The sequence below is a fragment of the Physcomitrium patens genome, chromosome 14 (assembly GCF_059467195.1).
Source record: "Physcomitrium patens ecotype Gransden chromosome 14, ASM5946719v1, whole genome shotgun sequence".
Classification (NCBI taxonomy): Eukaryota; Viridiplantae; Streptophyta; class Bryopsida; order Funariales; family Funariaceae; genus Physcomitrium; species Physcomitrium patens.
In genome coordinates, this window is record NC_143423.1 from 9,277,772 (window position 1) to 9,348,593 (window position 70,822).

The 70,822-nt window shown below is 36.4% G+C and overlaps 5 protein-coding genes and 1 long non-coding RNA gene across 20 annotated transcripts; 4 read left to right on the plus strand and 2 right to left on the minus strand.

Annotated features, from left to right (window-relative positions):
• Positions 1 to 20,858: 20,858 nt before the first annotated feature.
• On the minus strand, positions 20,859 to 29,482 carry LOC112291314 (DNA-directed RNA polymerase II subunit RPB1). Its single transcript, XM_024538516.3, has 11 exons — positions 29,064 to 29,482; positions 28,277 to 28,540; positions 27,453 to 28,082; positions 27,025 to 27,245; positions 26,776 to 26,917; positions 26,230 to 26,565; positions 25,750 to 26,036; positions 22,283 to 25,537; positions 21,973 to 22,065; positions 21,802 to 21,855; positions 20,859 to 21,529 (listed from the first exon to the last, which is right to left on the minus strand). The coding sequence occupies exons 1-11, from the start codon at positions 29,145 to 29,147 to the stop codon at positions 21,433 to 21,435; spliced, it is 5,463 nt and encodes a 1,820-aa protein (XP_024394284.1). The 5' UTR covers positions 29,148 to 29,482; the 3' UTR covers positions 20,859 to 21,432.
• Positions 29,483 to 34,014: 4,532 nt separating this feature from the next.
• LOC112291775 (DNA polymerase I B, chloroplastic/mitochondrial) lies at positions 34,015 to 41,891 on the plus strand. 7 transcript variants are annotated; one of them, XM_024539646.3, is made up of 14 exons: positions 34,016 to 34,192; positions 34,328 to 34,613; positions 34,841 to 35,238; positions 35,674 to 36,473; positions 36,792 to 36,980; positions 37,446 to 38,143; positions 38,393 to 38,591; positions 38,804 to 39,070; positions 39,394 to 39,492; positions 39,739 to 39,831; positions 39,990 to 40,175; positions 40,475 to 40,780; positions 40,942 to 41,031; positions 41,263 to 41,891. In XM_024539646.3, the coding sequence occupies exons 3-14, from the start codon at positions 35,160 to 35,162 to the stop codon at positions 41,422 to 41,424; spliced, it is 3,168 nt and encodes a 1,055-aa protein (XP_024395414.1). In that variant the 5' UTR covers positions 34,016 to 34,192; positions 34,328 to 34,613; positions 34,841 to 35,159; the 3' UTR covers positions 41,425 to 41,891. The 7 variants fall into 7 exon arrangements, with proteins under 7 accessions (XP_073394695.1, XP_024395414.1, XP_024395417.1 ...); XM_024539649.3 differs by having other exon boundaries at positions 34,336 to 34,613; XM_024539651.3 differs by having other exon boundaries at positions 34,503 to 34,613.
• Positions 41,892 to 42,967: 1,076 nt separating this feature from the next.
• Positions 42,968 to 46,898, plus strand: LOC112291778 (uncharacterized protein At4g15545). Of its 2 annotated transcripts, none has more exons than XM_024539657.3 (9): positions 42,968 to 43,502; positions 44,029 to 44,097; positions 44,275 to 44,334; positions 44,872 to 44,929; positions 45,163 to 45,273; positions 45,430 to 45,669; positions 45,812 to 45,857; positions 46,110 to 46,188; positions 46,374 to 46,898. In XM_024539657.3, exons 1-9 carry the CDS (start codon positions 43,236 to 43,238, stop codon positions 46,467 to 46,469), a joined length of 1,026 nt encoding a protein of 341 aa, XP_024395425.1. In that variant the 5' UTR covers positions 42,968 to 43,235; the 3' UTR covers positions 46,470 to 46,898. The 2 variants fall into 2 exon arrangements, with proteins under 2 accessions (XP_024395425.1, XP_024395427.1); XM_024539659.3 differs by having other exon boundaries at positions 45,169 to 45,273.
• Positions 46,899 to 47,151: 253 nt separating this feature from the next.
• On the minus strand, positions 47,152 to 48,289 carry LOC141046161 (uncharacterized). Its single transcript, XR_016506343.1, has 2 exons — positions 48,224 to 48,289; positions 47,152 to 47,664 (listed from the first exon to the last, which is right to left on the minus strand). It is a non-coding gene; the product is annotated as an uncharacterized LOC141046161 (long non-coding RNA).
• On the plus strand, positions 47,266 to 50,701 carry LOC112291777 (uncharacterized). 6 transcript variants are annotated; one of them, XM_090255830.1, is made up of 7 exons: positions 47,266 to 47,403; positions 47,820 to 48,143; positions 48,298 to 48,582; positions 48,892 to 48,993; positions 49,261 to 49,455; positions 49,647 to 49,709; positions 50,023 to 50,701. In XM_090255830.1, the coding sequence occupies exons 2-7, from the start codon at positions 47,961 to 47,963 to the stop codon at positions 50,437 to 50,439; spliced, it is 1,245 nt and encodes a 414-aa protein (XP_090111956.1). In that variant the 5' UTR covers positions 47,266 to 47,403; positions 47,820 to 47,960; the 3' UTR covers positions 50,440 to 50,701. The 6 variants fall into 6 exon arrangements, with proteins under 6 accessions (XP_090111956.1, XP_024395422.1, XP_090111957.1 ...); XM_024539654.3 differs by lacking the exon at positions 47,266 to 47,403 and adding an exon at positions 47,468 to 47,566; XM_090255831.1 differs by lacking the exon at positions 47,266 to 47,403 and adding an exon at positions 47,489 to 47,566 and having other exon boundaries at positions 47,911 to 48,143.
• Positions 50,702 to 51,839: 1,138 nt separating this feature from the next.
• LOC112291083 (E3 ubiquitin-protein ligase ATL6) lies at positions 51,840 to 56,868 on the plus strand. Of its 3 annotated transcripts, XR_016506340.1 has the most exons (4): positions 51,840 to 53,151; positions 53,631 to 54,885; positions 55,120 to 55,304; positions 56,051 to 56,868. XR_016506340.1 is itself a non-coding variant. In XM_024538064.3 (2 exons), exons 1-2 carry the CDS (start codon positions 52,521 to 52,523, stop codon positions 53,822 to 53,824), a joined length of 825 nt encoding a protein of 274 aa, XP_024393832.1. In that variant the 5' UTR covers positions 51,840 to 52,520; the 3' UTR covers positions 53,825 to 55,743. The 3 variants fall into 3 exon arrangements, 1 of the variants encoding a protein (XP_024393832.1); XR_016506339.1 differs by having other exon boundaries at positions 53,631 to 55,304; XM_024538064.3 differs by lacking the exon at positions 56,051 to 56,868 and having other exon boundaries at positions 53,631 to 55,743.
• The last annotated feature ends 13,954 nt before the right edge of the window (positions 56,869 to 70,822 follow it).

Below are 70,822 nucleotides of genomic sequence, written 5' to 3' on the forward strand. Positions count from 1 at the left end.
GGCCACGCATTTCTATTCTATGGTAGTATAATTTCTTTTTGCAAGATTTAATTACCTACTTGTAAAAGTATATTTTTTTAGCTTTCTATAATCTACACATACTCATAGTTTTCCATTCTTTTTTTTAACTAATACCATTGGTGAGATCCAATCTATAATTTCTATCAGTTGAATAAATCCAACTTAGAGGAATTTTTATAATTTGGCTTTGAAAATTAGTTGTAAATTGAGATTCATTCTTCTTTCTTTTTGTCTTATGGAAATTGAATTAGAAGAAGTGGAATATGATGTTGGACTACCTTAGGAGGTATGCCCTTAAGATCTTTGAAGGACCAAGCAAATACATCTCTATACTCCATGATTAATGATTTGTAACTTGTCAATTTATCCACTTTCAATTGAATTTCTACTTTGATGAGTTTTAGATCTTCATTCTCCAAAGATACATCTATTAATCTATAATCAAGGTGTTACAAACATAATCATGTAAGCTAGTAATTACATATACAAATAGGTAGAAGTAAGTAAAAATAGATAAAAGTAAATTAATTCTATAGTATTTAATATGGAAGCTTCCTAGAAGCTTCATAGACGCTGCTTTGACTTCATAGGTGTCTTTAATTGACTTTTTGGATTAGAAACGTGGTCAACAAGTTGGCCATGTGCCACACATGTTGTTAGCTTGAAGATCAAGCTAACTATGTGGCCCACACGTAGAAAAACTTGCCTTGTAAGTCAAGGCATGTGTTCTACAAAGTCAACACATATTGGAGGTCCTATAGAACATCGCCACGTAGCCCTTAGTTAGATAGTATATATAGAGACAAGAGTGAAGGCTTCTTCACTCTTGTCAACTCCTTTCTTGCTTCCAGTCTAGTTTCAAGGGTCTTTAGTTTTCTTGTCTTTTGGCAATAGCCATTCCAGTTTCTCTTTCAATATACATACTTGTTTATTTATATTTTGTTACCTTTCTTTGAGTGAAGGCTCACTTATCTGAATTATTATTTCATCGAATTCTTGTCCTTGACACAAGGTTGTATACATGAGATTGTTTTATAGAATCTCTATATCAATCATTTGATATTGGTGGATAGATAGCCACATCATTTCTAACCATAAGACCACAAAAAGTTTGTTTAAATTGTAGAGAGGCATTAAGGTTAAATTCTTAAATTATGTCTTTTAATTTTTGGCCTTCAGTATCATCAAAGTTCACCTCAAAGATGTCTTCAATTTTTATGTCATCCACTAAGGTTGCTAAATTGATTTCTATTTCATTTTTTTGCCAAGTAGCAAAACCATCTATAAAGTTGACATTCATTATTTCATCTGTGTTAGATGTACAATGACTTGCCAACTATTTGATGAATTCTCCATCGTCTTCTCAATCATATACTACTTCATCCATGCAACTTAATAGAGTAGTTTGGATTATACTAAAGTAAACCAATTCCTTTCTTTCTAAATTTACAAACCTTCCTTTTTTTTTAAACTTCTTCTTAGGTTGTAGAGTTTGATCTTTTTCTTTTGAAGAATTATATGAGGTTTTTTCTAACAATAATCTTTGAAATTGAATGAAGATTTTTGTAAGGTTTTTTAGTGAACTATAAATGATATGGGGATTTTTACCACCCCAATTAATTTTGGCACTTATTTCCCTTAATCATGGTCTACCTAGAAGTAATAGATATAAATTTTTGCTAGGATATATGTGAATCACATGAAAAATGAGAGAATACTCCTCACTACCTGTTATCATCCTACAACCATTAGTTTGGCTTAGAGAGGTGTCTTAGCTTTGATTAGCAATGTTAATTATATAAGAAGAAAGATCAGTTATACTAAGGTCCAACTTTTCCATTATTTATATGGGCATTATATTTAACCCACACCTCCGCCTACGATTTGTGAAAAATGATCTTGTCAATTATTGAGACCTCTAGTTCAATTGCCTTGATTTTTTATGCTCCTTGAATTATTTTTAAATAGACTTGGATTTTTTTAGATCTTTGACATTACATCTTTTAATAGGTATGTTTATTTTAAAAACCCTTATCATTTTTGGAAATACTTCTAATAATTGAGCAATGGTTATATTTTCTTTGATTTTTTTTAAGTCTTTCCACAAATTATAAGACATATTTTGATCATCTTTTTTTAAAGACATTAAAATATCATATTCTAAATTTGAAACCTTAGCATCTTTTTACTCTTCTATAGAAAGAAATTCTTCTACAAGGATTTTTTTATCTTAATTTTTTGAGTGGTGGTGGATTCTAAATTATGGAGCATTTTTTCTAATTTCTTTATGTTATCTATTGCCTCTCTTGTTGCTTCATTTAAATCACAAAAGTAAAGAGAGTCCTCTAAACTATTCTTACTATGTATTGAGGTAGGAGGAGGAAGACTAGTATATCTAGACCTAATCATAACTGCCAATGTTGGCATATTAAAAAGTGCTTTAACCTTATTAAGAACTTCCTCATTAAAGATGTAATGTGTCTATGAAGAAGAAGGTTGATCTTTAATGAGTTGAATACCTTGTTTTTGATTGATATTTCTAAATACCTTATATCTTCAAAATTTCTTCCTTCATTTTGTTGGCCATATTGAGGTTGGCCATCATTTAATGGAATAAATCCTCTTTGTGTATTTAAACCTAAGTGAAGCTATTGGATTTGAAAATTATTATTATAATCATAAAACAAATTAAGAAGTCTTAGACTATTATTCAAGTTTGGAGTTTTTGTTTCTTTCAAATAGTATTGGGCTTGTTGTGAGTAATTTCCTTGTAAAATTTTTAAGAAAGTTATCTTGTCAGATTGCTTACACACATTTGTAGGATGATTTCTCCTATAGTTTCGACATAATATTTTATTTTCTATCCAACAACTACCTAATGCATGTTTTTTTTTTTTTTTGCAAAGGTGGTACACATCATATTCTTGTCTTGTAGGGTCTTAAAGCCTTGGGTAGAATTTTTTTCAAAGTTGGAATTGAGAATTAGAATCTTCTATACCTTAGTTCCTATGAAGTAGAATATATGATTGTTATCTACCTTGGTTTTGTTGGTAATTTTGCTAGTTTAAGCAAACTGACTTATACATATGGATTGGCCACATTTAGTGCACCAAAGCCTTAAAGAGTGCCTACCAGATTCTGTAGGAGGTGGAGCTTGATTTAGATTATGTCTCTTAATTAAAAGAGTTGTGTGCTCTTGCATAGCCTTTATATGTTGAGCAAGTTCATTTTAAAATCTTCATTGGCTTTGAAGGACTTAATTCTTAAAGTCATCTTTCTATTTATTTTTGTCTTATGAATATGTCAATTCATGGAGATTGGACGAGAGTCTAACCTCTAAAAGTACAAGATAGTGATTTATAGGTTAAATTTGATTTTCCACAAGTCCATACAAATATCCCTCAGAGTTTCCTATATTTTGGGCATAGTGTCACAAATATAATCATGTAAGCTAGTAATTACATATACAAATAGATAGAAGTAGATAAAAGTAAGTTAATTCTATAGTATTTAATAAAGAAGCTTCCTAGAAGCTTCATAGACTCTGCTTTGACTTCATAGGTGTCTTTAATTGACTTTTTGGATTAGAAACATGGTCAACAAGTTGGCCATGTGCCACACATGTTGTTAGCTTGAAGATCAAGCTAACTATGTGGCCCACATGTAAAAAAACTTGCCTTGTAAGTCAAGGCATGTGTTCTACAAAGTCAACACATATTGGAGGTCCTATAGAACATCGCCACGTAGCCCTTAGTTAGATAGTATATATAGAGACAAGAGTGAAGGCTTCTTCACTCTTGTCAACTCTTTTCTTGCTTCCAATCTAGTTTCAAGGGTCTCTAGTTTTCTTGTCTTCTGGCAATAGCCATTCCAATTTCTCTTTCAATATACATACTTGTTTATTTATATTTTGTTACCTTTCTTTGAGTGAAGGCTCACTTGTCTGAATTATTTTTTCATCGAGTTCTTGTCCTTGACAGATTGACAAGAGTACACCTATAATATCAGAGCTTTGTCTAATCTTGATTAAGAATGGATTACCCCTTTTTCTTGATAAGATATAAGCATATTAGAAGTTGCGGATTACCCTCTTCTAAACTGATATTGTCCTTAGTATTTTCTTTGTTCTCAAGTCCTCTCTTCTATTTGTCTTGAGCGATATTAGACATCTTCTCTCTTCTAAGTGTTATCATGGCAGAACTTGTTGAAATGAAGAGTGCAATGGAACAAATGCAAGAGCAATTGAGGGAGTTAGTGCTTGCAATGCATCAACTCAATTTACCACCACAAGGAGCAACAAGATTGGCAGGAAGTGAAGATATAGAAATGGTTGGAGTTGCTTCAACATCTATACTAAACCATGTCCTTTCTCCTATGGTGGAACGCCCTTCAAATATTAGAGAACCAAGAATTGTCCTACCCAGGAGTTTGATGGCACCAGATCCAAGTTTCGAGGATTTATCAATCAAGTGTAACTTATGATTGAACTTCAACCCCAAAGCTATCCAACTCCAAGATCACAAGTTAGATTCATTGGTACGCTTCTTTCAGGTTCAGCACTATCGTGGTTTTCATCTTTTCTTAAACAACGAGATTCAATATTGGATAATCTAAAGCCTTTTTTGGTGGAGTTTTGATCCATGTATGGAGAACATGATGCAATTCATGTTGCAACCAATAAGATCCATATTTTACGACAAGACAATCGATCAGTAACATTATACACTTCACAATTTCAACAACTTGCAACTGATATCAAGTGAGATGATGCTGCACTTATTAGTCAATTTCTCTATGGATTGCAATATGAAGTAAAAAAATTAATGCTCAACTTACTTGATCTTTAAACATTGAGTCAAGAAATTGACTTTACTGTGAAGTGCGATAATCGCCTTTTTGAATTCCGATCTGAGAACCGTACAAGTGCACCTCAACATTACTATAATTCAATGGCAACACCAACACCTCTTCAATACATACATTCGGAAGTAGAGGATATGCAAATTGATGCACTACGTTTCAAACTTCTTATTGAGCAAGAAAAGACTCGTCGTCGTCAAGAAGGATTATATTTATATTGTAGAAAACCTAAGCACACTCCTCAACATTGTCCAAAGAAATGACGCAATCACAAAATGAGGAGTATGGCTGTGAAAGAAGACAATATGTCGGAAAACGAGTTTGTCCAGCTACAATAGGGACCGTGCGGCTGGAACCTTACACAACATCTAATAAAGGTCCTATTCTCTCCTCACAGCCCTCTCCTTGTTTTACATTAAATGTTATTTTAGGACCTAAACATTACAAAGTCTCTACCTTGTTAGATTCAGGAACCTCAGTGTGTTTTTTAGATGAAGAATTTACTAAAAGACATAGCATATCTTTAGTAAAGAAAACTAAACCTGTTCATGTAGAAGTCATAGATGGTCGTCCATTGTCTTCTGGAGATATTACTCACGAAACCCTTCCTATAGAAGTAATAATCAATGGTCATAATAGTTTTGTAGTATTTAATATCATTAGATCTTCCTCTAATCCAATCATTTTAGGTTTATCGTGGTTAGAAAAATACAACCCTCAAATAGATTGGATTTCCCGAACTCTTACTTTCTCTAAAAGTATAACTAACAGTGTAGTTAATCAAGTAGAGAGTAATAAGTCTAGTTCAATTAAACCCGTATTTATAGGTACAAAAGCTTTCTTGCATGCTGCTATGAAAGAATCACCATATATTATTTATGCCACACCCGTTTCTACTGGTGAAAAGACTTCAAGTGGCATTCCAAGCCAATATCAAGAATTTCAAGATGTATTTGAAAAAAAAAATGCGGATACACTCCCGAAACATTGTCCCTATGATTGCTCAATTGACCTTCAAGAAGGAACACAACCACCATTCGGACCAATCTACAGTTTATCAAAAAATGAGTTGGCTGAACTCAAGGAGTATATTGAAGAAAATCTAGCCAAGAATTTCATACGCCATTCTAAATCTCCGGCAGGAGCTCCAATTCTATTTGTGAAGAAAAAAGATGGATCATTGCGGATGTGTGTTGATTATCGAGGACTCAACAAGATTACTATCAAGAACAGGTATCTACTATCTTTAATATTTGGACTTCTTGATCAGCTGAATCAAGCTAAGATCTATACAAAAATAGATCTTCGAGGAGCATACAATCTAGTATGCATCAAAGAAGGAGACGAATGGAAGACTGTGTTACGAACTAGGAATGGACATTTTGAATACAACGTCATGCCTTTTGGACTTACAAATGCACTAGCAGCTTTTCAACATCTATTGAATGATGTTTTTGGAGAGTTTTTGGACGATTTTGTGGTCTGTTATCTAGACGACATCTTGATCTATTCTAAGAATCCAGAAGAACATGAACTTCATGTTCGTCATGTGCTACAAAAATTAAGAGATACAGGACTCTATGCCAAGATAGAAAAGTGTGTATTCCATACTACTCAAGTCGATTTCTTAGGTTACATCATTTCAAATGATGGACTTATGATGGATCCTAAGAAAGTTCAAACTATTATAGACTGGAAGATCCCAAAAACGGTAAGAGATGTCCAATGTTTTTTGGGATTTGCCAACTACTATCGGATCTTCATCAAGGACTTCTCTCGAGTTGCAGCTCCACTTACACGTTTGACTTGTAAAGACAAATTCTAATGGAATCAAGAAGCAGAAGTTGCTTTTGAATCTTTGAAGAAAGCGTTTGTTTCTGCACCAATCTTGTATCGTGTTGATTTTTTCAAAGCATTCTTTATGGAAATAGATGCATCGGACTTTGCTCTGGGTGTGATTCTATCACAAATGGGAACAGATGACAAACTTCATCCAGTAGCCTTTCATTCAAGAAAATTCTCAGCAGCAGAAATCAATTATGAAATCCATGATAAAGAACTTCTTACAATTGTGGATTCTTTTCAAGAATGGCATCATTATCTAGAAGGCGCTTCCAGTCCAGTCACCGTGTATACGGATCACAAGAACCTCGAATATTTTATGTCAGCATGTGTATTAAATCATCGCCAAGCTCGTTGGAGCATGTCTTTATCAAGATTTGAGTTCATCATCTCTTATTGGCTAGGAAAACAACAAGATTTGTCTGATGCCTTATCTAGACGTTCTTATCTTGCACCAAAAGAAGGAGATGCAACTTTTGAGCAACAAAGAATGGTTCTCTTGAAGCCGGAGCAATTTCATCTTCGAGCAATAAAATCAACATTGACTGTTGATTTAACTTTTCTTAACCAAGTCCAGTTAAGTATGTCTTTAGACCCTCTTGTTCATGATATCAAGAATAATTCTTCTAAATCTCATGATTCCTCTAAATTTGAATTTCAGAACAACCTACTCTAATTCAAAGGATGCTTATATGTTCCAGAAGGAGAAGTATGTTTACGTGTTCTTCAAGCTCGTCACGACTTTCCAACAGCATGACATTTTGGATATAATAAGATTTTGGAACTAATATCTAGGAATTTTTAGTGGCCTCAAATATGGAAGGCAGTTAAAGACTTTGTACAATCATGTGATGTTTGCTCAAGATCAAAAACTCCTTATCATCGACCTTTTGGACTTCTTCAGCCATTACCCATTCCAGAACAACCATGGTCTTCTGTTTCTATGGATTTCATCATGGATCTTCCAATCTCAGGTTCTTATGACTCTATATTCGTGATAGTAGATCGTTTTACCAAGATGGCATATTTTGTACTATGTACAAAACCTATCACAGGTGAAGAAATAGCTAAACTCTTTCTTAACAATATCTATCGCTATCATAGATTACCCAAGGATATTATATCAGATAGGGGAAGTCAATTTGTATCAAGATTTTAGCGGATTCTTTTCAAGATTCTTAAAGTGGATATAAAACTATCTTCGACATACCATCCTCAAACTGATGGACAAACGCAGTGTGTTAATCAAGTTTTGGAGCAATATTTAAGATGTACCATTAATTACCAACAAGATGATTGAACAATTCTTTTGCCATTGGTAGAGTTTGCTTACAATAACACAGTACATTCTTCTACAAAACAAACACCTTTCTTTGCTAATTATGGTTATCATCCACGACTTGATATTTTTGACTTTTCAAAAGTTAATAATCCTGTTGCTAAAGATTTAGCAATTCATTTATCAGAGCTATATGCAACAATGAAGGCGCAGTTAAAAAAGGCTCAAGAACAACAAAAGGTCAATGCGGATGTCTATCGAAAGGAACAACTATCATTGATCTTGGGTGATAAGATATGGCTACTTCGTCGCAATATCAAGACCACTCGTCCTTATGACAAGTTGGACTTTCGAAGGCTAAGACCATTTTCTATTTCTGCACAAATCAATCCAGTTGCATATTGTTTACATCTACCAGAGTCAATAAAAATCCATCTTGTATTCCACGTGTCTCTTCTTGAACCATACAAGACAGTGGACATACCAAGAATATGACTAGCTCCACCTCCTCCTATAGAAATGGACAATAATGAAGAGTTTGAAGTAGAAGAAGTCTTAGATTCAAGGCGGCGCCGAAATAAATTAGAATATCTTGTCCATTGGCACGGATATGATATTAGTGAACGCACATAGGAGCTAATAAAGAATCTTGTAAATACAGTAAAGGCGGTGGAGGCTTTTCATCGACGACATCTATCAAAATCAAGATGAAAACCTTCTTTATGAAAGAAACAACATCTAGGCAAGATAACATTCTACTTTCAATTCTTGTTCGTAGCTTCTTTGTAGTAGTGACGCTCATGAGATGGAGAACCAACAAGCAGCGGATTCGACTCAAGAGCCTTTATTTGTTGACCTGCCGGATGGGACATTACGATTGTCACAACATTCAAGACGACCCAATCGAGATGAAGACCTTCAAGAACGACATGTTCTTCCTCGAATAGATGGCGAGATACAACGCGTTTGGTATCAAGATTTGGAAAAGGACTCCCGATGTTTGATGATTGTGCTAGAGATAGGAACAACACTTGATTGTGTTCCAAATTTTTTATTCGAAAGAAGTTACGAAGGCCTCAACAATGATCAAATAACTGGGTGGTCTTCACTCCTTGGTACGGGACACTACCGATAGTTGAGAGGCCCTATCAATCATCTTCGAAGAGAACAAAGATCAGAGTATGTGGTGAATATAATTTGTCGCATCATAGATTTCCTCAACATATGATGACCACTCCTCGTAGAACTCGTCCCTAGAAGGGAGGGTAATGTCACGGACATAATCATGTAAGCTAGTAATTACATATACAAATAAGTAGAAGTAAGTAAAAATAGATAAAAATAAGTTAATTCTATAGTATTTAATATGGAAGCTTCCTAGAAGCTTCATAGACTCTGCTTTGACTTCATAGGTGTCTTTAATTGACTTTTTGGATTAAAAACGTGGTCAACAAGTTGGCCATGTACCACACATGTTGTTAGCTTGAAGATCAAGCTAACTATGTGGCCCACACGTAGAAAAACTTGTCTTGTAAGTCAAGGCATGTGTTCTACAAAGTCAACATATATTGGAGGTCCTATAGAACATCGCCACGTAGCCCCTAGTTAGATAGTATATATATAGACAAGAGTGAAGGCTTCTTCACTCTTGTCAACTCCTTTCTTGCTTCCAGTCTAGTTTCAAGGGTCTCTAGTTTTCTTGTCTTTTGGCAATAGCCATTCCAATTTCTCTTTCAATATACATACTTATTTATTTATATTTTTTTACCTTTCTTTGAGTGAAGGCTCACTTGTTTGAATTATTTTTTCATCGAGTTCTTGTCCTTGATACATAGATAGAAATAAAACTAAGAATTCTATAGTCCTTTTTTTTTCACATCCGTTCTTCTTGCTTTTTAATGTCTTTAATAAAATGAGCCATCTTTTTGGCCACTTCTAAATTATTTAGCCTTATTTTTAAAGATTTTTTAAATTTTCTCTTTACTATTAAATCCTTGAATAAAAAAGTAAATGAAGATGTTATCTATAAAAAAAGTTCTCACAAATGGGATGATTACAAGCTCGAATTTTCAAATATGTTTAGTGATTTCTTCCCCTTTTCCTTGTCTCAAAGAAGAAAGAGCCATGAGGGTATTACTTTGCTCCGCTTCTAATCTAAATTTTTCTAAGAACACCCTCATGATCATATTTTAATTCTTAAAGATTTGGGAGGGAGAAGGAGGAGGTTTCTATACCATTCATAAGCTCCATCTTTTAGGATGCTTGAAAATCATACAAGATAATAACCCAGATTGGTTATTAAACATATCGTGAGAAGTTTCATAAACCTCTCTACATGTATCGATAGATCATCACCTCTAGTTTCTTTTCATATATGGAGATTTTGGAGCATAGGAACTACTTGTAAATCCTTTGGAATTATAATTGGAAAATCTCTTAGTTGAACCTAAGATTAATGGATATAAGAGTGGGTATAGATTTTTTGTCATATTCTATTAGAAGAGAAGGAGGTATTGATCCTACTCTCTTGATTTATATTTAGAATTGAGTTAAGAGAGTTAAGATTTAATTATTTTTTTCCTACTCTCTAGTCTAAATTTAATCCAAATGGATTTAGAACAAAAATATCTTTTAATATTGGAGGAAAAGATTCTTTGTCCAATCCTTCAATCGCTACTTATTTGAGCTTTGGTTTGTTTTTCTTACCAACAAGTTCTAGATTTTCTATAGATAAAGATAGATTGGAATGCTTAGATCTAGTAGAACAATGCATCTGCATGACTATAGACATACCATTCAACTTAACATACTTTTTAATCTACCAAATTTTCCAACAATTTAAATGTTTGCCTCTACCTACAACCTACTTAAGTACCTTCTAATAAAGAAAAGAAAAAAAATAGGAACAACTAAAGTAGAAATGCTTCCTTGAATATTACTCCAAGTAAGACCATTCTTAACTTTAATTGTTATATAGAACTACTGTGTGTAGGAGAAATCCTAAGCAATCTTAATTGTGAAAAAGAATTCTATACCAAGACGGCAGAAAGCCCAAGCTCTCTTTTTTTTTTACCTTTTCATAAAAAGATAATTAATGAATTACCTACTACAATAATTAATTACACTTATTTAATAGATAAAAATCATTCTTTACAAGATAATCTTATTACATTGAAGAAAGACTCACTTACTTGTATTTTTAGCCAATTTGGTACATATTAAAGAATTTAAACATGGACTTCTTCATATCCAATTTAAACTCATAGGTTTCTTAAAAACTATTTTTGAATTAGAATAAGAAAAGATTTTAAGGCTCTATTAATCCTAAAAAAAAATAAAATCTATAAGGAGGTTTAGAAGGTTATCCCTTCTCGCATCTTCCTTTTAGATTCTACCCTCCAACTCCTAGCTCCTGTTTCTTGTATTTAAGCAATTTTCTAAAATTTCAAAAAAAGAAATAATTGACAAGATTTCAGGACTTATTTGTTTGCAAGGTATTGATGCTTTTCTTCTTTCTTCTCATGTTCTTTCTCTTCAAATCACAATCTATATTAGCAAAATAAATTTAAAATTAAAGAAATTTTGTTGAAAAGATATTCACCTTGAATTATGACTTCAATTGTAGATCTATCCATTTCTCCTTTCCTATATTTTATGTTCTTTTTTTTTCTAATATTCTTCTATCTATCTTTCCTATCTAATTCTTTTTTCTTAAATTTTTTTTTCTTTTGCTAATAAAAATTTCTTTTAAATCCTTCTTAAGCTCCTTCTACACTACTTTTATAAATAGAAGGGATACAAGGAGTAGAAGGAGTGATTAAAAATCCCTACTATTAGAAAAAAGTCCTCAACTCGAAATTTACAAAGATAAAAAGCAATGGTATGAGAGATGGAGGAAGTGATTAAATCCTCCTACCACCTGAGTAATACCTTCAATAGGAAAAATCACAAGGGAGGAAGTAATGAAACCTTAAAGATGAATTTCACCTCTTATGCTTTTGGAATTGACAATCAACTTAAGAAAACCACCAAGTAATGCTAACACTAACAAAAAAACTAATCATATATTATTTATAATTAGAAATAATAATAATGCATAATAAATTAATTAGTGAGAAAATAAAGAAATATATTGAATTTATCTCAGTATATAAAACTTATCATGCATATAAAATAAAAAATAAAATTAATAAATAAAAATAAGAAAAAAAAATTAAAATAAGCAAAGATAAAAAAAAATAAGAAAATAAGAAAATAAAAGTAAAAATAAAAGTAAAAGTAAATTAAAACTATTAATTAGGTTTATTTTTTTAATCAATTAAATATTTTCTATTTTTTTCTATTTTACTTTTAATTTATTATTATTATTAAATTAATATTTATTTTTTATTTATTTTTATTTCTTTCTTGATATATATATATATATATATAAATATATAATCATTTTATCTTATTATAATATCAAATTATAATATCTTATTATAATATCAAATTATAATATCTTATTATAATATCAAATTATAATATCTCATTATAATATCAAATTATAATATCTTATTATAATTTGATATAGTTAAGAAGATGATTTTTCACATAAATTTTTAAAATATAACATAAAATCCAAAATTTAAATGATAAAAGAAATAGAAATCACTAACCTCAATCATGTTCTGATTATGGCAGCAACCTCTCTCCACTCCAAAAATCTCCACAAATTCGATTTTGATTCATTACATTGAATTTTTTGCCACTACAAACTTAACTTCAAGATGCTTGTGTTTAAAAGTTTCCACAGTAAAATAGTCACCAAGCACTAAGAAATGTCTTTCCAAACAAGGCATATATGAAACTGCCTAGGCAGTGAATCTCTTCCTAATCTGAAATTCACTACAAATTCAATTCAACTCCAATTTGAATGTGTGATAGCTTTTTGGAAATTTAACATCAAGATACACACTTCAAGAAGTTTGAAATCAAAAGATACAACTCATAAAAGCTGATTGATAAAAATCCCAGAGCAATCCATATTCAATTCAACATTGAAATCCTTTACTATCTTATAAAGTGAATAATTGAAATACTTTGTTTTGACACATAAAGGAGAGATGTAGAATACTTATCAATGATGTAAACCTATTTGAATTACTTACTTGATAAAATCAAGTAAGATCAATTACAACAAGCAACTTCACATTCACACACACCATTAGAAGCATCATCTCTTAGAAATGCACCAAAATGTGAGTGTAAAATTTGCTCTTTAACTCAATTACAAGATGGCCTCAATTAAGAGTTGCTTGTAATGGGTGGTATGAAGTGAAAGTAGCAAGAACAAGAACAAAAGAATCAAAACACAAAACAAGTGGAACAAATGCAATCAAGCAATTGTACACTACAAAACTAATTATAGACTATTCACTAAATTTTTATCTAATAAAAAGTAAAAAATAAAAAATAAAAAATATTTTTAGAAATTTAATTTTTTTAGCTTTCCAATGGTATAAAAAAAATATAAATCTGAATTACTATGAATAAGTTATGAAGGTTTGAAAAATAACAAATAAATGAATGAAAAATTAAGTAATTAATTTTACCTCAAGGGTAACTTGCTTAAGAGATCAGGAATTCGAGCCTCACCAAGGCTCACAAGTAGTTTATATTGGTTGTTTAAAGAGGCCTTGAGGCCTTAGTTTTATCTTCCTACCTATATCCAAGGTGCTACAATCCATATGGGATTTGTACACCTCCCTTCTTATAAGGACTAGACTAGCTGCTGGTCCTCCTATTTTCTACTAGTAAAATTTATTTTTTTGCATTTTTGACTTCACCATAGTGTGTAAAAACAACCTATTAGCCTAAAAATCTTATATGGCCTTCAAATATTGCTTCACTTTTTCATAATGGATCCCGAAGTGATAAAACTCATTTTTACCAAGGTCTTAGAAATTGCTCTAAATTTTTTTAAAAAAAATTTAAATTTTTTTTAAATAAATTATAAAAATTCCTATAATGGTTCTATAATACTTATATAAGTTGAAAGCTATAATTTTCTATCTTGATTATTTTTATAGTAATAAAATCAATTTAAATCTACTATAAATCATACTTTCTATATAACTAACTAAAAAGATATGAGGTTTTTTCTCATGCTTCTTCTAACCACTAACTAACATTTATAGATTTTTCTTATAAGTAATATGTATAGATAGAAGGCCAATAAAAATATTGACCTTAGTAACTAATCATCACTACTCAATAATAAGTAAAAATCCTAAACCAACTAAAATAATTGCCTCCAAGACTTATTACAATTCCATTTTTTCTCCACTAATACTATTCTCCTTCATTTAACATCCTCTAAGCACATCTTTACCTAAAAATTTTAATTTTGGCACTCTTCATGCATTCTTTTGTTCTAAAATAATTAGTGAATAAATTTGATGACTCACACCATCAATAAGATTAGCAAGATGCTTTGCACATCTTAGACAAGACTTTTTTAGTGAATTTTTTAGATTATTTTGCTTATTTTTCTTATTGATAGAATAATTTGAAGGTTAGGATATTAATCAAATTTGAATTTATAACTGTCATTCTACATTGAGAGAAATATATATTGTTTTGAATTAAATTATATAATATTAGGTGACATGTACTCAATTTTGGTATATTGACATATATTGTACTTGTACAAGAGACCATAAGATTAAGATTATTTTTCAATTGCATATCAAATAATATTATCTCTTTAAATTCCTCTCAATCAAATTGTCTTTGTTTTGATGACAAACATTCAAGATTAACTTTATTAATTTATCGCATCATTATGGCATTAAATTACTAGTACTTAGCTTCATCAATTTTAAAAGATAGGACAATAGTAGCATAGTTTTAGCCCTAGCCTATTGCTTTTGAAAAAAATGTCTATACATTATTTGAAATTCTGTATCCAAATTAGAATTTAGTATGATTTTAATTACATCCAAATCTTAAATATAATAAATTATGCTATAAAATCTATTATTCTTATGCAATATAAAATTAATAAGTCAATCTAGTGATATTTGGTCATAAATAAAATTTTAAATTTTGTTTGGATAATGCACATTATTTTTGGATTCTTTAAAATCATAACTAATGCATTGTTTCTTCATCCTTTAATACTTCTAATCTTTGATTTGCTTTTATATTGTAATTTGATTTTTTTTTAGTCATCTTAATTTTTTTTTATCTTTTACTATCATAATGCGATGTAATTTTAACTACAAAGCTAGTAGTTTAATTCAAATGATATGATAAGAATATACCTAATTGATTAAAGAATAAACTAATTGATTGTTATACTACAATGGATTTAAATGGTCAAGTTTAAATACTCATGGTTAATAGTACAATAATACTTTTAAGAGATTTTATTACAACTTGCCTCATAAGATTGAATATATTACCTTTTAAAATAAAATTATTGCCAAATTTGATATAATAGAATAGTTTTTTGTTTTGATATGGGCCTAATTCTTGCATTCTTTGATTTAAAGGTCTATCTTTAAGCAAAATTGGCATCTTATTGGCAATGCTTTATAATCTATAAAAATCAACTTCATTCAATTAGTAATTAGATTTTTAATTTGTAAATCTAGTTTTAATGTAGAATTGGATTTTAGCACCATACAAAGTCTTAGCTTTGTAAATCTTTCATTATTTGGTTTAACACCAAGAACGTAACCTAGTTTGGCTACAATCTTTAACACCACTAAGTAAAATTCTTCTAATAATATTTTTATCATTATTAATATGGAAATTTTGAATGATCCTAAATATTTTTTTTTCAAGGTTTTAAATGAATCTTAGATCAAAATATGAATTATAAGCTTAAAATATATAAAAATTGATTAAAAAATAATTAAAAAATAGAATTAATAATTCTTTTAAATATAGATAACTATAATAAAGATTCTTACCAAGGATTGTAAGGCCTCTAGCAACTTCATTTACATTGTTTTTTAATAAAGCAAGGCCATTGGCTTTAAATTTTTTTCTAATAAAGTACATTATAATAATCATTTGTCATAGATTATTTATTTCACTCTTTACCAAGTCTTTATTAATACTTATCTCTAATAGTTTTACATTGAGAAGTAAGTCAACATAATTTTTAGGAACTTTTATCAAAAGAAACTTACTTGAAATATGCCAAGTTAAATAAGAGTTTCCAACTTAATTGTAAAAGTTATATGAATCAATCATCTACTTTTTCTTGTCAAGGTCTATCAAAAGTTTATTGTAAATATCTTCTACTACTATTCATGGCCATTAGTTGGTGGTTGCTATTTTTTCCTTTTGACAAAGTTTTCATATAAAGCCATGACTTACAAGGCAAATTGGCTAGACTCAACAAAATCTATCACATGAAAGAAAATAAATAAATAAATAAATAAAAATAACATTCCTATTAAGCCAAAATTATGTACATAATTCAAATTTCTTTTTTTATAACTAATACATGGCACAGCTACAATGGATGTATTAAATTATCAACTTTAAAACCTTAGTTGTGCAAAATCTAACAACAAATTGGCACTACTTGCAACCAACTTCTTAATTTCATCTATGAATGATTTCTTTAAAGATTTATTTTGAGGATTTTTTGTTAGTAATTATTTAAAAGTATAATAAATTAAAAAACCATAAAATAAAATAAAATAAAATAAGTAAACTAAAAAAATATGTAAATAATATGAAAAAAAAAAAATCAAAGACAAGAAGACCTTTGTAAACTTAGATGATGCCCACAAGAAAAGTGATTCTGGTGCAAAAATGCATACATCATTTATAAACCAACTTTCATAATGAAAAGGATTCTAACATAAAAGACAACTATGACAATCTTTTTGATGATGATATATTACATCTATGATTTAGTACAAGTACATTTGAAGTTTTTGTTAGCAATGAAGTACATCATTTAATTAAATACAATGACTTCATTAAGGACATATAAATAAACTAACTCAAACTTAAGTTGTATCAACCACTTCTTAAGAAGTTCTTTTGTTAGTCATTATGCTACTATACCATTTTATAAAATAACAAATAATAAAAAATACAACTTTGTCATTGGAGATAATAGAGAATTATAAGATTATTATTATATTTACTATTATTTACTTCTAAATTATTTTATTAGCTTAGGTAGTTGATCAATAGGTTGTTCTAATACATAGCATTGACTTTTTTGTCTTATATTAAGTGATTCAAGAAAAAAAAAATCCGCTAGTAAAAGACATAAATAATGTTTTAAGAAATCAATGAAATTAAGTTTGATAAGTCAAAATAGAAAAAATTAAATTTTATTTATTTTTTTAGTAAAGATTTGTAATTTCTTTTTAAAAAAATATATATTATTTTAAGTGCAATATTCCTTTTAATAAAAAAATTATAAGACTTAAAAAAAATATATCTTATGGATAGCCTATCAAAAAGAACTTGCCATTGGTATGAGATGTAGTAGGCACAATACATCTAATATTGCCTTTTAATAAACAAAGGTGAAAAATAAGAAAAAATTAGAATCTATGCTTTATAAAACAACTTATTTTAGCTAGTATTTATAATAATTGTAATATAGATTCAATTGCTATAACTTCAATCAAAAGTTATGTTGGTCTATGAAATGTTGAATAAATGCATCATCATCTATTGTTTTTAATCAAGTTTGATGAGATTGAATGAAATCTAGAGAATTAATAATTAATGTGTTGACAATGCATATAAATAGATATAATGGGATTGAAGATGCATCTTAAGAATTGCTCTCATGACTAAATAATATCATTAAAATTATATTTAAATTAAAAATATATAAAATTATAATATTATATAAGATAATTATTTTTTCTTCTTTACTAAAAAAAGGTTTCATATTTATTAGTTATTATATTGATATTATATGTGAAGGTAAATTTTATTCTTCAATCCAAATTACAAGATGGCTTCAATTAAGAGTTGGTTGTAATTAGTAATATGAAGTGAAGGAAGAAAATAGGAATAAAAAAAGAAGACCAAATATAAAACAAATGAAATAAACAAAATCAAACAATTATACAATCTAAAAATTGGTCACAATTGTTTTACTAAATTTTCATCTAGTAAAAAATAAAAAGTTAAAATTAAAAATCTATCTTTAAATAGGTAATTTTTTTATCTTTCTAATGGTATAAGAAACATGTAAATCCGAATTATTATGAATAAATTATGAAGATTTTTAAATAACAAGTAAATAAATAAAAAGTCAAATAAAAATACTTTATTTCAAAGATAACTTGCTTATAGATCAAGGGTTCGAGCCTCACCAAGGCTTACATGAAGTGTATATAGATGTCTATGAGAGACCACGAGGCCTTAATCTTATCGTCCTAATTAACTTCAAGGTGCTATAACCCATATGGGATTTGTGCACCTCCTTTCTTACAAGGACTATACTAGCTACTAGGCCTCCTATTTACTACTAATAGATCGAACATTTTTGTATTTTTTATTTCACCATGGTATTCAAAAACATCAAATTAGCCTAGGAATCTTTTGTAGCCTTCAAATCTTGTTCCATTTCTTCATAATGGCTCCCAAAGTAATAAAATTTATTTTTATTAAAGTCTTAAAAATTGTTCTAAAACTTTTAAATAAAATCTAAGTAAATTCTAAATAAATTCTAAAAAATCTTATAATTATTTTATAATTCTAATATTAATTTAAGGCTATAATTTTTTATCTTAATCATTTTTTATAATAATAAAATTAATTTAAATCCACTAGATGTCCCACTTTCTATATAAATAACTAAAAAGACATGAGGTTCTTTTTATACTTCTTTTAACTATTAACTAATATTTATAGTATTTTATAAGTCATACATATGAATAGAAGGCCAATGTAAAAATTGATCTTAATAAATAACCCTTAATACTCAATAATAAGTACAAATACTGAATCAACTAAGATAATTGCCTCTAAGACTTACTAAGACTCTATTTCTATGGTTAACATTCTAATTTCCTATGTATCCAAATATTTTTATACTATTCACCATATATTGGAATTTTAAGCACTCTAAATACATCTTTTTGTCCTAAAAAAATTAGGGAATTGATTTGATGACTCATATCATAATGCATAAAAGATAAACCACTTAAATTGTCAAAGAATTGTTCAAATGAAACAAAGTCCTTTATAATGTATACATCACAAGAGAAAAGGTTCAATTTAAGGTTTTGATCTACATCAATATGAATTTGTAGATTATCCATCAACTTCAAAAAGCCAAATAGCTCTAAATACAAATTTTGACAAGACAAGATACGCTCAAGATCCATTGATCATAATTCTTATTTAATAGCACAATAAAATTCAAAAAACACTTATACAACCATCAGATAGAGTTTTCTAGGATTGCAAATCTTAAAATAAAATAAATGAAATAAAAAAAAAAAAATCCATCAATATAATATTTTTAAAAATTTAAGCAAAAATATCTCAAATTAAAATAAATAAAAATATATATTAAAACGACTTCATAATTAATAATTTTGTATTACTTTTATGTTTATTTATTCTAAATAATATTTTAATATAAGATATAAGAATTTACCACACAAATAATAAAAATAAGTTAAACTAATTTTTTTTAATTATTTAATTAGAAATTTTAAAAATACTTCTTCACTTCTTTATATAATGTTCTTCTTGAATTAATTTCATTGATGATTATCTTCATTTTATTTATAAGTTGAAATTGTTAAAATTTAGGAATTTGGATTTCTTTACATTCAAAATTAGGATTTATGAGTATTTTTTAGAATTAAGATTAATTAAACTTGAGATCATTAAAATTCTTATAATTAGAATTTATTAAAATTTGTTTAGATTTTAAAATTTAGAATTAAGGCTTGTTATACAAAAGATTTATTATAATTTTGTAGAGTTTGGTTTAGGATTAAGAATTATTATATTTAGAATTTTTAGAATTTGTAAAAATTCAAGTTAGAGTTTATTAAAAGTTAAAATTTTGATTTATAGCCTATTAAAGACCAAGATTTAGACTATAACAATTAAACTAATAAAACTTAAGTTAAAAGAAATTGAATAAATAATAAATTAAAGAATAAATTAAAATTCTATTAATGATTAGTATACTAAACATCAAATGCATACAATATTAGAATATACATGCACTAAAAAAGTTGTATTGAATGCACATTAGAAATAATAATGGTTTACTATCCAAAAAGACATACTAAATATGATTGTCATATAATAACCTCTTAAGGCATAAAGTTAATTTGTAATTAGGTAAGTATCTGTAAGAAGAATTAATAAAAAAAATTATAATTTTATTGAAAGTTATCCATCTCTTCACAAATACTTAATCTTTGTGAAAAATTTAATAAGATCGAATTTTACCTTACATACTTGATGATTATCTATAAAGTATCCAATTGGGTCTTAAACAATATTATGTTTTATATATTATATATGATCAATCAATTTAGTTGTACAAATTCAATCTAAATTGGACATGTATTAATATTTCATTGTTATTTGAAACATATTGTGGAATCTGGAGATTATTGGATGGATGTAAACATATGACTCCATAATTAAGACATACCAAGACAAATGAGGAGTCTGTACACAAGTTTGCAATGTGAAATCTAGAAGCTATTTTAGTAGTGCCACTTGAAGACATTAAGAACTCACAAAGCCAAATGCTAAGCACTTGAAAGACTCAAATCCAACAACAACGTGACAAAATCAGGCTTGACTCAATGAATCTCAACAAAGATTGCGAGACACTAACAACTACAATAACAAGTGAATTTATTCAAAAGTCCTCAAATAACTGGAGGCAGTGTTCCTAAACCACAAATATTCCTTGACACCTGTTCTCATTTTTTACAAGACCCTTTGGGTGCCTTGAACTCCATACTGTTGTTTCACACAAGATTCGCCAAGGTACACCTAGTCCTAAAATTCTTCCTAATGACATGGGCCGCAGTAGCCAGACGTTTGCACCAAGCAGCGGACTGGGGTCAAACTGATTTACAAATGCATCCATGTGACATGCGAGTCCCTCCTAAGGCATTTTGCATGCCAGCATGTCTGCATTGCCTCTTTGTGAGTATGGGAGGAATGAGCTCCCTTAAAGGTCTTATACTAGAGATTGTTACAAGAGCATGAGTACATAGTCATAAGTTGCTGCAAGTTAAGAACCCACCTGAGGTTTAGTCGTCGATGATAAACCTCAACTTCTATAACTTCTCAGTAGGATTTGTCAACAAACAAATTTGCTGCAGTGACAACCTTCGAAATGGCAGAATGTTCAAAGTGACAGAATACAATAGCTGTGAAAGCTTGGCTCAATTGACCAGCTTCTCTCATGCACTATTGCTGTCATCTTTGCTATAAGTTGGAATATATTCATTCTTTGATGGGGAATATCCTGGAGCTGATGGAGAATAGCCTCCGCTGGGACTGCACAAAATAAAAGTAGGCAATTTTTTGTAAGTTTCACAATAAACGCGGAATATTAAGCAAGCCATATTAGCATTTCCACGTAAAGGTCTAATCTCTCAAAATAAAAAATAAAAATAAATAAAAACATTAAAGCTACACAACAATTTCGCCAATTAAAGTTTCGAATTCATCCTGACCATTTGAGCAGCAACTATACAATACTACTCATTGAAAAAGCTATGATCCACTACCAAGTTTCAAACTACAGCGACAGCACAAAATTTGCACACCTGTAATTTGGAGAAGTAGGACTGTATGAAGGACTTCCAGGAGTATAAGCAGGACTGCAAACATGAAAGAGAGCTCAGTACAAACACTTTCATTGCCGATTCTAAAATAATAATACAATGTCACACCTTGCAACATAAAATCAAATGACTACATCAAAGAAAGTGACGCACCTTGTTGGAGAATATGAAGGTGACCCTGGGGTATACGCAGGACTCGTAGGCATGTACGAGGGTGACGATGGAGAATACGATGGTGACGTAGGACTGCATCCAAAATTTCAGTCTTAAGAACGGTCTCAAAATTACGTCTAATCAAATTTACTGACTAAATACCATTTTAATAAAGACATATCAATCCATTTCTAAAATTATCTAGATATGGAATTACAACCATGAGGAAATAAACCAGAAACAAAGCAAACTGAAAACCATCATGAAGATTGAACCATAATAATGAGGAGATAAGAAAAACTAAAAGTACCTGTAACTGGGGGAAGTTGGGCTATATGAGGGACTGGAAGGAGAATAACGAGGACTGGTAGGAGAGTAAGCAGGGGATGTGGGGCTGTAACTAGGCGAGGTAGGACTGTAGCTCGGAGACGATGGGCTGTAACTTGGAGATGTAGGTGAGTAACCAGGAGATGTGGGACTATAACTTGGAGAAGTTGGACTGTACGCAGGAGATGTGGGAGCATAGGAAGGTGAAGTAGGACTGTATGCTGGAGATGTCGGGCTATAGCTAGGAGAGGTTGGGCTGTAACTTGGTGACGTCGGACTGTAACTTGGTGATGTCGGACTGTAACTTGGTGATGTCGGACTGTAACTTGGTGAGGTTGGGCTGTAGCTAGGCGAGGTGGGGGCATAACTTGGAGAAGTTGGAGAATAAGATGGTGATGTTGGGCTATATCCAGGAGAAGTAGGGCTGTAAGAAGGTGATGTGGGACTGTAACCAGGAGAGGTAGGACTATAACCTGGGGAAGTAGGACTGTAACCAGGTGATGTAGGACTATACCCAGGTGATGTGGGGCTGTAACCTGGTGACAAGGGACTGTATCCAGGAGAGGAAGGGCTGTATCCTGGAGATGACGGGGAGAAGGGCATGTTCCCGACGTACGGCGAAAACTGCGCATCTGATAGTGGAGAAGCACGCAGACTTGGACTAAGCAGATAACTGGGTGACATCATGCCATCATTGTGTGGCGTTCCGATCATAGGGGTTCGTGATGGAGTCATGCCATAGTCAGTTGCTTCGAAACTAGGCAACTGCAACTCAATGGCGTGTTGAAGCATGTCCTCATTCAGGTGTAGACCAAAGTCACCAGTCCCTATAGGCGCCAGTTGACCAAGCATTATATTTTCAGTGACTCCTTTCAGATGATCAGCCTCCGCATACACCGCAGCGTCTAATAAGATATCCACGGTTTCTTCAAAGGAACACCGCATCATGGGCCCTGTATCGTTCCTGTTGATACCATGACGCGTGATTGCCATCAAGTGACCACGGTACGTCATGACATCACAGAGGATCGCAAGATGCCTGTAGTTCACGTATGAGCCATCGAAAGAGATGACATCACGCAACTCCTTCAGAAGAGAATTTCGAACTGCTTCAATGCCCAGCACCTCAATAACTTCAATCAAGTGGTTACTGGTAGTTCGAGAAGCATCTACATCTTCGTGACACATCACCGCAAGCATGTTAACACCCTCCGTGTCAAGTACCCATTCCTGCTCCACCACAAAGGCCAAGTTCTCATCAAACCGATTCTTCTTGTCTTCCTTGATAAATACCTTCCGGATATCAGGTATTCCTCGCAGTGCCATCTCTGTGAGCATGTTGCTTTCAATCTTTTTCAGGAAGACATCATCCTCTGATTGTTCAGTCATTTCTCCTTTGGGAGCCTCATCATTCATGATTCGAATGCGAAGAATGAGTTTCTCAGCATTATCATCATTAAAAATACAGGTCAAATCATCATCAAATTCAAGGTTGATTTTCTCTGCAATATCGGCCATGCTAAGCTTCTTGTCAACCATCATCTCGCGATTGAGCTCGATACGTAGCAGCCACGGTGAAATCTTTTCAGGAGCCACATCTTCATCCGGCATTTCGTAGTACGATTTCACAAACTCCATGTCCTCCTCGATCAATGTGCTCATTGGCTCTGGATCGTACCAAATCTCGGTTGCCTGGGTAACAGAACGAAGAGTAGTATACTCCAGGGCACACTGAACATTCTTGGCCCTTTCTTTTTCTTTGTTCACCCCAGGTTTCAGATACACTGTTAAGGACGGGGTCTTAATCTTCTTTGCGACATTGATAATCTCACGCAAACGTGGGACACCCAGAGTCACATTCTTCGCACTCACACCAGCAAAATGGAACGTGTTTAGTGTCATCTGTGTAGCTGGCTCGCCAATCGACTGAGCAGCAACACAACCGATCATTTCTCCGGGAGCCACAAGAGACATGAGGAAGCGAGTCTCAACCTCGCCTATAACCCACTCGAACGCCTCTCTTGTCAGACGGTAATCCTTGAGAACCCTCTTGCTAGCTAAAGTGCTGCGCAGAAGACAGCCAAAAAACAGAGTTGCATTTCTTTGCGCTTCCATTGATATTTGGTCATTCCCTGGTACAACTCTTAGTCTTTCTTGAAGATTTTCCACTGCCTCCACAATCTCCATAGGATGCATATCTGAAGACTTACGAAGATCCACTTTGAAGATTTTCTGCGCATTCCAAATTAGTCGCTTCAGATTGACAGGAAGAGGCCAATTTGACTCCCCGGTTGGAGCAATCTCCAACCCCATTTGCCTGCGATCAGCTTCAAGCTTGGATACTTCTGCGTCAAAGACATTTCTGATTTCTTGGATAGTCTTTATATCCTCAGCAGCTTCAGCAGACATGTAATCAGGTGCCCAATCGTCTCTATCAATCTCAAACCTGTACACCCTATTGAACTCTGCCTTCTTCATTTTTAATGAATCCAATTTCTGGGACTCAATCCATACTGAGTCCATTCCATCCTCTCCATAGAGAAATTGAATCACATCTCCAAGAGAATTACGGACTGTCCCATCATACTTCACCATGACATCCTCCATAGCTTTCACCAGTCGCCTTTGGATGTAACCGGTCTCCGAAGTTTTTACAGCTGTATCAATGAGACCTTCTCTTCCTCCCATAGCATGGAAAAAGAATTCCTGTGGAGTCAGGCCTCGCAAATATGAATTTTCTACAAATCCACGACTCTCAGGCCCATAGTCGTCCTTTGTAAAATGTGGTAGCGTACGGTCCACAAAACCGTACGGAATACGCTTCCCCTCAACATTTTGCTGCCCCACACAGGCAGTCATTTGGGAAATATTGATAAATGTACCCTTCGACCCAGCTGTAACCATGGCCTTGAGATTGTTGCTCTCAGCAAGACTCTTTTGTGCACTAGCTCCAGCGTCATCACGGGCCTTATTCAATATTCCGTTGACCCTGTTCTCAAAAGATTCTTTCATAGTCCGACCTGGCTGCGCTTCAAGCTGCTTGTCTTGAGCCTTCTTGATAAGATCCTTGACGTCATGTTTTGCTTTGGTGATGGTTTCATTAATTTTCTCCATAGTTGCTGCATCAGCAATTGTGTCCCCAATACCAATACTGAAACCTTGCTGCAATAGCCAGTAATTTACTAGCCACTGAGTATGCCCCAGAAATTTCCGAGCTGCATCAGGCCCAACCTCCTCCCTGCACAAATAGTATGTAGATATTAAAACTACTCATGCTCTTTTCGGACCGAATGAATTGTTTCAACGTCCTGATTCATCAGGACAGAAAAGAACCAGGCACGAAGGAAGTTGCTGATTAAGCAGACCACAAAGGTCATCGACAGCAAGATCTGAACTGTAGATAAAAAAAAAAAAAAAAAAGTCATCATGTGTGTTACGGTGAACACATACCAAATGACATGAATAAGACTGCCTTGACCCGTACCCAAAGTCTTCTTACAGAGCGTGCCAGCCACCACCTCACCCTTTTCAATACGCACCTGTGTGTCACCGGGTGAAAGATCACCATATTCCCCATCAGGATGCCAAAATGCCTGACGCATCAGGTTGATTTGTTTTGGAATAATCAAGCTAAAAATTTGTTTCCCTGTCCAGAGAGGGCGCGGCTTTAAAATGGTCGGAATGGGTATTTTCCCATCAAATTCCTCCCACCACATAAGTATGTTATAGAACACATCCTGCATGAAGAAGCATTTGCTTAATTTTCAGACTCGTACGACTTCAAATGAAAATAGATCAAATCTCAAAATAGAACTTCCAAACAAACATACCGTTTTTATGCTTATACAAAAACATACGAACAGAAGTAAACGAAATCATACGCATTTCTTTTCAACCAGAAAATAACTACAATCACGACAAGTAACATACCTTCTCTATAAAAGTGTCCCTCTTCGTCACTTTTCGACATCCCAAAAGTGTGTCTTGCACAATGCCAATGACTGGACGATTTGACTGAGGAGATACAATACACTTTGGAACCATCATAAGTTCCAGAACCTCCGCTCGAGTCTCAAAGGACTGAGGCACATGCATATTCATTTCATCTCCATCAAAATCAGCATTGTATGGCGATGTTACAGACAAGTTTAACCGGAAAGTGGAATATGGCATTATGCGAATCCGGTGTCCCATAATGGACATCTTGTGCAGACTGGGTTGTCGGTTGAACAACACAAAATCGCCATCATTCATATGCCTTTCCACCTGTGGCATACGAAACGCTTTCAGAACATTAGTGAAACAATGATTATACGGTCGTACACTTTCACGACACCTTCAAGAACTAGTCTAAGGAAGTTTAACATATTTTTCACACCCAATTCGAAAAGTTTTCATATAATTTCATATGGAACAAAAACATGGTAATACGAGACACGTAAGCAGCCATGTAATATTTCAGAGAGAGATACATACCTTATACCCAAGCTCCAAGTGTCGATCGCTGCTTTTCTTCAAGAACCGCAGATCCAGTCGTTGACCATCTTCTCTAATGATGTATTTCGCACCAGTCTTGCCAGGGGGTGGATGAGGCCCGTACTCTACAAGCTCCTTCAGCCTATTCAATATCAATCACGAAACCTTTGTCACAAGACGACAACAAGTAAGGGTTTTAGAGTAACAATCCAATTAATACGAGAGCATAAATCAGTAAATGAAACTAACCTCTCCATGTTGTAGGGAGTCACAGTTTCCGGATAAGTTAAATTGAGGGCAATACTCCAAGGCACTCCTAATTCATCAATATTAATATTCGGATCTGGCGTGATCACAGTACGTGCAGAAAAATCCACACGTTTTCCCATCAAATTTCCTCGGATTCGACCCTCTTTGGCCTTCAAGCGTTGGCAAATTGATTTGATAGGTCGCCCAGACCTTTGAGTAGCCTGCCACAAAGTAAATATCATGCTATCAAATAAACTCACACAGCCACATCTAGCAAAAGCCCACACAACAAACTTCCTTACTTGGTCCTTGACTAAGCAAGAAAGGCAAACCCTCACGCGACAGTCGATTGAAAACGAGACTAAGCACGAGCAAGACTAGCAACAGTTCGAAAAAGACTACAGACAGAATCATGCAGAGAACTGTACCCTTGGCTGTCCTGGAAGGTCATTGTCGAAGTATGTTGCTATGTGAAATTGCAGAAGCTGCGCAAACTCGTTGATGATATGAGTAGGGGCACCATTTTGCTCCTGCCTCTTTAAATTGTTGTTGTGGCGAATGATCATTGCCAACTGATGCGTTAAGTCGTCCTCACTGCGAGCCGAACTGTCCATCATGACAGAGGGACGGACTGGAGGAGGTGGAATGGGGAGTACCTGTAAAATCATCCAATCCGGTCGGGCATACTTTGGATTAAGACCCAATAAAGTACATTCTTCGTCGCTTATCCTCTTAAGAATACTTAAAACCTTTTCTGCACTAAGCTGCTGTTTGCGCTCCACAGGCTCGGGCATATGCTGCTCCGGTTCTTCACCCTTTTTCCGGCTAGGCTTAAATTCAGCCACAATTTTCATGCCATCTATAGATATCTTGGGCTGCTGTGCACCACAACCTCCATGGGATTTCTTCTTCTCGTTTTCCTCTCCATTCATAACATCATTCTCATCAATGTCATCGCCTGTGTCACACTTTGTTTTGCTTTTACAACAATCCAACACTTTCTTCAACCTGTGCTTCGGATTACGCACTTTCTTTGCTTGCTTGAAACGATGATCTTCCTGCAACATCCGAAGGTACGGTTATACACACCAGTGAGACACCTAGCTTTAAACACACCCTGGATTAGCCAGTCTGTCAGCCAGCACTAGCATGATGTAAGCCTTCAAAGTGGTTCCTAATCCATGAGCATTCACATCAAACACATCAATATCAACAGCTAAACCGCGAAGAAAAAGATGCTTAGAACACTGACCTCGTCCGCAAGACATCGGGAACAGTTGTAGCAAACACAGCGCAAGATGGAAAGGACGGTTTTTAAAAAACCAATGTGAAACATAGGTTTCGCGAGCTCCAGATACCCAAAATGACCAGGACATTCCGTCATGCTCCCGGCACACGTTTCACACTTGGTATGCCGATCGATCGTACCCAGCCGCGGATCACTAAGACCCCCAATCTTGGGCTTGCCCCTGTCATATGTCTCACTGCTCTCTATTTTGCATACTGCCATTTGACGCTGTTGCAAATAACAAAAAGAGGGTGGTGAGGACAATGAAACACTTCAATTCTAAGTCTTTTCAGCTTGTATGCATAAACCTAAGCTCATTCCAGTGTCGCTAATAACAATACCGTACAACCTTAACCATACCGTCGGCTTCCTTCGCTGCGATGGAATATAGGATGAAGATAGAAAACCAAACCCTAGCATACTGGCTGCATTATCTAGCAGCTCATGTATTGACTAGGAATAATGTCTTCACGCGTCTAAATTTCAGAAGCAGGACTTAATTTTTTGAGCGTATCCTTCGCTTGAAATTTTCTATGTTATTCAACAAGAACAACATCGACTCGAGATCTTCCGAGAATAACAAGGCATGCACGCCATTCACACACCAAGCACAACACGCAATAAAATTCGAGCCGCCGTTCACAAACTATGTCGAGCAACACCCGACGCTTGACTACTGGCAATCCATATTCACAACAGCAGCTCACTACTTCGCTACGGGGTTTCTACAATCCAAAGCCTCAGAACTCACGATTTCATCGGGGCTGAGGATGCCGAACTGCACGGTTTTAACCCGGGCCAAGTCGGCAGGAGAAAACGCAAAGCGTTGGTCCATGACAGCAGACCCTCTTGGCTCTCAGATGTTGCGCTCCTGCTAATACTTAGTCTTGGGCACAAGCCTGCTCTCGTATGCACAACGAGACACAAGCTCCCCGCGCCCACCCTACCTCATCACTCTCAGATTTGTTTTCCAAGAATATATTGTGGTGGCGCAGGAGCACCGCCAGGACTCAGAAATACATGACTACGACGCTGCAGTTAAGGTTCTCAGGGCAGGAGCCAATCAGTATGGCGGTGAGTCTGCGAGACAATAGTCTAACTTAGAAATCAAGGGAGAGATTCGGGAGAGGGGGAGAGCCGGAGGAAGAAGGAGCAATAACCCCTCCCGCTAGGCTGAAGGGAGCATATATAGTAGGAGCAACATGGAAGGAGGACTTGGGAGCCACGGCACGGCATGCCGCTTGCATCAAGACCGAAGTCCTTCAACTTACAACTGCGGGAGTTGAGAACCTACCGGACGGTTGCGGTGTTCAAGAACAGGGTATATGCGGTTCTGATAACGGCATGCGATCATCCGGGTATTGGATGCCAGAAGTCAGTCAACTGTATATGTTTTAGTAAGTTCGGCGACTCTTCCCAACTGCCTCCATTGTGGAGTTGGGCAGCCAAATTGTTTGAATTGATGACTGCCCGCGACTTTACTGTGGAGATATAAAAGCTTTTAGTTGCCCGCCGTTGAAGATGAAGGGCTGACCTGTCGGTATTCAAAAACCTGTGGGCAACAAGCTGCACACAGACAAATTTTAAACGATTTGTTGAGATGGATATACTTGCAGTTCCAAAGGAAAACAATAAATCATGCATGTCAATTTTTTTAAATATAAAACTAGTATAATTTTTTATTTCATTCAAAATTCATAAATATTAATGAGAGGTGTCATCAATTTAACTGTGTAATTAAACGAACCAACCTTAAATGTATTGTAGCCTTTATAAAAATTGTAAAATATATTTATTAAAATATTAAAAGAACTTCAAATATTACATATTTCATCCTAAAATTGTAAATACATTTCATGCTAAAAATTTCAATGTATCTTTTAATCTTCCCCCCTCTCTCCAAAAAATAGCCACCTCCAAAGAATTTACTCAATAACTTCTAATCATCAAATATTTTTACAAAACACTTTCCATGTTTTTTTTCGAAGAGGTCCTTTGCTGGTGCCCAACAAACCGATGGATATTTTCTGTTGGCACTTCATAATTTTACACAAATAGATGGACTAAGTGACAATCTTTATATTAAAATCTGAAATGATTTTTCTATACTACATGTATAAACAATCTTTGACAACATTTAATTCATATACCCAACTTGTATAAAGCACATATTAGACAAGAGACATATAACACAGCACAATAAAAATATTCCAATGGTAAAAGATTAATAATAATAATTACTAGTAACAATTAAGACGTACATTATGTAGTTCATAATATGTGATATCAATGTATTAGAAATGAGTGTTAAAGTTTGTTTCGGTTGTAAATTATAGTATTTTATTCATAATGAGAGAAGATATTCAGATGCTGTAAAAGTAACTAGAATTACAAAGAAATTTAGAGGAAGAATGCATTTTATTAAAAATACATCAAAGAAGTTTCTTCATTGTGGATTGAACATAGTGTGCTACATGTATTTCTTGGAATTTCTCCACATCATTTCTTACTTTTAAAAGTCATAAAAAAAGAATTTTAAGAATTATTTTCTGCACTTTTATTTATTTTAATACACACACATACACATATATATATAATCTTTTATTTACTTTATCTACAAACATGTCTTTTTATTTGATATTATTGGCAATCTAAATCAGATCTAAATTTTGCATTATTGTATACAGAATCAAATCGAACAAATCATATTATATACACTATGTAAAATGAAAAAAAGAAAAAGAAAAAGAAAACAAGAAAAAACAAAAAAATAAATAAAAAAATAAAAAAATCCTTAATGGATTTGCTACAACAAGGTATAAAGATGAAGTACGAAAAAAAAAAAAGAAAAAAAAAAAAAAAAAGATTATAATCTTGTAAAAACAACAATGTAAAATAAAAAAAAGATATCACATTCATAAACATTGTTTAATTAACTTACTTTGCATATCTTAGAAACTAATTCAAGGTTTGAACACAGCAAAAATGAGATCAAATTTAAAAATGCTTAATTTATATTTAATATATATATATATATATATATATATATATATATAATCAACGTAATTTTTAAAATTTTAAACACTATTATATTCCTTAAACTAATGTTTTTTACATCAAATTAGTTCTCCTTGATTTCCAATTGCAAAAAAAAAAAAAAAAAATCTCTAATATTTGTATTACATTTAATAAAAAATATTTTTAATCATATATACAGATATATATATATATATATATATATATATACGCAAATAAATATATACACAGATATACATAAGATTCAAATCACAAAAAAACCAATAAAAGAGATATTTTTTATGCAATATTATTTCAATTTAGTTTGAATTTTAATTATAATTGAATATATATATATATATATATATATATACACACACTCACACACAAACAGATCAAATTATAATACATAATATAGATTTAAACTAAAAAAAACTATAAACAAATTTTAAAAAAAAATTAAAAATATTATATGTTTACCATTTTTAAAGTGTCATTTTTTATTGTAATTACTTTATGTAATGTGATAACTTATGATGGTAAAAAAAAAAATTGATTTGCATAAAATTGATGTAACAAATTATAACAACTTACATAAAGCATGCATGTTAATAGTCCAAGCTATCTATGCAGATTTATAAATAAAATTAATCAAATAAAACATTTCAAATTTCCTATTTTATTTTTATCAAATTATGTCAAAGAATTTTGAGAAAACATCATTACACTATTTTGATAAAAAAAAGTATTATGCCTGTTTTTTTATTATTATTTTACCATTTATTTATCAAAACAGGAATTGACTTATATAATCTCATACCTTGATCATTGATATTTTTTGTATGGTTTTTGTAGTACTTAAGAAGAAAATATGCAAATATCTTCTTAGAAAATTTTATATCTAAATCCCAATCATTCGATTGTATATACTTTTAAAATCCTTATTGAGCTATTAAAATCATATAATAACCAAAAAAAAACTAAAAATTTCTTAACTTGTGTAGAAGTATGGACCGTATTCTACATGCTTATGAAGTCAACATGCATCGAATTTTGTTCAACAACACTATTTTCTTTAGTGCATACTTAATGAAAATGATTTATATTAACAAGTTGGTTGAATGAAGTCAATTGACAAAGCTATATGGTGTGTAAAAAAATACTATAAAATACTTCAACATTGTAAAAAATATTATGATTTATAAATATGTGAAACAATATTTAATAGACACATTCTATCAAAAATTATGTGTAAAATATAATATATATAAAAAATAAATATTAAGATATTTTATCAAAAAAACTACTAAAAACTTACTTCAAAAGAATAAAAATAACACAAATAATGAAATATATTATTAATTAATATTTTTAATTCAATTATTTAGTTAAGAAGTATAATTAGTGTGTTCAAATTTAAACGATATATTAGTTTTATTATTATCATAAATAATTTCATTTTTTAATATAATATAGATAATTTAGTATTTTTTATATTTCTAAAATATTTCAAGCATAATTAGGGGAATGATAAAGCAACCCAAATTTTTACTAAAGCAATTTGCTCTTATTTTAATCATCATTGCACCCTCTATCCTTGTTCTCAGCTATTCTCTATTCCTAACTCTCTATTCCTAACTATTACTAAAGATAGAGGTGGAGGGTAAGGAACGCCAAGAACATGGATACTAGTTGGAAATAGGGGAATGGGTGGGAATGATGACGAGGTTGAATGGGTACAATGATGGTTTAAACATGTCGGTTGATTTAGTAAAAATTTGGATTGCTTTATCATTTTTTTACAATTATTATCCTTTATTATTATATTTGTTGTTTTTTTTTTAATTTTTCATAAAAAATTATATATATACAAGAATGTATGTTTGTATATATTTATTTGTGTTGAGTTTTTCAAAATTTGGAGTAGTTGATTTTGTACCTTCAATTTGATATGAATATAATACTAATATATACTCTAATTTTGTTTAAAGCTTTCTTGAAATTGTCTTAGATGACTTTTTGAAGTCTAAAATTTGAAAAAAAAAATTAAACTTACAAAAGAATTAGAAATATCAACAACAATGGTTTTTATATAAGAGCTTGTAGACTTGATCCATAGATGAATATTAACAATTAAAAATTGTTTTCAAGACAAGCCTAGGCAATGTTTTATCCCTTTTCAAATTCCAACTAACATTATTAGTTCCAATCAATTTTATGAATTAATTTTTCAAACCCAAATAGTTTGTTTTGAAACACTACCTCATTCTTCACACTCTTCTCACAAACACACACACACTTTCACATATATATAAATATATATATACATATTCTTAAATATACAATTCAAAGAGACACATTGAATCTTTTTGGGATCTACTTGAATGCATTACTAGAAAAAATAAAAATTTCAAACATTCATGCCAAATCTATGAAAGGGGATTTGGAGTGGAAGGCAAGGTGGGGGTAGAAGATAATATACTTGTGTGTGGCTGCCACCGTGGCAAGTGAAATCTGCTGGCGGCACAAGGGGGAGGGAACAACGAATCCATCCGACGAGAACCAAAAGTATCATCTGAAAATGGAAATACATCTATCCAATGGCACGGAGGTGGGGAGGGGGGTCCAACTCCGTGGCTAGAAGTTGGGGAGCTTCGTTATCCAAAACCCTCGTGAAAAATCCCAAGCCCCCCCCGTTTGTTTGTTTGTTTGCTTTGCTTGCTTGTTTACACGCCTGTTGTCTCGTGTTGCTTGCTCCATTTGTGCGTGCTTCCCGAGCCCAGCCTGCTCGTTGTATCTGGAAGATACCCTCCCAGCCTCTGCTTTAATCTCGCCGCCTTGGACCCCCTGTGTACGTGACTGCTGGTAGTGTGGTTCCGTTGGCCTTTTGTTTTGTTTTGTTTTGTTTTGTTTTTTTTTTTCTTTCCTTTTGTTTCGAGCGCCTATAGAGGTTCTCGTGTTGGAGAATTGCTTTGTGATTCTCGGGTTTTGTTTTTGAAGTGTTGCAGGGGTTTAGGGAAGTGATGGAAGATTCTGTTGTGTGAATGGCGTGGAATGAGTCGCTAGGGAATTTTTATTTTTTATATTTGTTTAACCATGTTTTGGAGATGCGGAAGCGAAGGTTTAAGTGGTGAATGATTGCCCTGGCATGGCGATTATGGTTTTTCCTCGACAGCTGTTGCGCTCCTCTCTCTTTTTTTGTCTTCGGCCTCTGCACAGTCCTCATTCATTGGACGAGACGGAGTTTAGCAGCTCGTGCGCTAGCTGCGTCACAAGCAAGAGTCTGGTAAGTATCCTGGTAGACGAGGCAAGTGTAGTAGTTGGGGCTTGTGCTGATCAGTGCTGTTCACAGCTCTAATTTCTATGGGCCCATGCGTATCTCATGGGCTGCAGTGCTAAGTACATTGCCTCGCCGATTAACACAATTCAGTGTAGAATCCGAATGTAAAAAAAGAACTCTGGGGCTTAATTTTACACCTTCATTCTAATTCAAACGTGTCTATTCCCGTACAGGACTTGCGAAGAAAAATTAAGTAGAAATAGGGTACAGGAAAACACTTCTTACTTAGACTTTAACACCAGGAGGTACCCGTTACACCGTTCACTTTTTTACGGCTTCTCGTCGAAGGAGTGGCTTTTCAAGGAGCAACACCATCGTCACATTTGTGTCTTTCCCAATTTCTGCTTCTGACCTACCTGCATTCAGCTGTACTACTGAAGTCTTTCATGGCACCGGGACAGTCAAACTCAGTACTCAGTTCCGAATCTCGACATTATTAGGAGGAGAGGGTTTGGATTTAAGTGCAGGGGTTTGGGTTTATTCGCTACAGATATGGCATCCACTACTGCGTCGCCTCTGGGTTGCTCGGGATTATCGTGGAATTCGTCAATAGTGCTGTTGTCTATGCGAGGTGAGTTATTGGAGGCAGTTGTGTTTGGTTTGTATCATTTTCATCTCTTCAGAGCGAGAGAGAGAGAGAGAGAGAGAGAGAGAGAGCGAGAGAGAGAGAAAGAGAGAGAGCGAGAGACATTGGCTATTACTAGTAAAGTGTGAGGAGAATGTTTATTACTAGGTTGCCAGGAATGCGTTATGATTCTGTTTCCTAGTTGGGGGGCTTTATATTTGGGATTTTGAGACGAAGCAGTTTGTTTTCATGAAGTTTGCGATGCCTTTTATTGAAAGAGTTTTTCTGTAGAGTTTCTGATACAGATAATTGTGCGATTGGCGCTTGTTTTCTCAAACCAATCTTTTGATTGAATGTTGGTATTTGTTCTATTCCTTCATAGAAGTTGCCTGCGTGTGGGGATGACGTTCCCTGGACTTACCAGTGGTTGTGGCGGCGTAGGTTCTGCAAGTGCTCATGAGAGGGTTCAATTGACAAGCTCGCTACGGTACACTTGGCCTTCTCAAAATGCTAGGTGCCAAGCTGTTACTTGTGCGGATCCTGTGCTTGGGGAAGCATGGGAAAGGGCTGCTTATAAGTTGGGTATACTGGTGCCACCGAAGCCCATGAGTGCTGCTGCATTCTCGAGAGAACTGTCTGTAACTGAGACCGATTCTGTGAAGGCGTATTCGTCCTCCTCCGCAGCTGTAGATACACGTGATTCATCAAATTCTTTTACCCGAGTCGGATCTCGGCAGAGTAAATCGGAAGTGTTCAAACCAGTAGTTGTAACAGCGCGTCAATTTCAGTCGGATCCTTTGAAGTCGGCTGAACATGAACCTGAGCGACAGGTGGAACCTTCTAGTTCAAGTAAACAAATAGTTGAGAACGACAAATCAAAAAGACTTGCTGACCAAGTTGAAGGTGTCAAAGTTAAGAAGACTCCTGCTAAACGGAGGTCTACAGTTAAGAAAGCTAGTGCCGATGGTTCACCAGTTGAAAGTAAGCCCAAACCCAGAGGACGGAAAAAATCTGCCTATGTGCAACTTGAGGGTCAGGATTCCGAAGAGGTTAATGTATCAAGTGATCGTCTTGTCCTGGCATTGAACTCAGAAGAGCCTTTCAAAACAGATCAGCTTGAGAAGCGACAAACATTTTCCAATGAATTTGTAATGGTGATTGATAGCGTTGATAAGGCTAAGATGGTTGTTAAGCAGCTGATGAGGGAGTACAAGGATGCTGTGCATGCTTGTGATACTGAGGTATGTCTTTACTTTATACGATTGGACTGCTCCTTGTTTGAGATAGTGTTCTGTATGCGTTGTCTCTGCCGAGGTAGTTTTGTTTTATGCATACATGCTTGCGCAATTGATTGCCTCTGTGCAATTGATAGGAATCCAGTCCATGTTGTATTTAATTCATTGTTTGGTTGTTGTACTTCGACCTGCCGTTGATATTCAATTGATTCTACATCATGTGTTGTCTTGCACTGTTAGTGTGAGTTTCTCGTGAGACACTGTTGATCTAGAAAATGTTGATTCACCACTTGAATCCGTGAACTTGGTTTTCATTATGCCCAGGTTGCGGAGATAGATGTGAAAAAAGAAAGTCCAGTTGGACACGGGCGAATGACGTGCTTTAGCATCTATTGTGGGCCATCTGCGAATTTCGGAAATGGCAAGAACCGTCTCTGGGTTGATGTTCTGGACGGCGGAGACGGCATTTTAGAAGTTTTTAGGCGCTACTTTGAAGATCCCTCTATTAAGAAGGTAGGCCTCACTGGCGCTCGAACTTCGCTAATATAGTGTGTATGAAAAATGACTTACTCGTGAATATTAGGATTCATACCCTAACACTAAAATATTAAGTAGTTTCTCTTTGCAGGTTCGAGGTATTTTTAGTTGCGAATCCGTAATAATACTCGAAGTGTCCTATGTTTCTACCAAGTTGCTTTTGAACTCTAATTTTAATAGTTCTGAAATTGTTTGGAGAGCTAGTTTTACGGTTCAACGACTTTGTGAACCGTATCAGATCCTATTCATATTTCACACTTTTCAGCTGTAGGAGAAACAGAATTCGACGTCTTTCCTGAAGTTGTGGCTTACTATCAGTGTTATAACCAAATGTGTTCTTTGTTGGGTTGATACTTACGCTAAAATTTAAGTCTAAGAGATTCCAAGCCTAAGCATAATTCTAAAATTCAAGTTGACTCGTATGATTGGCGGTGTGGGCAGGTGTGGCATAACTATAGTTTTGATAAACACATATTGAGTAGACATGGAATACATCCGCAAGGTTTCTATGCAGACACCATGCATCTGGCTCGTCTGCATGATTCAGCAAGGAGAGGTGCCAAAGGGGGCTACTCGCTGGAAGTATTGAGTGCCGACGAGAAAGTGATGGATGGTTACTTGGGGCATTTAACTGAAGAGGATGATATTACTTTGGTGGGGAAGAAGTCAATGAAAGAGCTGTTTGGAAAAGCTAATTTGAAAAAAGATGGCAGTCCTGGTAAAATTAAAACGATACCTCCGGTAGATGAACTGCAGAGAGACGGGGAGTTGCGGGACGCTTGGATACACTACTCTACATTTGATACAGTATGTACATGGCGTCTTTTTGTTAGTCTTCAGCATAAATTGAGTAATACTCCATGGAATGTGGTAGACTTGAAGGAAAAGGGTTCTATGTACGACTTTTATGAGAAGTACTGGAGGCCGTTCGGAGAAGTTTTGGTGCAAATGGAGGCTGACGGAATGCTTGTGGATTGTGATCACCTTGCTACTGTTGAGAAAGTTGCAAGAGCTCAACAAGAAATTTCGGTTAGCCGCTTCCGAAAGTGGGCTGCAAAATACTGTCCAGATGCCGCAATGATGAATGTTGGAAGTGATGCCCAGATTCGACAATTTCTGTTTGGAGGCACCGCTAATAGGTAGACGCTGTTGCCTTGCTGTGTTTGTTTCTAGTAGCTGCTGCGCAACAGGTGGAAGTAGTGGATTGGCCCAAATTAAAATACATTTAGTATAAGGTGAGAGAATTAATGTAAAGTTACATATCCTCACAGAATGCATCATATTCCTGGATGCAATTCAATCACGGTACAGTTGCATAATGATCAGTGTGAAGCTAACTCGAATCTAATAAGTTGGGATCCGATTTCTGATCTATCGTGTAAACACAGGAAAAATGCAGAACAAGTATTACCTATGGAGCGGGTCTTCAGTGTTCCCAATACCGATGGATTCATCGAAGAGGGTAAAAAGGTTGCTAAACAGACACGACCCATAGTGATAAGAGGGCTCGCGAATTTCAATATCAGAATACCTGTGGAGACTTACACATCTTCTGGCTGGCCAGCAGTTGGTGGTGCAGCAATTAAGGTTGGAGAATGTCCTATATATTCTCTTTCAGAACGTCAATGTTCTTAAGTGTGGATACGCGTTAATGAAAAGCTCTGTGAAGGTTTTCAGTCGCCCCTTAAATCATGTGAGATTCCATGGGATTTCCTTTTGTCGTCGGATCAATATGATGTGATGGTATTATCGATCTTGTTTGCTTTTTAAAAAGCTGCGGTGTTTCCCCTGTCTTCAAGGCTCTTGCAGGGAAAGTTGCGATCGACTATGCTGCCCTAGAAGAAGATTCTGAGGTAGAAGACATGGATGACATCGAAGAATCCGAGAGCTTATTGACCTCAGCTGGAGTGGAAACTGAACACGAAGAAGATTTGTCTGTATATGGAAAAGCATATCAAGCTTTTGGGGGCGGCCTAGAAGGCAAGGAGGCATGTATGGCATTAGCTGCGTTGTGTGAAGTTGCTTCAATCAACACATTGTTGTCCAACTTCATAGAGCCTTTGCAGGTATATTTTTTACATATTGCTTTAGCTGAAAATACAAAGTTTTTCCTTTCAACTTTTAACGGAACTGTTACTTTAGTAGGTCTTTTGCTTGGATGAGTTTTTAGCATTAGTCTTTACATTTTTCATGGATATGAAATGTTTTATATGTGTCGGGATTTAAAGAATTACCAGAAGCGTTAGTTTGTTTCCAAAGTCGAAAGTGTATTGTCGTTAAATAATAGAGCCCGTAAACTACATTGGCTAGTCACAATTTGTGTTTTCCTTCTAAATGTTTTTTCTCTCCTTTGCAATCTACTATTTTGACATGAAAGTTTTTTTGGCAGGGTAATGATATTAAGAGTGCTTCCGATGGACGTGTACACTGTTCCTTGAATATCAACACTGAAACTGGGCGTTTGTCTGCAAGAAGACCAAGTCTGCAGGTCGGTGTTTGTACCGGTACTAACCCATCTAGATTTATTTATTTTAATGAAAATGTCGTTTTATGGTGTGTCAAGCTCTTCACAACCTTGGATCGCATGTATCTGACATTCTAACAGCTTTTGAAAGTAAATATTTCCTCAATGTGATTAAAGCTTAGTCATAGGATAGCTGTTCAGTTCTTTGTATCGTATTTTCAGTCCATTTTTCTTATGCTTTCTGAAGGAATCCTTATGTTCTTGATGCAGAATCAACCTGCTCTTGAGAAAGACCGCTACAAGATCCGTCAAGCATTTGTTGCTGCTCCTGGAAAGAGTCTAGTTGTGGCTGATTATGGACAGGTATGAAACTGATTTGTAAAGATTATCTTATACACTTCTCATCTTTGGTGCTTGCATTTGAGAAAACTAGGTCGAATGTCAGTGGATGGTCGTGGTATGCCGTTGTCGATCTTAACTCAATTTGTAGTTATTCTAAACCATGCTTTTTGCTGCCTCAGTTAGAGCTTCGGTTACTTGCTCATTTAGCCGATTGCAAGAGCATGAAAGCTGCATTCAAAGCTGGTGGTGACTTCCATTCAAGGACGGCCATGAACATGTACCCTCATGTTCGCGAAGCTGTTGAGAAGGAAAGGGTATTGTTGGAATGGGAAAGTCACGGAAAACCACCTGCTCCACTATTAAAGGTGCGTCATTCTCTATCTGGCTTGTAGTTGGCTGAATTGATTTAATCACAAGAAGTGTTGGAAGTAGTAAACCTCGATCGGACTTGTGGATGATCAAGAATTATCCTAATGATCTAATATACGTGGGGTAGAAAACTGATTTAAGTGCCATCGGATGAACCAGTACGCGCGCAACAATCTTAGCTTTTGATGTTTTGATTTCATAATTTGTAACGAAAATAGTTAGATATCTTCTAGAAATGTTGGACACAATCTTTGACTTTGAATTGCTCACTAAAAATCTTAAGCGTGTATTACAGGATATTTTTGGATCTGAGAGGAGAAAAGCCAAGATGCTAAACTTCTCAATTGCATACGGGAAAACAGCCATGGGACTTGCGAAGGATTGGAAGGTGAAGGTTGATGAGGCGAAGGCTACAGTGGACCTTTGGTACAGTGATAGACCTGAAGTACTAGCTTGGCAAAAGGAGCGTAAACAAGAGGCTCACACTTCTCTACGTGTGCATACATTGTTGGGTAGAGCACGCCATCTTCCTGATATCAACTCTTCCAACGCACTGCTTCGGTCCCATATGGAGCGCGCTGCCATCAATACACCTGTCCAGGTAGGTGGATACCTGATGCATTTAGAATAATGATCAATGACTGGCATCACTCGTATTTGGTTTTTTCCATGTCAGTTTGGAGAAGAACATCTGAGGTTTTGGGAAATATTTTGCGTAGTTTCGATACCTGCATGTCACTGATTCTGTTTTGACTCGGTCAGGGAAGTGCGGCAGACGTCGCAATGTGTGCCATGCTCGAGATAAATCGAAATTCAAAGCTTCGGGAACTTGGTTGGAAACTCCTCCTACAGGTCAGGATTTTGACAATTCATCTTTTGTCGATGCTGCAGGTTGCATTTGGTTGTTAATTCAGCAGGCTCATGCCTTGCAGAATAATGAAGATATGGTTACTTCACTCGGTTTGCTTGAAAGAACTAGGTACTTGGTCTGCTGTTGGAATGAATTTTGTGTCGAGGATTTTTCTGTCACATTTTGAAACCTAGAGAGAGGGATAGAATTACTAAAATTACCTGAATCTGCAGGTGCATGACGAGGTTATCCTTGAAGGACCTTCGGAGTCTGCACAAGAAGCGAAAGAATTGGTGATAAAATCCATGATGTATCCTTTCAACGGCGAAAACTTTCTGGATGTTGAGTTGGTCGTTGATGGCGATTATGCTGAGAGTTGGTATGCAGCCAAGTAAATCAGTTTTTCATCCTGAAGCTGTCTGCCCATACCACGTCATCCTTCGTATTTTAACTGCATATTGATACGATTGCCACTTATCCCGCTACATTCAGCAAGGTGGGTAAGAATTACAATAATTCTTGTACCAGCTTCGAATATGCAATTATTCGCTCGAATTCTCTAGTGGCACGAAAAGATTCCATTTAACCCCTCATTCTCAGGAAACAGATTTGTCATCTTTTACCCGCACCTGCCGAGTAAGAGTCGGTCAGATGTGACTTGAGATTCTTTGTTTACTTCCACAAGCATGGTTACTCAAAGCCGTTTAGATCATCGATACTTCACATTAGGAGTCCTTGAATACTTTGGGGCCATTTTAATCGGCAACCTTGTGCTTGGCTCTGAAGGATGAGAATGCTGGTTCGAATTTTTTTTAGTGACAATATAGAATCTCTCAAGTATGAGAAAATCCTGTTAACCAAATTTTTTCCGAGTTGTCGACTCTTGGTTCGAATTCTGAACTACGTACTTGGAAGGATCACAGTTAGTGGGTTAGAGGGGGACAGACATGCTACTTGGTTGTTTGAAGAACCTTCGGAGTATGGAGTTAGCATGCATTGTTTGTACTCTTAAGTGGGTAACCCCCCCCCCCTTTTTTTTTTTTTTTTTTTTTTTTTTTTTTTACTTTCTTTCTCTTGATTCGGACGTAGGTGATTCTTCAGAACTGTGCCCTGGAATTGAAATGAATGTCCGGTTTCGAATCAATGAATTGTATTCACTTCTGACCTGAGTCTTACATCGTTGTGTGCTTCCGTTGTTTGCATCGTCTATGTGATGACAATGTGAATTTTCAAGCTGCGCTCTTACAACACAGATCCGAGATTTCATTTCCCCGCTGTCGCACTTAATAACTCAAACAGTTTCGTGTGGTAAGCACTCCAACGAAGATGAACGCTGACACGTGGAGACTCCCAAGAATCGCACACCTTGCGCACAGATCGCCTCCAATGAAAACTTTGACAAACAAGAGAATGAGAATCTATTGGCGTTCTGCACGTATCTTTGCGCAATCTTCGAGCGGCGAGTTTTGTGCTCCGCCATGAAATCGCACTAACTGGATTAATATAGCAGATCTGGACACGGAATGGGGGAAAGGCAGCCGTCAGGTGACGCAGGTTGTTGTGCCTCCGCAAAAATGTGTGGATAAGTCCACATGGATTGGGTCGTAAAGATTGCGCAATGTAGGGGAAATGTGTGAATCGTCCATTCGTTTAGATAGAGTACAGTGTCTGTGGATAGCGAAGCTGCCGTTCACGGTTGGTGGAGTCGGATGGTTGCCACCAATGGCATCGGGTCCTGTGCGAAAGGAATGTCCAATCTACCGGAGAAAGATGAAAGTCTGACATCTAATAGAGAATGCACCCATGAGCGTTCGGCAACCCAATTCCAGTTGCGCGGTAGAAACTGCTCATCTTTACTGTGCCGAAATGGCGTTCTCGCCTCCGACCCCTTCCTCTTCCTCGTCATCTAGTGCTTATTCAACTTCATTGGCATTTGATAGACAACAAGCTTGGAGGTTTCCAAGGCTCATGTCTCCTTGCATACGGTACAACGCTTGGTATTCATCATGGACAAACGCGGCAGCTTACAGTGACTGAAACTGCTCATATTCTCAATCTTTTAGGAGTAAAGTGCGGTGTAGAATGGTACGTAGAATTGCTGAAGCGTGCGAGGGATGACGTGTGGAGCAAAGACAAATTGCAATTTGGCAGGAGTGGTAGGGTAAAGGATTGTTGTGGGTTTCAAGAGCGACAACATTACGTGAAAATGGGCAACGGGGGAGAATTTGAGTTGTCGCAAGAGGTGTTGGCGGTTCTTCCCTCAGATCCATATGAGCAGCTTGATGTCGCTCGTCGTATTACAGCCATGGCCATATCCACCCGCATGTCAAAATTAGAATCGGAAACTGGGAAGCTGCGGCAGAGGCTGGCAGAAAAGGAGCATGTGATTCTCGGTTTGCAGGAGCGCGTTGCAGAAGCTCAATCAACCTTACAAGAGACGAATTCGAAGATCACACAATCTATGGACGAGCAGGTTGGTATGTCGCACGGGGTCATGGGTACCATACGCTCCTGTATTGTCTCAGAAACCAGGATCAGAGTGTCGCTATTTGTGATGCTGGACTTACTGGTCATGAGAGTATCAAGATTTTGAATATTCTTATCTGTAGATGTTCTTTTCTTCCACTGAAAAAACTGAAACCAACCATATGACGCAGTATGTTCATTTTCACTAGCCATGTTGCATCATATCGTGCTACTTTTAGGAGAAATATCATACCAGCTTATTTCGAACTGATCGTTCTATCTTGTTCCAGTAGAAACTTGATAGTTCGCTTTTTTCGTAGAGGGGCAGAGTGGAGTTGCTTCGAGATCTTTGATTTCATACTTTAATCAGCGCTGTTTTCTTCATTCAAGGACATCACGTTCTAGATCTTCTAAGCCCTCGATCTCCCGTGGTGGAGCTTCGTAGGTCTGGCACCTAATTTGTGATGTTATTTTCTGTGATACGAGATTAGGAGTTTCAAACCTTAAAAATTGGTGGTTGGTCTTTCTGGCAGGCGAAGCTTGCTACTGAGAAGAATTCGCTGGCTCTTCAAGTGAAAAAGTTAATGCGGGATGTTGCAAAGGTGGGGTGACTCTGGAAGTCTCTCCCCTTTAACCGCAGATGGCGTCGACATTCTGAACCTGTTTTTTTAATGCACATATCAGAATGTTCAAGTCTTTGATGATATTCCTCTGTCCTCCTTTTTATTAAGTTCTGAACAGATCGAAAATTTCCTGAACGGTTTTGCCAATTTTTGCAGTTGGAGACTTTCAAACGGACACTTATGCAATCCCTTCAGGAAGAAGACGATAAGCACGGCGTATGTTTTCTCATCCTACTTTTACCTTTCAAATTATTACAATGCTCGGCGTTATGTTTTCAAAATTGCTCTTTCTTTTGAACGTACCCTCTGAACGCGTGCCCATGAAGCAAAGTAGAATGCGTAACGTTGCAATGAGTTGGTGAGGCTGTTGGAACTTTGGGTTGTAGAATGTGTGAAACTCGGTTACACTCCTTGAATTAGGTCCTTTCGTGCTCTTGCATCTTTTCATAGACTTAGTCACGCTTCAGGCATTGAAGTCATTTCTCGTAGTATGGGTAGCTTTTTGTGTATTGAACCCGTAATATTGCAGCCTCGAGTGACCAATCTCGCGAAGTGGGATCGAGGACCAGTTAATTTAAACATTCTCTGGAACTTGCTCTCCACTACTCCTTTCGATACCTGAGATTAGATAACCGATTGGCCGAAACGCCCAAATCCTTTAACTTCATCTGAAATCTGAATGAATTTCACCTGCTGCACAATCACTGTGCAGGGCATGGATACTGAACCTACATTGTTTGTTTTCGTCGACAGGGCGAAGGCGGGAATAACCGTGGAGAGCCTCAGAGTTTGGCCCTTTACAAGGCTACTCGTAAGCTGCAATACTCTTTAAACAAATTTATTGGACACTTTGTATTTCTCAGACTCTCTACGAACTTGTCCATATATCTTAAATAAGGTCTCTGGCACCAATTGAAGACCATTTGCATCATGTGAACTTTTGTATGACAATAGGGATTGCTTAGCCGAAGATAACTGAGCATCTGAATACTTGGAAGGAAAGTGCTCTACATTGGGTTGTAAAGAGTGGTGAAACATGTGTAGAGGCAGAAACTTTGAGTAAAGCGCAAATATTCGAGGATGATGGTCGGTATGCAAGGGCGTCTTTCAGCGCAAACCCTCCTCAGTATCATGACGATGCCGATAGCAAATCAGGTGCTCTGTCCTTTCGATTATACCAAGAACGGATCACCCTCTTGGTGCACGACCTTGTTACTGTTATGTGTAAAGTTCATGAGCTAAGATAAGTATCTTTTTTGCTTTCCTTGTTTTATTTCTAAAAACATTACATGGTCTGTGCAAGGAATGCAGCTACACCAACGTCTCAGAGTGCACGTAACTCACCGAAACAAATTATTCGTGGAACATCTTCTGCACGAGGAACACCGTCATTGACTCCACGGTTGACCCCCACTGGATCTCCCAAACCCCAGCCTAAGAAAGGGTCACCTTTGCCCTCAAGTTATACCCTTGATTCTCAGCATATTCAGATTCCAACTTCGCAACCAACTAGTCGATCCAGCTCGCCCCCAAGCTCTGGTTCTGGTCAATGTGAGGCTTCGCCACTTTGTTTCCGTCTGATGTTAGGAACTTGAAACACTGTTATGTACCGTTCAACTGCTATTTGCTGGTGCACGATTGTAGAATCATGACTTTTCATGCTTACAACTTTAGTCGCAACGTTTTGTGACAGCACGCACTACTCGACTTGATGGCAAGGAGTTCTTCCGTCAAGCTAGGTGCGTATAGACTTTTGGGTATCCTCGCTTTTTGATCATGCGTTACTATGAGGTCTCATGGTTTAGGGCTTTTGCTTTCGTAATTATTTGCTTCACTCTTATCACTCTAGTTTTTGGCATTTCTACCAAACCCATGTCTGCAATTATATGTATAAAATACACTAACTTCACTGTAAAATGCGGAGGACACTTCACTAATCTTTTGCTTTGAGCCTCTCGCTGACCAGTGTACTTTGTTGAAAATGGGTGTAGGGCTCGGTTGTCATACGAGCAATTCAGCTCATTTTTAGCAAACATTAAGGAGCTTAATGCACATCGTCAAACACGGGAGGTAAAACTTTCGGTCTATACTCTGAGTGATCCCTTGCTTAAATCTATTCGGCATTTGATGTGGCTCATATATGTTGATAAATCATCTTGGTGCTCGTATGAGAAACTGTTGAGAGCTGCTAGGACCTACCTGTGTGGTGTGCTGTATGATACAGCTTCTGAGTCTATTTGTTGTACCCATTGCAGGAGACTCTGGCGAATGCTGAGGATATCTTTGGCCCAGAGAACAGGGACCTGTATGCTGCATTCGAAGGAATTCTAAGTCGCCATCTTCCTTCATAGGTCTTTTTCTCCCAAATGAGGACTGGCTGATGATTGTTGAAGGTGGTTATGTAGTCTGCGCTTGTATGGTGCATCCTCAGATTTCTCTCAAGCGGGTCATACTGGAGAAGTAAGCTTCACATGCATGTAATTATTTGAGGCTCTCCTGTCATTGTCGGCAAAGACATCTTGTAGATTCTTTGACAGTCTACCGGTAAGGACCTTCTTCCGATCTGGTGCCATCTGAAAGCATCTCGTAACGTCAAAAAGTGACAATCGAGTATGCTTGTAGGACCTGAGCATTTTGTTTGAAGATAACATAATGTACCCGTCAACAAGGTGGCGGAGTTGCAAGTTCCCTATATTTGTACGATTCTGAAAATACGTAGGCAAGTAATTGCCGCTACGTGCTTCTAAATAACTAAATGGACTCTGGAATTTTTCTCTCAACTGGAAGCTGAAAGTGTGCTGTCTGTGTTTCGAAGCTGAAAATACTGTAAACTCACTCAAAAGTGCGTAAGTACGGTAATAATGGTCATATTGAAGCCTCGAAGGGGTCAATGCAGTGTTGGACCTGGATCACGAACACGCCTATTTATTTTACAGCTTCCGTGGACACTTTTAACCAATCTTAAAAACAGCCGCTATCAGAAACGTAAAAAGAACTACCCTCTCTCAATCGACTTCAAGACTTAGATTGATATTTCTTTAGTTTCAATCTTAAGTTTGACGGAGCTTCCGTTTCCTGAAGTTTCGCACACAATCAGCCTTACAGGCCAACACGTTGGTGACAGTGTTTACGAAAAATTATGGACGTCTCCTGCAGTTTGCTGACTGTTCATACGTAATCCCCTATCCTCTACTGTTGCATTGGACTTTTCCTCTTCGCAACACTCAAGTCTATACAAAGCCGACCTGTTAGGCAGCGGCGCAGCCAAGAATCACAATCCTTGACGTGAGTCGGCCAATTTCCTCCCTTTCTTGGCACCTCCAAACAGTCTGCCGCTCAGCAATTCTTCAAACAGTATATTATCGTGACACATGTAACCTGGTCATGCCTAGGACGTGCAAGATTCTTTCACAGCAGTAGCATTCCTTACAAGCCAGAACTTCCTCAGGTCTGTTAGTGCACAGCTTTTGTTGCAAAACATCTCGAGTGTAGAACCATCGAAAACTGGGAATGTATTCTCCGAGAGGTTGTATCAAGTCTGTGTAACTACAAACCAACAATATTAGAGTCTGCTTCATCACTACTCAACACAGTTTGAAGCTCAACAGAATTTGATTAAGGAGATTCCTCTCCATGCTGTAAAACACTCAAAGGTTTAGGTAGAGTTCCTAATTGACTGCAAATGCATATCTGATGTGCAGACTGCTGAAACAGATGTCAGGGGTTCGAAATAGAGAACGATAATGCAATGGCTTCGATACTAACACAAAAATGAAACTCCTTGGATCCCAGCTTAGTACATCGTGCCGGGGAATAAGGAGCATCTTGAGCATATCATATTCATGGATCCTGGGAAAAAATTGTTTGCAGAAAGCCTTGACCACATCCACTTGTGTCAGCATCCTTCTGGCACTACAGAATGGTCCCCGGGATGTCACAGCAACAAGCTAAAGTTGACCAGCTTCGATGATGATAGCGACTGGTCTGATGACCAGTCTTCTAACGACTCTGCTTCTACTGTTTCAGTTAAGACTCTCGGGATGTGATTTAACGGTTTAGACAGTTGACAGAAACTATAGTGCAAGGAGGGTGGGTGAGCACTCACGTAATGCGACCTGTATGAGGGTAACGAAGGCGGATTGTTCTCATCGGAACTAGCTTCAACGTGCATCTTTGCAGGATGGTGCAGGAGCGAAGGTCCAAGAGCTGCATCGCGAATTCGTGGCGAAAGGAACGAAAACGGAAGTTGTATCGCCGTTGGTAAGATCCATATTTGAGAATCGAAAGAAAACGATCCTCGATGAAAGTCAGAAACTGTCAAGGAAAGAACAAGTAGTGTCTCAGAGAATCAAAGAGAATTCTGTGGAAGATTACGAAAAGATGGTGAATAAGAAGGTGCTAGCCTTGGATGAAGAAGTGGCAATTTTCAAAGTAGAAAGCAAGAGACTTAAGAACCTTGCGAAGGTTAGTAAATCTGTCGCAAGCTCCTATTGAAGTTTTGTGGAACTCATGGTCAATCAATAAACTCATCAACGTAACATCGTTGTTGAATTTTTACACGTTGGTAGATTGTTGCGCAATCAGTTATCTGATTTGTAAAACTAATACAAACTTATGACGCGTGACCAGAACTCCTTCAGCTGCTTGTAGATAGCTTTTCAATTCGAAACCCTTACAATTCTTTACTTGAGCTACTCAACAAAATCAGAGCAATCTCGTTTTTATCCCATGGCCTAATTCTGCAGGTTGATATGTGTTATATGTACAACACAGGAGCATGAAGAAGGTTTGAAGAGTTTGGCACGAGAGAAAACCGAATGGGAGGAGCAGAAGAAGAGCCAGATTCAAGGGTTTCAGACGCAACAAGAGGAGCAAGTAGGGGTCATATCCACGCTCCTCCATGCTGCATGTTGTCAATTCTTGGTGCTTAACAATAATCAGCTTTTTAAGTCTGCCAATGTTTCTGAGATGCGACCAATGAAGTAGAACGGGGGATTTGTGTATACTCCTCATTCAGAATGCAAGATTGTGCTGCCCGAAATTCTCTACATGACATCAGCCCTTGACATATAGCGATCATTTTCTATTTTGTTTCGTTCTGATGTCACTGAGGTGCACAACGTAATCAACAGAGTTTGATAGGTTCCCTTGTCCCAGATCGAGAAACTGAAGAAGGAAAAGAAAATACTGGATCGTAGGGCTGCTGTCTTGAACGGTGCGAACCCAATGCAACGCAAGGAGGTTGAGGAACTGAGAGAGACTTTAGCCAAACAGCAAGAGGAGCACCGCGGAAAAGAATTACGGCTGCGTCTAACTGTGAATATTCTTGACCTTGTCGTAAATTACTCATCGCCCTTAATCTGTTTGATACTCGTCTTGTTAGAACATCGAGCTGAGGTGGTTCTCTTGTAAGGTTACACATTCCCAAGTTTTGCACGGTTCAGGAGTCGAGATAATCATTAATCGCTCCACCATTGTTAGCAAACCATGAAATTATTGAAACCTGACGAACCCGGATCATTTCGTAGGTCAATCGGTTAAAAGCCATGAATGAGGATCTGACGAAGCAAGTATTAGAGATGCAAGACGAGGTATCTACCTTCTTGGCTCCTGTATGTTCTATGCTGCATTTTCCTCTCAAATGTAACTCCAATTTCTGTGACTCAAACAACAAAGTCATGGCAATCTCACTTGGAAATATGTGTTTGATTGGATTGTAAATAGTTCGCTAACAACGATGAAGCATCGTTTGCAGTTTCTTAAGCGTGTTCCTGATACGTTATGGTGAATATTTGAAAATATTTGGCTGACAATGTTCTCAACTCTACTCTGAGATAAGAATAGTCTCAAAATCATGCTCCACAAACCTCAAGAAACTTGTTAAATTCTACCTGACTATGACAGATTCGAAGGTACGAGAGCTGCTTGCTTTCTGCTTTAGATGGCCGAGAAAACGACTTCCTGACAACTCCTTTCTCGAAAAGGCCCTACGGAGAGGCCAATGACAAACATGCACACACTTTACCATGTACTACACCAAAACAACTACCAACTCCAGTAGCACTAGAAGGAAGAAGAAGAAGCAGCAGGTCAGGCAGCCATGGCTCCATGGAAGAAAACTGTGAGGCTCTTGACAGCATGAGTGTTCACGAGAGGGAGCAGTATAGTAAGGTATCCACTCCGAGACTTCTATCCGAGCAAGCCAAGGTGCTCTCCGAAGTCTTCAATCAACCTTGGAAAGCAGCCCATCGTTCTGCCATGGAAAAGGCAGCACTGAGCAGAGCTGAACTGGGCCCAAGATTTGCAGCAGACTGGAGTTAGTAATGTAAACCCTAAGTGACTTAGTAAAGCCTCGAACCCTTTTCACACGGGGACCCCCGAAGTAGAAGTATTGTTGTAGTTTGTAGAATATGTTTGTAGAAACCCTGAGAATACTCTACTTCATAAGTATGAAGAAATTTTAATTAATTTATTGGTTTAATAATTTTTTTTATAGAAAATTAAAATATTGGCGATTTCATTGTACAAGAAATAATTATATTTCTTATTTGAGGATATTTGTGACCCTTTAAACCAACAGAAGTAGATTTGTTTTACCATGAAAATATGTTGCTATAATTGGTATGTGAATGTGTGTATGCTGATACAATTAAAGTGTGCATGCGTTGAAGAAAATCAGACAACTTAGAGTTGTAACAGCAAAAATGAGCAGAATGAGCACCATTTCACTAAAAAACCTCTACTACATAGATTCGAATGAAAATAGTATAAAATTTGACCATATATATACTTGAAATTGGATGTTTTTGAGACTGTAAAAGTAACGTAAATTGAGTTCGTATATTTTCTATTCATTTTATTGACAGGAAACTTTGATTCTTTGATAAGAGAATCAATTTGGTTTTATAATCAATTGACTTATGCTTCACAAAATAAATAAGTCATCTTTTGACGTGTTCATATATATATATATATATATAGAGAGAGAGAGAGAGAGATAGATATATATGAAAAAAAATGTAATCTTGAATACAAATTACCACAACTTTAGTTTTTAATTCTATGAACTTTTTCCTTTTTTCTTAATGTTTTACTTTCACTTCATACTTAATTTAAAAATTTATCATCTGATATATATATATATATATATATATATATTTGTGTGTGTGTACACATCTTTTGTACACAAATTTGCAAAACAAAGTTGTAATATATCTCAAACTTCATTATATCAAACTATCAAATGTTGTTTAAAGTCTAAGAATTATCACAACCCTTTTTTGGAGTAGAAGTTGTCTTATCCACTTTATTCAGGGCAATGTTCCAATAATCATAATCAGAAACTACTCGATTCTTGAAAATTAAAAGATAAGGGCACATAATTGGTACATTGTTTGTACATTGAAAATGGAAATACTCTTCACAGCTTTAAGTAGTCAACGTTCATGTGAAATTGAGTGCAATGTACAGTAGAAAGTATTGATGATTTACAGAATCATAGTGTGTGTGTGTGTGCGTGTAGCACACATATGCAGTACTAAATCACATGTTATATACTGTGGTGCACATTCAACAAAGATAACCTTCTACCCCATCTCCTTAAGCCACGCATTTATTTATTTATTTATTTATTTACACCTTGACTGCTCCAAAGCCCCCAAGCTACGCCTCCTCACACAGATGTGGCCCCGCCCTCCCCCACGCCAGGCTCGACCCGACCCGGTCCCGTTGGGCCCAGACTGGACCAGGCCACGCAAGAGCCGGGCCTCACACGCTTTTGCTGCCCGTGGCGTTGCTCTTGGTGCCTCGCTTCTGCTCGCTCGCTCTCTAATGTTCATCAGGACTGTATGCTGCAGGGCTATTCTCTCATCAATCTCTCCTCTCGCATTGCATTTGATTGCACTCCATGGCCTGGCATTTCATCCCATTCCACTTGTTCATGGTAGATGCTGGCTTTGCTCTGAGCATCTTTTGCTTGGGAGCTCGGCATGAGTCGTTGTGGAGGACAAAGGGTGGTTGTTGTTGGGATGTGTGTGTGTGTGATGTTAGCGCCGGGTGCTGAGATGGAGAGTGGCATTTTTGAAGTGTTGCTTTTATAATTTGAGGCTTCGTTCCTAGACGGGCGTCTTGGTATGCTTTATGACGCTACTTTGAGTTCTTTTTGTTTTTTCGGTGAGTGCACTGGCTTTGTGAGCCGATGCGGCTCAAGTTGGAAGGCAGAGGGAGGGAATTCGCTCCAACTGCAGGAGAAGAGATCCCTTTATTTCGATCTTTCGTGTTGCAACCGGGATTATTTGTCGTGAGTTAATTATACTTCCATTGTAGCCTCGTGTGGCCTTAACGAGCTCTGAAGGTGTGTTGGCGAGCGTTGTTTACACATCGAAGGAGCCAATTGAAAAATCATGTCGCAGCCGACACTGAGTTCGAGCAATGTTCCTTCTGGAGTACCGCCCCCTCTCCATGCATTCGTCAGCAGCAGTAAATTTAATCCTAGTATGGCTATCATCATTGTTGTTCTTCTTTGCGCATTGATTGTGGTAGCCATTTTTTCAATGTATGTTAGAAGGTGCACTCAAGGGGGCCGCGATGAAACCAGCAATCGAGTTACACCAGCAAGAAATGGAAATCAATTTATTCATTTTTATGAGCGACCGGGGGAGGGACTAGATAGAGTACTTGTAGATGCGCTACCCGTGGTGAGCTTCTCTGTGGTGAAAACTTTGAAGAGCGGGAAAGAGGACTTGGAGTGCGCTGTCTGCTTAGAGAAATTTAATGAAGATGAGGCTTTGCGGTTGTTGCCACAATGCAGTCATGTATTCCATACTGAATGCATTGATCTGTGGTTTCACTCGCATTCAACTTGTCCTTTATGTCGTATGAGCCTTAAACCTACTTTTGATGGGATCGGTGCTGGCGTCCCCGAGATCGGCGAGGTTTCAAGGCGTATACTCGATGCCCAGGATGAGATATTTGGTTCTGCGAGACATGTGCTCGATGTAGACAGTCCCATTTTTGAGAATGAAGTTCCTTACGGTAAGTGGATGTTTTGTAAGTAGGAGGTCAATATTGTTCTTAACTAGTAGGTCTTCCTTCGTGTATCCCATCTGTATTGATTGCGTCATATTCTGAGAACAAGAACTCCAGCAGGAGTCCTTGTTTTCAAAACAGCCAACATAAAATTACTAGCTGCCAATGTAACGACTTTCTGGTCACAGATAGATAAGTACATGATTTTGCTGATTGCAATTTTGTGGAATCTTGCGTACTCCGGCGATGCTTAAAGAGATGAAAAATACAAATCGTTGAATTGCGATGTTATTGTTGTTAGTGGAAGTTTAGTTATTGCTGTTGTTGTTATTAGGAAGAGCGTAAGCTAAAATTGAGAAGGCCGGTGAGGAGAAGGAGTGGGAATACTATCCTCCTCGATTTTCTTACGTAACTTGTGGTAAGACGTTTATGAACGTAGGTTGTTCTATATGTTAACGAGATCATGTATTTTTCTGAACAATCAGGAAGCAGTAGTAGAGTGGAGCAGATCATTGGAAGAGACGATGAGAGTAGTGCCAGAACGACACTCTTTCGGAACTTGGATTCCTTCAGGCAAGCAGCTCGAGGAGTCGAAATGCGGGAAAGACTTGCCACTCTTTCAGCTAGATATCCAGCTTCTTCTACAGATGTGCATTTAGAGTGTCCTCAAAGATCATGAAGCTTAAGCTGCATCAACCTTTCGCTTCAGAGGACAGGTTCTGCGGGTGCTGCAGAAATAGGGGAGTTTCTCAACAGTGAAGACTTCAAATATGGATCACCAAGACCCGGTGTCGCTGGACCTTCCTTGAACAACTCTTTAGGAAGGCGAGGTAGTCTAAACGAGTGTGGGCTAAAAACACTGGCAGCTGGAGTAACAGTAATCGAAGGGCAACATTTGTAGAAGAGGGGGCGTTGTTTTCATCAAGCTGATAGCAATGGACAACTGTAGATCTAAATGGCGTGCCACATGCATATATACGGAAGGGCTCAACCAGCGATAAATTTTCGTGATTCAGATATCCCAACTGTCCCCAACTCCCGACAATTGCCATGCAAGCTCTGTACTTGTTAAGGCATTCTGACTAGAAAAGAAAGTGAATGCAGCTCATCGTAAATCCAGAAGTGTGAACGAATGCGGACAAAGTTCAGGGGGAGTGTACTAAGCCTTCGAGGTGTACTAAGCCTTCGAGGTGTACTCTTATTGCACAGATCGACCTCATTTTCCCCGTTGAGCACCTTCCATCTCGAACGCGACCGACATCCCTCACTGTGGATAGAAGGCCTGGTGCACAAATTGAAAAATTTCCAAACTTTGCTTCGACGAAGATTCAGTGGCAATCAGAAGAGCACAAGGACTCCAGATGTAACTCTGCCAAAGCATCGTTGGAACTTAGGATTAAACTGCAGGAGGTTGTATCTGAGTGAAACTGGAGTTAAACTGGACTCCTCAAATTTTTGCTTGGCTTTTTTCTGTATGCGGAAGCCTGGATATATAGAAACAACATGGCCATCAATTACCCGTAGACTGATTCCAGAAGTTATCCACATAACCGAGCTACAGCAGTCACTCTTTTAGCACGGACATCATCGACGTTTCTTTTCAAATTGCTAAGTTTTTATGGATTCTCCAAGTAACACTGCACTCGGTCTTATTATTACTGAGTGATTATCGTCTACGGGGCATTATTGCATTTGTGAATGCCTTATTTTATACCTTAACACGCTCGAATATAGATTCAGGTAGAGGTCGGTTACACCGATGGAGTCTCGACACTTAGAAGAGGTCGATTTGACTACATATACCCAACCATAGTGCCACTAGGAGCAAGTGACAGGACAATACATCCGACTTCGTCGTCTTGAAACTTCAACAAATAAAGATAAAAAAAATAAAACACAAAAAATAAAACCAAAAGCATAAAGTATCTTTCCATGGATTCTAACAATGCTCTCTCCGTGCGTATATCACTCCAGGTTTTAGATTTGAGCTCCCCATCAAGGATGGCCTCTCAAAAAGACTTGGCTTACTGGAGCTGGAATGTGGGTATCAAACAAGACTTGCATCTTGCGAAGAGGACTTAATCTAAGAAGGAACAGTTGTAGACGAGTTCAGTGGCCGGAATCACTGCTATGCAGCGCAGACGATCTTTGTGAAACAGGTTTGTGAAGTAACTCCAGCATCTATTTTGGTGTAACCATCTGTTATTAATGAGTGGAGAATCTTGAAGAGACTCAGAACTTAAGGCATCCATGTCGAAGTGGATGGAATTGGAAGGTTGTTATCATATACCGGATAACAATGTGTTTTTATGAAAGTGTGGGAGACCAGCGTACCTATCTTAAGAAGTTATGCCTGATTAAGGACATTATTTTCTAATGAGCTCCTGGATCCAAGGAAGCCAAGGATTGATTCGATTTTCGGATCACGCATGATTTATTTTATTTTATTTTATTTTATTTTTTGTCACTAATGAAAATAACTTTCATTGTAAGGGGTCAGTACACAGTGTTGGCCTGGACAGAATTAATAAATCCTAGCCAGACATGACACGGACTGACGAAGAATATAACACAACCCACTTTTACTGGGATCGGCTTTACCCTGGCCTGAGCTTCTGCGCATGCCATCTAATAGATCTACGATGACGGGTGCAGATCACCTGATTATTACAAGATACCATGTACTCCTTGTGCATAGACCCCACCCAGCCCCCCACTCTTGACTGTTATAAACCGTTTCTGCAGTGTAGTGCCAAACTGATCCCAGATGATGTCGATGAGACTTTGCCAGCTTGCTTCTTCTGTTTGGTCGAGGGAGTATTTTTGTTTAGCTTCCTTCCATGTAAGATATGTAGATTGGGATTGTGACCAGCAGTCATTGATTGTTTTGAGGCCACGTTTGCAGATTTCAGCAGTTCGTAGCGGGGGGACGATGGATCTTGTAACTTCCATTAGCTCTGGGCTGTACCATAACCCAACATTGCACGTTGCTTCAAATGTTTGGGGTCGTTTCCAATGGAGAGCTTTCACGACTTTTTGCCATGCTTTGCCTATCTGTAACCATATCTTCGACCCTGGAGCTCTTTTATGATTTTGTGCCATACACCAGTTTAGGTCTGGCCCCCAGTTTCCTGCTTTAGTAGGTTGATATTGGAGGAGACAATAGCGGAGGAACTTAAGTAAGTTAAAGTTACCAGGCTCGCATGCTCGAAGCACCCACTTGCTTAACAGGCAGTTGGTAGCATCGTCGGGGTCTGTGAGACTTAAACCTCCCACTTTGTATTTCAGAATACAAGTTTTCCATGCTACCCTTGCTCTAGCTCGATACTCTCTTCCTGCCCATAAGTAATTCCGCAGGAGGGCTTTGACTTGTTTAATTACTTTCCTTGAACTAGCCAAAACTCCTATAAAATACCAAAGCGAGGACATAAGTACTTGATTAACAATTAATATTCGACCTGCTAGGGATAGCTTCGAGTTTCACCAATATGTGAGCTTCTTTTTGATCTTCTCCAGTAGGAAATTGTCCACATCAGGTGTTCTAATAGAAAGTCCAAAGAGTGTGCCTGGAGCTTAGTGAGTTGACCTTCCTGAACCCATCCCAACCAAAGTTTTGGATCCAAGGTGGAGGATGTCCTCTTTTACTAATCCAAAAAGCTCCTGACTTATGCCAATTGATGATAAGACCTGATGCTAAGGAGATTTTTTCTAGTGTCTCAACCAGATTCTGCACATACTCTCTTTCCTCTTTAATTGTGAATGAAGTATCGTCTGTGTATTGTAACATGAGTTGCTGTGAATCAGCGTTGGGTAGTTGAATACCTTTGATGCGGTTATGTTCTTGTTCTTGTCTAATTCTTGCATTGAGAGCTTCTCCCACAATCAAAAATAAATATGATACAACGGGGCAGGCTTGTCTTACCCCACGTCTAATTGGAATAGTTGTAGAAGGTTGTCCATTTATGTTGATTGCAGCTACCGAATCTTCCAATGTTAACTTGATCATGTTGATAAATTCTGCAGGAAATTCCAATTTCCTCATTATATTTAAGAAGAATCTCCAATTGACTCTATCATAAGCTTTAGCAAAGTCTAACTTCAAAAAGATGGCATTCTGTTTAGATCTCTTAGCCCAATCAATCGTATCTTGAGTAAGAAGGATGTTGTCAAATATATATCGATCCGGCATGAATGCACACTGATTAGGGTTGATGATTGCTGCCAAAGGACCTTGCAAACGTAGCTGGAGGGCTTTCGCATAAATCTTATATGTTGTGTTTAATTAAGTTATAGGTCGCCAATTAGCCAAATACTTCCTGTCACCCTCCTTGGAGGTATCACATGAGTGTAATAAGACCACTGCATACTCCTTTTGGAAATGAGCCTGATGTAATCGCAGCCCGTATCATCTCTGTATAATCAGATCCAATAATCTCCCAATATATGATGAATTTTTTTGTTGCTGTTCCATCCGATCCAGGAGCTTTATCCAAAACCATAATTTTCAGCGCCTTGTAAAGTTTTGATTTGATGATGGGCTGTGCTAGAAGTTGAGCCATGAAATCTGAAACAGAGTGGTTTATGGCTGAAAGACAATCCACCTCCTCTTTCTTGCACGGTGGCACACTGCCCTCAGAATCGAAGAGGTTGCAGTAGTACCGCATACATACCTCTTCTACTTCACTATGGCCTGTGGTTACTCGTCTCGAATCTGTGCATAGCTCTGTAATGAGATGTCGTGCTGGTTTATCACTCACGGCTTTAAAAAACTCATGTGACATACTGTCCCCGCGTGCCTTCCATCAGACTCTGGATCTTATCCGTCTTCCTTCAAATTTTCACAGTTCAATTCTTGAGATTGCCTCTCGACATTTTTCTGCTTGTTCCTGCCTCACAAGAACTTCGGGGCGGTCTTGTAATTCTTGCTGCACAGTCGTTAATTCAGCCCGTGCCATCGTCTTGGAGTGGCGCCTCTCGTTCGCAATTCTAGTGCAAAATGTTTTTTAGAATTTAATGAACTTGCACAACCTGGACATGAACGATGAGTTGGCTGCCCTGCGTTCTGTCCATATGCGTTGAACAGCTTCTTGAACCTCCTTGTCCTTAAAGTCCTTTAAATCCTCCTTTGCCGGCTCCTTCTGTGCCATCCACGTTATACCCTATCTCGGCTTCGATGGTTCAACTTCAGCGAGTGGGCCACAGTTTGCATAATTTCTGTGCTTTATTCCTGTGGGACTTACGTTCCTGTAAGAGAATCAAGTCCGCACTCTCGTCTAATTCCTGTATATAGTTTCTAAGTAGATCTACTTTGTGGGCGTCGTTGAGCCCACGACCATTGTAGTCTAGTATTCTTAAATTCATATTCAGGTTGAGGGCGTGCCCGATACCTGTGGGCTTCCAGAAATCTGGTGTTGCTTCTTTGAAGATCTTGGTGATTGTATGCAATTGGAAGGGGTAAGGGCGCGGCCTCTTGTTGGGCTCTGCTCCTGTTCCTGCTGCGGGAGCTAGAGGAGGTGGATGAGCCCATATTTAAACTTCTACGTGTTTGCCATTCAGAGTAGGTGTCGCCTTTGAGTGATGGCGATTCTCTGTTCTCCTCAGGTGTAATTAGATTGACATTCAAATCCAAGGGCTGCCTTGAAACATGTTCCGAGGACGCCAAGTTTTGGGTGGTGACTGAGTCCCATCCCGTATCGACCGCCGTGAGTTGATGTTGTTAGAGGTGTACTTTGTTGACTTCTTCGTTGTGGGTGGAGAAGAAGCAATCGAAATGCCCTCGTGATCATGGGTCCTTGCTGGGGTCGATCAAGGCATTTTTGGTGACTCACTTAAAATGAAGGGCCCATTCTGTTGTTGTTGCTGGTCGTGTGTTGTCTCTGTTGGGAGAGATGGGACGTGATCCCAGGGAGTTTGGTGTACAAAAATTGGTGGAGATGATTCGTCTTGCTAGATTGAGGCGCCCTGTACTAATATCTGAGACTCTGTGGGCTGGGTATAGTTAATATTACTGTATAGATCAGTTTGAATATGGGAAAGCAGATTACTTGTGGTCGTAGTTGTAATCAGACATTGTGGTTGAGAGTGTTGTGGTGAAGGTACTTCTGATGTCACGTGGGCGGGGTGTGCCGCTGTGCCATCCTGTGCCTTCTCTCGCTCCTCCATTTCTGGTGTGTAAACTGTATCCAGCTGGAGTTGGGGCGGGCCTCGTTGATGTCATTGTCCTCTATTAACTGCGATAAACCCCTCAGCATCTATGTTGCCTGTGGAGTCTTTGTTGCCTTGCGCCACCTCGTTTACATTTTGCCTCTGAATAATTTTGTCTTTGTTGCCTAGGCTGGAATAATCTCTGTTTTGTAGGTCGGCACGTTTATTTTGGTTTTGTTGTTGCATGTTGTTTCTAGCGTTTATAATTCTTTTATGCGGGCAGTCTTTGATCCTATGGTCGACCTCCAAATAGAGTTGGCAGCAAATTGGAAGATGTTCGTAGTCCACATTGCAAGTGTAATTTTACCTGATTGTCTATCCACTATTTCCATTTTTGTTTCCCAGCTGTGATTGGTATCAATCGCCACACAAAAATGGGGTTCAGAGAACATGGAAATTTTTATGTCCGCCCCTTTGACTTTACCCATAGTTTCTGCAATTTCTAGTGCAACAGCGTTGAATTGCTAAAGTAAATTCCTGAATGAGACCTAAGTCGGAATCATCATACCTTTGTTGTTCCTAAGATCGAATTGAGGAGTCTAACTTGGAAAATGTTGGAAAATGTAGTAGAGACCAGAATCTCCATACTGTGTGAATAGAAGGATTTGTTTGGTCAGCTTTGGATTTGATGTGCACAAAAAAAAACCCCTTGTCAATGTTGTTGGATATGATGAGTTCATTGATTAATTTGGAGTTGAGGCACTCCAATTGGTCTTGGAGTCTATTTGGTTGGGTCAATTTTCAATAAAACATGCCATGATGACATGTTGTTACAAACATACATATTGACTTAGATAAGAAGTATTAAGTAGAAGGTAAATGTATATAGATTTGATATTATCTTATGGCAAAGCTTTTTAGAAGCTTTGTAAATATGTATTTGACTTTATACGTATTTATAGTTGATTGATAGGTTTGAAACTTGGCCAACAAGTTAGCCATGTATTGCATGTGTGGATAGCTTGTGATACAATTTTACAATATGGCATGCATATAAGAAACTTGCTTTGTAATTTAAGACATATGCCTTATAAATTAGATATGTGTTGGAGGTCTTATAAAACGTCACTATATAGCTCCTAGTTAGATAGTATATATAGAGACAAGAGTGAAGCTTTTTTCACTCTTGATAATACCTTTTCAGTCCATAATTTCATTTCAAAACTTTCTAGTCTTCTTGTCTTTGGTAATAGCTATTCTAATTTAATATTATATCATTTTGAATGATTTTTTGATCTATTTGAGTGATATAAAAATTTATTGAACTTTTACTTCTTTAAAATTCATGTTCTTGACAATTTGACAAAAGTACTAACTTGTTATTCTTGTTTTGTGTTAGAAATTAGTGGATTATTTCACTTCTATTGTTGTATTTTGAAGATTGCAGACTATCCATCTTAAAACTAACTTTTAGTTTTTTAAACATTGATTGTTTTCCTTAAAGAGAGTAGACTACTTCTCTTTGAAGAATTTTTCATTTGATATTAGAGATTGTGGATTATCTTCTTCTAATTTGACTTGTGAATTTATTTGAGTTGACTATTAAAAGAAAAATTATAAATGCTATTCATAATAGAAGTAAAAATAGATTTGTAACTATTGCATATCTTTATGAGTTTATCAACTTTCTTAAGATCAAAATTTCATGTATTTTTTGATGTAAACCATAGAAGTACTATTTCTACACATATGGAAGAAATCAACAATGAAATTCATGCCCTATACAAAAAATTTGTACAATTAAAAGAGGCAAGTAGAACAAGTCCATAACTGAATGTAAGAAGTTTTGTTTCTACAAGTATAAGAGAGGCAAAGATAAGTATATTAGAAAATTTTGATAAAATAAGATCAAAGTTTTGAGGATTTCTACAACAATTTTTTTTTTTTTTTTTTTTTTTTTTTTTAAGGTTGTATTTTTTCAATATTCTAACAAATTTACTCAAGTTGGATTGACTAATACACTTCTATCTAGGAGTACATCCTTTTGCTTTGTACCTTTGATGAAAAAAGATTCATAATTCTTTTATGATTTGAATTCATTCTTAAAAGTTTTTATGGCCACATTTAGAGAAAGTGATTAAAAAAGAATAGCAGAGACCAAAATCCTATTTATACAATAAGGATCACATTCAACTACCATATATGTTACAAAATTCTAAACCTTATTTGCAATATTGTTGTATGTCATGATTTATGATATAAGAATATATTAGGTATCTATTTATAGAAAATTTTGCTTTAATTTATTAGCTAAGCTCTAATAAATGATATATTTTTATTATAGAAGACAAATAAATGTAATAATATCAAAAGATATTCTATTAATAAAAACTTTTATATTTAATAAGATTTATACATAACGCTGTTGTATTATGTGAAGTCTTACTTGAGAATGCACCGAGCACTTAGTTGTAGAAGGTAGAATGGAAATTACAATGACAAAATCCTAACTCTAATAGAATACTAAATAAAATCTAATTAAACCTTAAAAATACTAAATAAGCTTTAATCAAAATAAAAAACCTTAAAAAAAATACAAAAAAAATTATAAGAAATCTTAAAAGAATTCAAAGAAAACTCATAATAAACCTTAAAAAAATATTAGAATAATCACAATATATCTTAAATAAATCTCAATCAAGTTCTAAATTAATCATATTTGAAACCCAAATGGACTTCAATTAAATCCTAAATAAATTCTAAATCCTAAATCTTAAATCAAATCCTAGAAAAATCCTAAATTCTAAACCAAATGTAATACAAATCCAAACCCTAAATCCTAAATCAAATCCTAAATCAAATCCTAGACAAATCTTAATCAATTCAATTTAATCCAAAATAATTTAGGACCTCAAAATCTATCAATTAAACTGTTGATCTTGCTTAAAAATTCACACTTTTTGACAATTAAGTTGGAAATAAGCACAAAAAATTTGAAGATAATTATATTTACCAAATGGAAGAAAAACTCTAAAATTTCCTCAAGTGTTGGCCGGCCTCTTACTCCAATCTAAATATTGAACTTCCAATGCCAATATCTCCTTTTCAAACTATTTAATTGTTTTCAAATTTTACATATATGTAGTAAATTAAATCTAAAATATATATATAATTTTTTTTTTTATTTCAATCCAACGAATAGATTGCTATAGATCTTAAAAATCCTAATTACCTCTCAAAGTCCAATTTTTGAGATCTCAACCTACTTGAAAACCAATTACCTTCAATTCAACTGTTTGATTAAGCTCAAACTTACAACATACACTTTACAAAACTATTCTCATAAATCTTCAAAATTTTAATTGTAGATCTACTACAGAATACATGATACTCTCTAAAACATAATACCCTTTTTATTTCACAAATTCTAGAGTCATCCAAAATAACTATGACTTTGCAAAGCTCTTGCAAATTTATTACACTCAAATCTCCCAAAATCAATGCCTAAAAAAATCTTATGAAGTTTGCTCTCAAATTCCATTCTTTGATTTACAAAAGAACCTGTGAATTGCCATAGGTGCTCAACTTTGTGTCTTGGGGTCTGATTTTGATCTAGGTTAACAACTAGTCCTCTTAGGATATCAAATTTTTTCCTTTTAAGTTAATTTTTGTTCCAATCGACTCCTAACTTCTTTCTACATATGTTCATATTCTTTGTTTTTCTAATCTATCTTTTTTTTTTTTTTTTTTTTTTTTTTTTTTATTTTATTTGTAGCCTTACAAAATAAGTAGAAGCTTATTTTGCAAAAAAGTAGCATTTAATCCTTTAGTTCTACTTTCTTTTGGACTATTGTCTATTTATTAAGATAATTTGATAGAATATTTGAAGTAAGATCTTCTATAATATAATAGATTCTTCACCTCTTTCACCTATTAGTCATGTTACATCACAACATTTATTTTTAGAACATTTAAAAATTTCCTATCATTCTTTGTTTTATTAAATCATAATTAATCATTTATTGATAAATTAGATTTTTAATAATTTCAAAAAAAATCCATAATCTCTTTTAAAATTTCATATTTATATTATAATTTTATCATAGCTCCATATTTCCATCTTATATATATATATATATATATATATATATATATAAAGACTTGGCTTCCAAAAATCTTTTTACTTTGCATAAAATGTCCAAATTGTAACCAAACTCTTTCAAAATATTTTTCTCACTGTTATGTCTTAACTGGAACTACTACTCTCAAAAACACAAGAAATACAAGAAAATGGCACTCCAGCCAACCCAAAACAACACCACAGAATGACTTTAATAAGTGCTCTACTCCTATTCTTTTACTACTTGGTGATAATGACAACATATTATCCATACTGTCCGCGAAAGGTAATGAGAAGTAATCTTTCTTGGTGGCCGCATTAAGTTTTCGGAAATCCTGACAAATTCAGATTTTTCTATTCTTTTTTGGCATCATCACGATTGGAGAAACCCACTCACTATTTGGTACCGGATAAATAAAACCAACTGCAAGAAGCTTGTCCAATTCCTCCTTTACCATGAGGGAATATTTAGGATTAAGGCGATGTTGCCTCTGTCATACCGGTTTAGCGTTGTCGTGTTGTAACACGAGTATACAGTGAAAATAAAAAGAAAGGGGAATTTTATTAATATTCAGTTACCTCGAATATTGGGAGCATCGACCAACTCCAGTGCAAATACTGAGTGGTCAGGTTCAGTCGCTCTGTTACAGTCAGCCGGGGCATACTGAAATGCTCCGTTCAATTTCAATAACAGGAGTCAGTAGGAAGAGAAGGACCAATTCACACGACGGATTCGAAGAGCCAATTGGATCCAATTTCGAGAATCCAATCCGGGTCCTCTTACCCAATATGAGACCTGAATTGGCCGGACAACCCAATGCAGACCCAATTACGGGAACATCCAGGTTACTACTAGACTCTTATCCAATATGAGACCTGAATTGGCCAGTCAACCCAATGCAATTTAATTACGGGAAATCCAGGTCTTAATACGGGTCTTAGCCAATCTGACGTGAAGACCAATTTGACCCAATTATGTGAACATCCAGGTTACTATGGGCATCTTTCCCAATATGGGACCTGAATTGGTCGGGCGACTCAATGTGGACCCGAGTACGGGGTTTCGATTTTGTTTCAGGCTGTCCTGTTCTCTGTGCCGTTTCAAGGAACATTGTTTGCGGTAAATGGATCTCTTAAAGGTAAAAACGGAGGGGAAGGCCTTGATGACGTGAGCCAATTTCAGATCTAAGCTCTGACGACGGGAGCCAATTTTGGATCCAAGACGGAAGATTGAAGGAATTCAAGAGGATAAGGTTAGGGAGAGAATAAGTTGAAGGGAAATCGGGGGAGCGGTAGAAAGCTTTTGCAAGGTTACTAGTTCGGTTTTCATTGGAGGTTTTTTGAAGATGAGGGAGATTAGAGAGAGGGGCTTCATGCTTCGGGTCGGAGAAGGAAAGACATAGAATTTGGATGTTTTTCTTCGTAGAGTTTTGGGAAGACTGAGGCAATCGTTGCTGAAGTCAGTATTGTAATGGTGAATCGGGATTTTTAATGAAGTGGGTTTGAATACTCTTGACTGTTTTATGAAATCGAGTTACGTCTGTGATTGAAGGATTAAAAGGGTGTCTATAGGATTGAGTATGCGGAGTGAATGAAATTTATTGGGTTAATCTAACAAGACAGTCAGTGGATACAAGATCGTAAGTACAAAGCGGTATTGAAGATTAACAGTTTGGGTTGTTCGGGGTTCTCTGTAACGTCTAGAGACCTACCGGCTGGGACAAAAAGGACTTCGACAAGCAGTTGAAGAGCACTCGTATAGATTTACGGTACATTGTTGCAGTCGTTTATATTCTAGCAGTCAAAAACTGATAGACTGCTTGACTATCGGTGAATCTCCATACTACCTTCTACAGTCAGACACCCGACGCGTTCTCGAGCAGGAAAGCACGTAATACGACAAAAAGTGGTGAACCCGACGTGAAAGCTTGAGGTGGAAGGTATTAGATTTCGGTTGATTTTATCTTTATTTTTATGGAAAACGAAAATAAAAATTTTGAAGGATTTTTGGGAGGAGTTTCTGGTGGGGAGTCTTCTAAAGGACAAGGTATGCACATGGATCCGTCTATTGCTAGTTTGTTTCAAGCCTTCTCATTGTCAATGCAGCAACAGCAAAGTAATGATCGAAAGGAAGCTTTGGCAACCAAAGCATTGCAAGCAGTGGTCAATAAAATTGATCAATTTGATGGGAGGAATATTTCAAGGTATTTAAGATGTTATGTTCGTGAAATGGAATTAAATTGGGTTTCTGAGAAGAAAATAGTTGCACTATTTGGACTTTCCACGATACCGGAGATAAGGGACCACATTACATCGATTACGGATCGTTATGGGAATTCATGGGAGGATTTTTCACATGCATTGAAAGATGAATATTTCTTGGAAGATGCTGATTGCGTTACTAAGAAGCTGTTTCTGGGATGGATTGAACGGCCCAATAAGAATTTGCAAGCAACAGAGCTACTAAGGGAATTTGAGAGGCAGTACTCTCAATTATCGAAGGTAGAAAAATTGACATTGGAGCCGAACAAAGTTGATCTATTTCTTCAAGCTGCTGATGGAGAATTGCAAGAGAAATTAGAACCCCTTCTTGAAGACAAAGAAGAAGATGAAGGATTGACAACGAAGTGGAAGAACGTTGAAGATGCGGTGGGGTTGCTTACAAAAAAAGAAAGGAGGAAGGATAGGAGCAATATTCCGAAAACAGTACAAGCACCCAAAGCTCCTGTACGTACAACACCACCAACAATGCCTACAGTTCAACCTTCGACATCCTTCTTAAAGAAAGCAGATATGGGTATGGAAGAAATTATACGAGGAATGCGAGATCTTCAAATCAAATTAGCAAGACTTGAAGAGAATACTTCTATAAACAATTCGAAGAATGTTTCAAAACAAGGATTCGTACAAAGATGTATTTGGTGTGATGATGCTTCACACACTAGAAAAGATTGCAATGAATTTAATAATATGATACGGCAGGGAATTATTTGCTGGAAAGATGGGAAGATAGCATTGAAAGATAGGGAGGATCTTCTTCAAATCAATTTTGGCAAGGGAGAAATGAGAGCATTGGTTCAAGATTACTTAAAAGAGCATGAAACAGTAGCACGAGAAAGTGCAAGTTATGGTGCTAGAGTAGATGATGAAATTGGTGGAAGTACGGAAACTAGTGAGTTTTGGGCTTCTGCCGTTTCTACAATGCAAGAAGGGAAATTACCTCGAGAAGCGCTATTGAGAACTGCAGCTACAATATGAGGTAGAACAGGTTGGGAGGATCTTGTTGAGTCTCTTTCAGTTCATGCATATATTGCTAAGAGCCAACATGAAGCTTTGATGGAAGAAAAAAGACAAGGAAATTTTGATGATACTAGAGAAGGAAATTCTTTTAAGAGGCAAACTCGAGGAGACAAGGCTCGGGAGGCAGCTTCACAAGAATTGCCTGTAAAGGATACCTCAGCATCATTGGAAGAAAAAACAACGGAGACAAAAGATAAGGGCAAATCAATTGCTTCTAAGCTACTTTCTGACATTGAAGCGGCAACAAATTTGAAAGGGGTGTTGGAAGAACGTATATTAAACGCTAAGGTGGAATTCACATTGAAAGAAGTCTTGGAAATTACAAAGAAGGAGTTTCATGATGTTATCATTAACAGCATTAAGCGAAAGAGGCAATTAATGGGCGAAACTGGAATGAGTCATGCTATTGATGCAAGAATATGTAGAGATGAAGAAGAGGTTGATATTGGTTACAAGCAACCAACAAATGAAAAGAATGGGTATAATCAGCGAGTACGTTTCGAAGATTCTAGTGACAAGGAAATGGAAACTTTGAGCCATTATACTCGAAAGCATTGGGCAAGGACAACTACTGAGGTATTGGTGAAGGTAGGAGATATAGAAGAACCAATAGTTGCTTTGGTCGACCATGGTTCTGAAATAAATCTCATGTCTAAAGATCTTTATAAGAAGCAAAAATGGCCAATTGATATGGAACATGGATGGGCAATACGAGCAGCTAATAACACACAAGGCGAATTATATGGAGCTTGTCCAGATGTCAAAATTCGGATTGGGGATGTTGCGACGGAGCAACATTTCTTCGTTCAAGATACAACGTCTTATCCGTTGATTTTAGGACAACCTTATATCATGGCAACACGGATGGAAATAAAAGTACTTGACGATGGTTCTGCTTATGCAAGGGTACAGAGCGAAGATGGGAGGAAAGCTGTACAATTTCTAACAGTACCTCCTAACCATGAACGGAATCGAGATAGGTTGAGGGAGAAACCATTGCCAAAGATTGTTGAAGGATTTAAGGATTTTGGGGAGGTACCACTGTAAAGCGAGATTATGGAGGTACAAAAGAGGAGGTACTCTCGCGAGATGAAGGTGCCTTTGATGCGAGTTTTATTGGTATATTGGAGAATGGAAATATTATGTATAAGAAAGTTGATGATTTTAAAAGAAAAGAAAGAAAAAGATTATATAATATTGAAGGATAATTACGCAAGATAGGTACATTGCAAGATGATGAGAGGATTTTGGGTGTTTATGAAGAAAATGGACTGGAAGATTTATTGGAATTGATTACATCTATTGGGTTAGGGGATAATGATAAGATTGTTGAGATTCATTCGAGGGAGGTTTATACCATGCTTGAATCTTTTCAAGCACCAGAAGTCATAGTAGAGACGAGATATAAAACGGCAGATAAGAAGGTAAAGCCTGTTGCCGGACCATTACCAGAGGATTCTAAAGAACAAATGGGAGAAGCATCAAAAGAAGCAAGTTTAAGAGATCCAATGAGTATTGGACATCAGTTTACTGAAGAGACTTTTGAAGAATTGAAGATTGGTTCTGATGGTTCTTTATTGCCGGAGGAAATTACTTGCTTCAAAAAGATGTTGGCTAAACAAGGTAGATCGTTTGCCTTCGAATCTCATGAAATTGGGTGTGTGGATCCAAATATTATAACACCTATGGTTATCTTCACTATACCGCATGTACCTTGGAATCTAAGACCGATTCCAATACCGAGGGCACATTTACCTAAATTGGTGGAACTATTGAAAGAAAAGATAAAGATGAAAATATTGGAACCTTCATTTGTGCCGTATTCTAGTCGATGGTTTACGGTACCTAAGAAGAATGGGTCACTACGGTTTATTCAAGATATGCAACCGGTGAATGTTGTAACTGTCAGGAATGCAGGAATTGGACCTATTGTGGATGAATTTGCTGAGGCGTTTGCTGGAAGGGCGATCTATTCAATGGGTGATTTGTATTCAGGTTATGATCAATTTCAACTTGCCGAAGGAAGTAGAGATATAACAACGATGAGGACACCGCTTGGATTGGTTAGAATGTGCACTCTTCCTCAAGGCGCAACCAACTCAGTTGCGCATATGATGAATGGGATGAATAAGGTATTGAGAGATTTTATTCCGGAAAAGACTATGCCTTTTCTAGATGATGTTCCTATAAAAGGGTGCAGAGAAGGAGATAAGGATGAAACTTTAGATACGAGGGGGTGTCGCAGATATGTTGTTGATCATATACAAGATTGTGAAAAGATTTTAACTCGGCTTGGAGAAGTTCATCTTACATTATCGGGTATGAAGTCCATATTTGGAGTACGAGAGGTTGTGATTATTGGACATTTATGTGGATCTTACGGAAGAAAACCAGACCCGACTAAAGTTGATGCAATTGGAAGGATGAAAGAGGATTGTGATTCTTTAACAGAGGTTCGTATGTTTTTAGGTGCATGTGTATTTTATCGAATCTGGATCTCTCATTTTGCTCACATAGCGGATCCATTATATGAACTGTTACGCAAGGATTATCGATTTAAATGGGAAGAAAGGCATATTCAGGCAATGCAAAGATTGAAGAATTTATTGATGTCACCTCCAATATTAAGGAAGGTTGATTATAAGTGCAATAGACTAGTGATTCTTACTGTGGACGCTAGTCCAATTGCCATTGGATGGACTGTGGGTCAAGATGATTCAAATGGGAGTAGATTTGCAGTTCGATTTGGGGCTAAAGTTTTAAGTATTCGTCAGCGTGCATATTCGCAAGTCAAAAGAGAACTTTGGGGAGTCGTTTCGGCTATGAAAGCTGAAAAGGACTATTTGATTGGGGCAGTAGTAGTAATTGAAACAGATTGCTTGCCATTGCTTGAAATGATTATTAACTGTTCAACGCCAGATATTGCAATGTTGAGATGGATTGCTTATATTAAGTCACTAAATCCATAATTTAAGCATATCACTGGGAAGGACAATTTAGTAGCAGACATGCTATCTAGAGCAAGATACGAGAGGGAGGACGAAATGGTTGAAGACATTGATGATGTCGGATTGAAATTCTATTCAATATCAAATCTCAACAAAGAAGACAAGCTATTTCTTGAAGAATCTTATGAAGGAGAATTATTAGATATTGGTCATTATTTGAATACCTTGACTAAATAGGGGAATTGGTCTACAGAAAAATTCAAACAAATAAGAAAAAAAGCATATGGATTTTTACTTCGAGATGAATTTTTATGGAAGAGACCGAAGAAAGGAATTGGGATGCCACAACGAGTGATAGGCAAAAGGGAAGAAAAACTAAAATTATTAAAGGAGTTTCATGATAGTTTATGGGCAGGGCATAGAGGAATCTGGGCTACTTTTGCTAAACTCAAGGAACGATATTGGTGGAAAAATATGTATCGAGATGTGCTCTCATTTGTAGAGTCATGTGAAATCTGTCAATCGTATTCTAATATCCGACATTGAGATGGTCTTCATTCTACGTATCCTCTGGCTATTCATTTTAAATGGGTTGTTGATTTGGTTATTATGCCGGTTGGGTTATGGCAGATGAGATATTTGGTTTTAGCTCGTGAAGATTTATCAAATCAAGTAGAAGGAAGAGCATTGAGGACAAAATCTACAGAGGAGATTTGTAGGTTTTTGCTTGAAGATGTCATTTGCCGCTACGAATGCGTGGGAAAAATCACTGCAGATCGTGGAGAATTAAATGCACAAGAAGCTCGTAAGTTCTTTGAAAGATGTGGGGTTAAACTATCACTGACTACTACTTATAATCCGGAAGGGAATGTAAAAAGCGAACGCGGTCACCCACCGATTGTGAAAGCATTGGTTAAAGCTTGTAATGGGAAAGTTAAAGAGTGGCCACGGCTTTTGTCATTTGCATTATGGGCTGATCAAACAACACATAGTTTGGTGACAGGATATATGCCAGTAGAACTTATGACAGGTCAAAAACCAATTATGTCGATTGAAGAAAAGGTACTTACTTGGAGTATGCTACCATGGGAAGATGGATTGACAAGAGAAGAACTTCTGGCTATTAGGATTCGACAATTGGAGCAAAGAACGGAAGATGTCCAGA

Coding starts and splice junctions, on each gene's coding strand:
- LOC112291314 (XM_024538516.3), bottom strand. CDS start 29,147: ATGGACCAACGCTTTGCGTTTTCTCCTGCCGACTTGGCCCGGGTTAAA. Junction 22,066..22,282: donor CCAACTTCCCCCAGTTACAG/GTACTTTTAGTT, acceptor TTTTGGATGCAG/TCCTACGTCACCATCGTATT. Junction 21,530..21,801: donor CCTACTTCTCCAAATTACAG/GTGTGCAAATTT, acceptor TATTTTGTGCAG/TCCCAGCGGAGGCTATTCTC.
- LOC112291775 (XM_024539646.3), top strand. CDS start 35,160: ATGGCATCCACTACTGCGTCGCCTCTGGGTTGCTCGGGATTATCGTGG. Junction 39,071..39,393: donor ACTTCATAGAGCCTTTGCAG/GTATATTTTTTA, acceptor TTTTTTTGGCAG/GGTAATGATATTAAGAGTGC. Junction 39,493..39,738: donor CAAGAAGACCAAGTCTGCAG/GTCGGTGTTTGT, acceptor TTCTTGATGCAG/AATCAACCTGCTCTTGAGAA.
- LOC112291778 (XM_024539657.3), top strand. CDS start 43,236: ATGGGCAACGGGGGAGAATTTGAGTTGTCGCAAGAGGTGTTGGCGGTT. Junction 43,503..44,028: donor CACAATCTATGGACGAGCAG/GTTGGTATGTCG, acceptor TCTTTCTGGCAG/GCGAAGCTTGCTACTGAGAA. Junction 44,098..44,274: donor TAATGCGGGATGTTGCAAAG/GTGGGGTGACTC, acceptor CAATTTTTGCAG/TTGGAGACTTTCAAACGGAC.
- LOC112291777 (XM_090255830.1), top strand. CDS start 47,961: ATGGATCCTGGGAAAAAATTGTTTGCAGAAAGCCTTGACCACATCCAC. Junction 48,583..48,891: donor GACTTAAGAACCTTGCGAAG/GTTAGTAAATCT, acceptor TGTACAACACAG/GAGCATGAAGAAGGTTTGAA. Junction 48,994..49,260: donor AGACGCAACAAGAGGAGCAA/GTAGGGGTCATA, acceptor AGAGTTTGATAG/GTTCCCTTGTCCCAGATCGA.
- LOC112291083 (XM_024538064.3), top strand. CDS start 52,521: ATGTCGCAGCCGACACTGAGTTCGAGCAATGTTCCTTCTGGAGTACCG. Junction 53,152..53,630: donor TGAGAATGAAGTTCCTTACG/GTAAGTGGATGT, acceptor CTGAACAATCAG/GAAGCAGTAGTAGAGTGGAG.